Genomic DNA, 72,089 nt, shown 5'->3' on the forward strand with positions numbered 1-72,089 from the left:
CTTCGTGCAATATCGCCTTCTTTCGTACATATCCGTCACTCCGAACGTTATCCGGGACTGTGCGGAAAACTACGAATATTCTATAAATACGCTATGAAATACTAAATGTAGGATCCGCAAGCAAAATACAATGACAACAAATATGGCCGACATTGTACCTGACAGACTGGGTCGTTTAAAGAAAAAGCAATTTGCTATATTGAAAGAGAAAGATTAATAAAAGTGTTATTATTGTTCATATTAATGTGACTGGAGTTAATGGTAAACGTCAACTAATGAATAGCAGTGTTGATATTTATGAAGAAAACGATTCCTGGAAAAACGAATGTCAAACGCTTGAAAATTTTGACCGCTGTGAAGAATAACGTTTAGAACCCGTGTCTCTGACAAAAATTAATATTGTTGGTGAGCAGTAAAAGGGGATAAAGTGGATTTATGCTTGTGTGATGACTGTAGCCATGTGAACGGGTTATCGTACGGCAAAACTCATCACGTAAAGAAAAGTCTTCAACTTTTCAAGAAAGGAATGCCTTGTTTTGATATCAACACAAAGCTCGGAACAGGAAGGTACATGGAGTATGCAATCTTGTTTTTCAAGTATAACAGTTTCATTATTCATAATTGGAGTAAAGTAGATTTTGTAGGAAAAGTGCACACTGTCAGTGATTTTTACCACATAATCAGGCTCATATTTGCGTTCATTTTGAAAAAGAAAATATGCCATGTAAGGAAAACGTTGTGTTGTAAATGCATGGAAATCAAGGACATCATATTTGAATTTTATGACCAAGTAATGATTTTTTCCTCAAACAAACAATACAAAAGTATATTATGTCCCAAATACTAAAATTACTATTCTGAAAATGATATGCCAATGACTGCTACTTGTGTGATCACCTAAATTATGTATTATGGTTATTCAAATTAAAATGCTGCATATTTATTATCTTTTCAGCAATGATCAACAACATTGGTGGTCCAGGAACGCTTAATTACTTTTTGTCAACACTGTATGTTCCAATGATCAATTGAACTTAAAGAAAATGGAAATACATGCGGGAAGGACGTACATTCATCAAGTTTCAACTATCTCCTTTATAGCAGACAGGCTTATAAGATGGAAACGAAGTAGGTATTTTACTGATTTATGTGATTTTTAATGTAGAACCAATGTTTTAAGTAATAAATACAATGTAACGTTAATAGTCAGTTTTATATCCAGTAGGGATAATGCATGTATTTGGTTTTTAACATTTGGATGAAGAATGTATATATGTGGTGTTTACACTTACTTATTAATCCATTTTAAAATGGTGTATCATATAAAATACTAGTAATGCCATGCTATGTCGTCAGTGCCCCAGATAAGCTGCGTATCTGCGTCTTTCACCCTATTAAAATGTTTAAAAACGCAAAGAAATACAATATCATGCGTATTGAAAACGCACCCGAATTGCCTTTTACGCACATTCGTCTTATTTGATGCGCACAATACAATAGCTTTGATCGAAAATACTTTGCTCATTTTCGGTATTTTTTGTGATTATTTTTGTTACGCGGCGACGCTTTTATTCAGCAAGCGCCTGGATGACGGAGCAATAAAACAGTCAAAGCTATTCAAACGCTCTGCGGACTAGATTTCATAGTTAAATAAAGCGGCTGACCAAATTATTTACGACGACATACATGCGTTTTCAATCTGACTTAATCCGTCGTTCATTGTGCATGTATTTGTTAAGTGTCTGTACTTTCAGTTTCTAATACGATGCGTAATAAAAATGTCTAAGAGAAAGACGTCAGCAATTGTTGCGCCATAATATCAGTCGATCGCTAACTTTTTCGAACCAAGAAAGCAAGAGCCAATAAGTGCCGAATCATTCGTGTTATCGATTTTTTTTAAGTTTAAACTTTATTGACAGTTTCAAGGATTAAAGATGTTATGAAACATCAGTTTATTAAAGTTAATTATATTAGTTTACAGTTTTATTGAATCAATACAATTGTGTGCAGCTTCAACAGAAGTAAAGCAGCGATGGTTTTACTGTATGCATCTTATAACTCATTTCACCCTATTCCAAGAATGAAATCACCCTATTTTTCAAAATCAGTGGGTGAAAACCCTATTTCCGAAATAATTATCTGGGGCACTGGTCGTGAATGTCTGAATAAATAAAAACGATGACGCATATCATAATGGATTATATCACACTTCTCATGAAACACTAATGTCAGTTCTTATTCCTATACAAGTGCTTGTGTATTTGACATCTGTATATGATTGTTTTGTTAAATAACATGAAAAAAAGGTTGTCAATTTATAGAAACAACTTTGAGAAGGCTTATTGAAGCCAAATTAATAAGAAAAGACCAAATATATTTTTTAATAAATAAAAATAGTTAAAATTATTCATACACAATTTGCAATTATGCATAATTTTGTTCGACTGAAACTTATTGAAGTTCTTATGAACCTGCCTGAATATAACTACATGTACAAGTCAAATATCAACTTCAAAGGAACAATGGTGTTATCTTTTCAGTGATACATTGTATGCTGATTACCTGTGCAGGAGGAAAATGAAACCAGACAGATTATGAACTCAAATTCAACCCGTAAAAAAAGCTAGGAATTTGCAGTCACTTTTATAATAAATTCAAAAACAATATTTATACCACGAATTCAAAATTATTGATACAAATTCTACTAAAAACTAGAATATGTTTTTTACATTTCTGTCCCCTACGCAAAATGTCAAACAAATTGTATAAAGAAATAAGGCCATTAACTAATTGATCATTTACAATTAGTTTTTTGCAACGCAATTCATCCTTGTGAATAATAGGAAACGTTCGTAACACATTAAAAATTGGTAATATAAAGTTTTCTACGTTTATTGCTCTAATATTACAATACATTTTTCTTACGTACCCAACTCGCAAAACAAAATAGCGTAATCAATCTCCGAACCATGCTTCAATTACATAAAATTGAGTAATGTAATAGGGTGCAATATAAAGAAGTGAAACTCCAGCTGCTGGAGCAGTATTGAATTCCTATTATAAACAATTAGTTGGTCCTTTATTTAAAGGGGCCTTTTCACAGATTTTGGCATTTTTTAACTTATTCATTAAATGCTTTATATTGATAAATGTAAACATTGGATCGTAAAAGCTCCAGTAAAAAATCAAGAATAAAATTAAAAAAAAGAAAAGAACATTGCCCGGAGCAGGTTTCGAACCAGTGACCCCTGGAGTCCTGCCAGAGTCCTGAAGTAAAAACGCTTTAACCTACTGAGCTATTCCGCCGAGAACACTGCTAAACGTATTTTATACGTTATATAAGCAATCTTCGTAGTTTCACAAAATTTAACGACAAAAACAGAACTCTCCAAATTATTCAATCGTTTCGCGTTGCAACGCTTTATAATTTTTAGGTTTTCAAATCGTCAAAAGATGCATATAGTGGCTATATTAGAGCATGGTAAATGTTCAGTATTACTGTTTCCTCACAAATATCATAACCAAAACGAAAATTTGCGAATCTGAAACAACTTTTTTCAATTTTGTCAATTTACCAAAGCGTGAAAAGATCCCTTTAAGGCAAGTGACAGATTGCCCAAACAGTACAAAACAGCACAAAACAGCAAAATACAGAACAACATAAACACATATAAGAATAAAGCTGGGTCACCGCCTTGGAACGGTCATTGCAAAGCATTGGGGTTAAAACCGGTTTTAGAGCGAGCAGAGAATATTACGTTCTTTTTACTTTGATGTATACAATATATTATCTCATAATTCAAACTGTTGTATTCCTGATAAATCTCCTAATGATAATATGAAATATTGCTGATAACTGTAATTTTAATGAAGAAGTGATTGTCAGTTTTTTTTATATATACATTTGATGTAGGTTACGATAAGAGATATCTGCAATATTATGCTCAAGAGCAATTGTCAGAAAAGAACGAATATACACACTTTTTTATTTTTAAAACGCGCAAATAAATATGTTTAATACATTTTGTTTAATTCAAGTGAATATTTATGAGTTAATCGACGAACACTCTTGTTTATAGATTATAACACTATGTTATATTAAGCGACTAATTATCAAATACGTTTAATTAATCATACATAATTTGAGGAACTAGATTTCCACTTGATACGTTTGAACTTTTGTCTCCTACACAAATCAGAGCATATATAAATACGCAAACACATACTTGTGAATGTTAAACACTTCGATTACGAATAACTAATTGAATCACCAATATAATTTTTAGTTTAAGGTATTGACGGTTTGCAATGTCCATTTTCCATTTCGGCAGTTTTACGTTTGATGTATAATTTGGCATTGCAATACATTTAGAAACCCGCGAAAGCAGGACTCTACCTGTTTTTTTTTGTTTTGTAATTGTGTGTGCCGTGTCTAGTATAGTGTTTTGTGTTTCAATTTTTGACCATACGTATCTTCCATTAATAAGGAACCAAGCGTTATTGTACTGTTTCTCTTACGTTTGTTCGCCTAAAGCTTAAGTATGTGATTTCTTAAGAGTAAACGGTTGCTGTTTGGGTGTTCATTTTACTTCTGATACAAAGAGCATCATGCACGAACTCTCCTTTTTTAAGATCGCACATTTAAAGTTCAAAAGGATCACCTTGCCCTTCAGCAACGCGAAACGTACTTTGTTAAAAAAATATCCATCCTTTTTCACAAACCATTACTACAGTTAAATTGTAAGAAACCATCAAACTTGTATAATTAGTCACTTCATTTGTGTTACAAATAAACGATAAGCCTGAAACGCTGTTGAATCAAGAATTTTGGTACAAACATTGGCATTATGTAATTTGATTACTGCATACTGTTCTTAAAACAAAAGTAAGTTACATCGTATAATCTCAACAGAAGCGGGACAGTTATGTATCTTTCAGAAGGAACATCTTAGTTTGTAATGATGTTGAACTATAAATTATTGTAGTATTGTTAAAAAAAACTAAAAATGAAACGAAACGTTCAAGGTCGCAGTCCAGGCCCAAAGAACAATTAGTTTGCCCTGATTTTATTTCTAGTATTTCATTACCCATTTTATTTAATAAGCATTATCAGGCTATATGTTTTGAAAGAATACAAAAACGCGTTATAATAACATAATCGTGAACTCTTTACTTTTTATCTCTTGACACAGTGCTGACCAAATATTATGTTGCTAATTGCAAAACCGGATTTATGATTCAATATAGAACGGGGCAGAACATAATTTAATTACAAATACACTTTACAGTTTTTAGTGTTAAACAAAATAATAGTATACATATCGGAGTTTATTTTATCAACAATATTGTATTCTATTGAAGTGATATAACAAATATATAGTATATAGCACATATTTTAAGAACAACGCAACTATTAAGTACAAATGTAATACTTAGGCAAAATCAAACAAACAAGTTTATCCCATCAATTCATCTTTGGTCGAGAGTCCTGTTTCCGGAGCTTAATTATGCCAAGTACATTTTATTTTTTACGTCATTTATTACAATATCATTTATAGACGTATTACCTGATTTTACTGCGATGGTTCTTCTACGAGTTATTTTAATATCTTGTAAACAGTGTATTACGAAATTTTCTTGCTGAATACCGTTGTTCATATTACGATTTTGGGAGTGTTAACATATTTTATTTCGTCTCTGAATGTGGAACGATTGATTGTTTCTGTCGACAGGTAGGGTGGTTTGTGTTGTTTGTAGGGGATTAAAAGCCACTCTACTAGAGTCTCGAGACTATAAACAATATTGTGGAATACGCGTGTATATTTTTAACGTTTTTGTAATTATTGTCTAACTTAGGAAAATACTGCTTTTGGTGCTTCACAATGTTGTTTTTTCCTGTCCGTCTGACTATCCAATTATTGTCAAATGTTTAACAAGCGCACAAGGAGAAATCAAACATACAAAACGATATTTGAATAATACCTAAGGGTGTATAGACGTTTTACATGTGTATACATTCATATAAATGAAAGCATGTTGATGGTGTTTTGTTTACGCTTAAAGTAAATGTTGCCGTTGTATTAATCCTTTAAACGTTTTTGTGAATTTAAAAGTAAATTCAAAGGACGCTGTATTTAACTTTAGCCTGCACAACGATGAATTAAATCGAATCCGGATTCACAATAGGTGGTCAAATGCCTAAACATTTTATTCGAGGACACATCGAACATGATAATCGTATGCAGTAACTCACTCTCTTCATAAAATTCGGATTACACTATATATCGACGCGCATTTAAATGGTATCCGAGGCACGACTTATGAATGTTTTACGATTTTAAACAGACACCGCGATGATATGCTAAATAAAAACCATCCAACCACTTGATTTCCTTTGACATGCGTAGTTTACAGCCTTCGACCGCGCTACGCGTAGCAGATTAATCGTAGGTAATGAGTACAACCACCTCTGAACACAGTCAGGCTGATAGCATACAGAAGGTTAACTCTACAGGGGTTGAAATATTGGGTTAAAAGTATGATATCATAATTTTGATGCAAAGCGGTGTAACTGACTGGATGTATACTAATTCAGAATGGATTACTTTCACGGGATTGTCTGCGTCAGCGAAAATTTAACAATTAAATAACGTTTTACATATCATGAAGCTGAGCTTGTGATAAACACTTGATTTACAAGTTTAAAACGTGAAAATAATTGCTGTTTTACAAACCACTTAATGTAACGACATTGTGGTTTACTAAAAATATTTAAACTATGATTGCATACAATAAAGCAGACTATCGTTAAGATAGTAAAAACGTTTCTTGGCTTTCGAAACTAATAAATATATTTAAGCAATACGACAAAAGCGAATAGAGATATATTAAGGAAATATCATGAAAGCAGTACGTATGTTGTTATTTATAAGTTGTACATGTATATATATATATATGAAATCATTGCCTGGATTAACAGACCACGTGGAAATGGAGTCATTAAAAAAAGATAACCGGAAAGTGTTGTTTGTTTTATAAGTGTTTGTGTGTTTTTGAAGATGACGAGGATGAGGATGTATGATCAATATTGTCAACGGTACGGTGTTGAACGAATTGTTCTTTGTTGAATGTTGGCAGCACATTTCGCTTAGTTCATAATGACACATATGACAATTTGTTATTATAGGTGTCTTGCACAGAAAGGCGGCGCAATTCGTTTAAAGTTTCACGTAGATTATATTAAAATATTTAATAAAGATTTATGTATTCGAAACCGTGTATAATTATGTTAAAAACCATAATTAAATAAATATGCATGGACCATACTTTCATTTTGTGGATATTTTATTCAATTAAAATGAAATTCGTAAAGACATTTCCAATGACCGCAATCATTACATTCATGATGTTAGTTACTCCTATACAAGTGACATATGCAATAAGTAGATCCAAATGTGAACTTAACGATGGCAAATGTTCTTATAATATTAATCTGGAAACCTCCGCCTCATGTGCACCGGAAAAAGAGTCCTACGTCTCATTCGGCCAAGGGTACGAAACTATCAATTACGCAGGAGATGAAAAAATGAATCAGATGCAGCAGGATTTCAATATTGTTAAAACGGAACACGAAAACAGAATTAAAGAGTTGGAACTGTCAATACAGAAAGTGTTACGTAATGCTATTTCAACTATCCCGGTCGAATACGGCCCGAAACATGCGGTTGCCTATGATACACTTCCGCTACATGGTCCAGAAAACCGAGCGGAGTTCTCGGAACGGTCTCGTGCGGAGCACGACGTTTCCGGAAACATGCTTCTCTTTCAACTGCAAAGCCAGTTCAACCGTATGCGCACTTCCCTCAGTGAACGCACTGCTGACTTGCTCGAAGTGAAAAACAAGCTGAACGAAACCAATGATTTATTGACAGCAGCACAGAAACAGGCTTGGGATTCGTCAAGCAAACTGGTCCACCTCGAAACCCATTCCTCTGTGTTGGAACGTGAGGCGAACATTCTTAGAAACAAACTTAAAGATAAAACGGAACGACTAGATTATGCGAACGAACGTCTCAATATATCCGAAACAAAGCTTGTCAAAGTTGAGAATCAACTATATGATGTTGTACGTTCCGAGGCAATGGCGAAGGAGGAACTAGAGACGTTGAAACGTGTGCTGAATAAAACGCAAACGGAGCTGGAGAAACTAAAAGTTCTACATGCGGATATAAGCAGAAAGTACCAGAAAACGAGAAACACTCTGGAACGACGAGAGACAGAACTAATGGAATGTTACTCAGGTATGTCTTTTAAGTCAAATATTATATTTGGGCCGTGATCTGTGAAAGAGGTTTAATGCATGTGTGTATAGTGTCGTCCCAGATTAGCCTGTGCAGTCCGCACATTCTAATCAGGGACGACAATTTCCGCCTAAACTGGATTTTTGCTAAGAATAGACTTTCTTGAAACGAAAAATATCATACAAGCGGAAAGTGTCGTCCCTGATTGGCATGTGCGGACTGCACAGGCTAATCTAGGACGACACTTTACGTACAAGCATCAAACCCCTGTTTCACAGAGCACGGCCCATTTGTATTTCAGTGTCGAATACAGCGAATATGTAGCGTCTCAATATTAATATGTGTCTTGTTTGTCATTACATTTTAAGAATGTTACCAAACCAACCTCATATTTTATATAGATGTCATTTGTGAGTTATGCATTATGTTATCGCACATGGGTAGACATTCGATATTTTACCGAAACAACATATGTTTATTTAATGCTATGCTTTCAAGCCGTGTGTTGACCCATAAAACGGGAATTCGGATTGCGATTGCGATTAGACAGTTTTATGTAGCAATTTTATTAAATATGTATATGCTTGATTTATATTATTTATTAGCAATTCGTCCTATTAAGTTTATTTCTTAATGTTTTGCAGTTACTTAAAAAATTAAGAGTCCTTATGTAGGTATGAAACAGTTCGCAATCAGAGCATATTTGTATGATATTTGTGAAGCTAAATAATGTTGACTTTTTATGGTTATAAGTTCGTTTTTTTCTAACCCGAGTTCTATGACTTTGTTTATTGAACGTGACAATAACCTTTAACAAATACTATCAGTTACATTAAACATATTTGCCAATGGATAATATAAATTTCATAAATGTGTGCTTTGATTCTAAACAATAATATATTCTGTTTGATAAAATCAACTACTGTAGCTATCGGTAAATATGTAATGTATCGTTTTATTATAAAGTGAAAGAAGAAACATAAAAAAAATATAAACAAGTGCTTACGTTGCTGCTAACGTAACGCTGCATGCGTATATATAATAAACGTATTGCAACAGGAATCTTAGAGAGACGGGTTGAGATACACATATAAACAAATTACTGTAACATATTAAATACAGCATATTAATAGTTGCAGGGTTAGTTACTGACCCGATACGGGATATACGGTTCTGTGGAAAACCATATCGGGGCGAGACCGAAGGTCTCTTTGCGGAAAGTCCTTTTGTAGGTCACAGAGTACTAAACATATTTGAGCAGCCAGTTATTTTATACAGCCTCATATCGATAAGCAGTAGAAAATCCAAATGCGCTGTTGAATCGACGATTTCGGGCTGCCATTTTGAATGTTTCTACTGCCCCATATAGTCTACTGACACCATATAGAATATATGGGTTCAGCATGTGACGTCAAACAGCCAATGAGAGAAGAGTATTTTGTAGATGGCGTGATATACTTGTTTATGACTGCTTCTTTAATTATGTTTCATTACATTTTTTTGTGTTTGTTGTGTAGGTGTATGTATTGTCTAGTATATGTTTCTGTTACTCCCGTGTTTGGAATCATGGTCCTTTTTATAAATAAAGGCCATATTGTAAAATGTGTCTCTTTTTGCTCATGTAGTTGACGTTTCACTGTTGTATACTGTCTGTGTTAGGTATATCTAGTTATTCCGCCTAGACAAACACTTAGATACTTCTTATTTTATGGTGCATGGATATTTTTATGCAATGCACGTGGAAGAACGAAGTAGTGTTTATACGTATAATTATATCAGAATTTTTGTTATAAAAAATTTGTTCAACGTTGAAACTAAACATTTATTAACAAACAAGTTTACTTTGATCATATTTTTCTTGCGTAAGGCAACGACGATATATGATAGCATAACGTGAAAGGATAGTTTGTAGTAACCAAACTACAAACGGTCTTCTAAGTGTGTTTTAAGGTTGGAGGCAATTCAACTAATAAATATTTAAAAAATGGAACAAACCCTTAGTGTCCGCATCATATAATGGCATCAATGGCTATTAAATAATGACATTCATCAGGGAAATGTAGTATAGTGTGATCATTTGACATGTATTGTTTAATTAATATCACTTGTTTTGTTTCACTTAAGTCAGGCAATAGACGCCAAAGCACAGTTTCATACAACAGTGTTGGTCTGAACAAAACAAAAAAATGTTTACATAATCGATTGTAAGTCTCCTCCTGAATTCGGGGCTTTGTGTTGCAGAAAGATCACAGGCTGTGTTACCACATCATGGATCTGTTAATGTAACAAAATATATATTAAGCACGTACACAAAGCAGTATGATCATGCATAAGCCGTGGGTATTTAACTATAATTAGATCAAACTCTTTTGAATACCGGTCATAGGCACCATAACAAAAACATTAATAAGATTGCTATGGTAATTTAAAAACATATTATTTACTAAATGAAGTCGTAACCGATGCTGTTGTTATTATACCATTGGTATCGTAAAAAATACATGTATAATTAAGATATCATATTGTTTACACATTTTTATTTCTTACTTGACCAGCAAATGTATTGTTTTCGGACGCTCACTACGACTTTTTCTTACAATAATAGCTATCAACGCATGCTTGTTAAAAACCTATAAAACGCATTTCTTATAACAACAGATAATATTCTAGGGAAAACACATCGAAACGGAAATATGTAAAGATACTAATTTAAGGACTTAATCGACATTGCTATCTGTCACACGTTGAACATCGTTAATGTAATTGGCTAAGCTCTATGCAACTGACATCTATATAAATTACGTAATTTGTCGCTAAGGATGTGACTTCAAGGCACATTAAATAAAAGGCATTATTCCTGTATGCTGACTTTCGAAAAAATACCTTTTCAATCATGCCATTTTAGTAAAAAGCTGCGAGAGTTCAGTGTTAACGGTGAAGAGCAAAATGGTTTTCGGAAAAAGCGTAACACCATTGACTATTTGTCTAGCTTGACACGTATTATTGATACTCGTAGAAAACATAAGTTGTCTACATTTTGCGCTTTTATAGATTGTTGTAAGGTGTTCAATTCAATTAATATAACTCTTCTTTGGAATAAATTAGCCAATGCTGGCATGTCTACCAAAATGCTCTCAGCAGTCAGGTCATTGTACCACAATGTTACATCTTATGTTAGAGTAAATGGTTATCTAACTTAACTGAGTGTTTCAAATCTAAATTCTGGTGAACGCCAGAGCTGTTCTTTGTCTACTATTTTATTTAATGTGTTTATGAATGACATGGCTGTAAGAGTAAAGAGCTTAAATAATGATATAACTATTGGTAATGAACAAGTATGGATCCTTCTCCATGCAGATGATACTGTGATTATTTCTGAAAATAAAAATGATTTGCTACTCATGTTAAATGAACTGTATAACTGGTGTAACGCCAATGATATTAGTGTTAATTCAGATAAAAGTAATGTTATACACTTTAGTCCTAAGAATATCCAACGATCAGAATTTGTATTTACTTGTGGTAGCTTAAATATTCCTCACGCAGACAAATATATTAACCTTGGTATTGTGTTTACAGAATACCTAGATTTTGATGTAACAGAAAAATACGTCTCGCAAAGTGCTGGTCGTGCCTTGAGACTTCTTATTGCAAAGTTAAAAAACAGTGGTGGTTTGCCTTATGATATGTATACTTAATTGTACTACTCCTGTGTTGTACCAATTATATCATATGGAGCCTCTATTTGGGGAACTAATGCAAGCCATAGCCGCGCAATTAGATTTTTTTCGGGACCGGCAAATATACGCCAAATGTAGCTTGTTAAAGTGATATGGGATAAAAAACCTATTTACATTGAACAATGGAAAAGTAATCACTGGTCTCGTTGTTTAACATATAGCAATAGTAGAACAAATTAGATGATAATTGACTGGGCTCTTGATACCGATTGTTTATGATATATATCTTATTGATTAAAATACAAAAACAAGCCTTGACTTTGGTCAAATAAAAAAATTATAACAAATAAGTAATTATACAGCATGCAGTTTTACTTTATGCGATATGTGATGATGCCTTAGGAGTAAATAGGTTGAATATGCTACGTTTGTATTGTTTACTTTCATTTTTTAATTACATTGGCTCCAAGCATGTTAAAACTCGAACATACCTAAGAGCATATCATAGTTTGGTTGTGGATTTTTTCCTTTATTTTCCTGTCTTTTTTCCTTTCATTCCAACTTATTATATTAATTGAATTATTTGAGGTGGTCTGCGTGTTTACTATATCAATACTTTTCGTTATGATTTGATTGTATCAATTCCTATTCTGATTGAACCAACGGCTTATCATCTTTATAACCGGAAGCAATTATCTAAAATAGTTGTATAACTTTTCTGTATTTACATGAATATTTTTTATAACGTGTCTATTACCTATAATATAAAGAGTACACTCTGCACTTTAAATGACTTGTATGCCTGGGGTGCAGTGTTTAACTATGGGACAAAGAAAGGCTGGTCTACAGAATGACTTTTAAAAGATGCACAGGCCAATACATAGTTTAGATAATTATTCATTATAATTTGTATTGTATTCGTATCTTCTGCTTAAATAATCTGCAGAATAACAGATAATGTTAATGTTACAATCGTTATGTTCGATCAATGTATAGTAAGAATGTTTCTTCAGCAAAGAGCCATGTACTGTCAGTAGATAATTGTATAAGGCTGTTCTACGTATCAATTGAACACAAGCACCATTTAATGAAAACTGGTGGTAAATGAGTTCTTAGATTTCATATTGACGTAAACGCACATAAGTTTGAATTTTTATCTTCTTTTGAATAATGCTAAAGGGTGATATCACTTTCGAAAGTAGCATGAACTGGAATGTTAGACCATGCAGGAATTAACAAATAATAAACGCCTAGTATAATAATGTTTATTATCTGTCTTCTACACGTAGTGGATATTGAGCTCATGCGTATTGACACATAGCTGTGATATTTTTACGGCATTGCAGTTTCTTTTAAAGGTCAAATAACCATTTCTATGGTATGGCAGACGATGTGTCGTGTTTGAAATTTGATCGTGATTAATTAATTTTAGTGACCATGAATTATATTTTTCGGCGTCAAATTATTTAACCGGTAGGGGATCGTATTTTATATGATAGGTTATATCTTTGTAATTTAACCGTGATATTTAAAAGTTACTATTTATACTAAAGTTACATTTACTTGTTTAATACACGAATTGCGTTAATTACCTTAATTTTCATCAGGTATTGGTTTTAGAAAATGTAACTGTAACACACATACGTTTAACAAAGTCAAGATAGCGTTTGAAGTTTCATTTACCTAGTCTTATTATGCCACAAGCTTAAATTATTTTAGTCATACTGCATGCACGGTTTTGTAATAAAATATTATCTCAGATATTATTCATTAAATATTCTTTCTGAGCGACTCGTACAAAGCAAACAGCATATCAAGGTATCCTAGATTATTTTTATATTTAAACTTTACTCGTGAAGATACAATGATTAGAAAACTACCAATGATGATCTTTTATGAAATTACCGTATACCAGCTGCGCAAGAGTATATACGAAATTCTATAGTGTTTAGTTGATTACATTAGTATGGAAAGATGCATGTATAACTCATAAAAACTTAGCTAACACATCAATCTTCAAATTCTTGCATATAAAGACAATTCATCATTGTTTTTTTGGTGAGTTATACATTTCGTCGGGTGCATATTTGCATACCAGAACAAATTCTCGTGAGTTTTTATATTCTGCATCAAAGGCGAAGTCAGTGTTTTGCTCATCGTCCGAGCATCTCCCAAATTGCATTAAGTATGTTTATAGGTTTACCGGGTAGTTATATGCTAACCAGGGCAAATATGCATAGCTCATATTGTTTTATGTTTTGTTATTAGCATTTATTAACATCATGACATATTTCGACACGGTGGAGAACATGAGTTTTCAGTTGAGTCATGGTCCCTTGACTATGTAGTTTATAATTGTTATATGATGTTATCATTCCCAGTTAATTAGAAACTGTTATGCAAATATATTTTATATGTTCTTGTAACTCAATTTTGTATGGTTCAAGATATTGCCTTCGTTTATATTTGGATTGAAATATCTTTAACTAATGAAACCGATACATATTTTCTACATCTTTTACGTATGTGAGAAACGTTTATTTTAAGTTATTCTGTAAACTGTACATCGTACTTAATTTGCTATGATGTTGTACCGGGAATGATTATCTTCTTAATTCTTTATGTTGCATATGGATATTAGTAAAACACATGAACACATAAATCTTTCATTTAAATGCTTTTGATCTAGCCACGGAACAACCTTGTTATTCATTACATTCATCGATCACTTCCGAAGCGTTGCAAGATATTAAGACGGCTATAGGATAAAAACTATTTAATTGGTTCCCACACATCTTTCAAAGAATTGCTGTTAACATAAGTTAGACACAAATGTTATTCCAAAGCAAGAAGAATTGCTTTGACTTGCGTGTACAAATCGTCAATCACAACCACGAAATTGTTCAGGCAAAACTAGACGCGGTTGATTGTAATGAAGTGTAGCATAAAGGTGCATGTTTTGCAATGTCCAATATCTTAAATACGCATACGACCATCTTTACTTGAGTTAAAGTGATGTTATGGGCATTTTTCACTGTTGAATTGAGCTGAAAAGAATTAACAGGTCAAAAGAGTTAGTTCAGATGTGGTAACTGACCAATTATCTGCAGCTCATCTTGCTACCAGTTGTTTATCAAAAAAATATTTTACATTCGATATTTTACGTGACTCACCTAGACCTCTAAGCCGAAATGATCCGTTAAACAAAATTGTGTCTTTGTGTCGTAGGAACGAAAATGCACTAATACTAAATTTAGGTTCACATCGTACATGCATGATCATATGTCAAACGAAAGTACGGTTGTATTCAAATGCATTATTGTTCTATTTCCGGGATATTGTTTTAGTATGTTGATGCTGCATTAACAAATGTAAGTGTATATGAAGTGAAAACACAAAAAAAATCAACAGTTGCGATAGACACCTATAAACTGTTAGATGCCTATACTATCAATTTAATTCAGATAATTAGAGCTACATATTTGAGACGCGCATGAATATATAAATAAGTATTTTTTATTTAATGTATTGTTGTGTTGTTGACTTGATACATATTACTCAACTCATGAATGCTTATTCCAGTTAGTATTACAGTGAAATTAGAAAAATAGGCGCCTATGGACCAGAGTACTGGTTTTGAATCAACGAATCAACATAGTCATCTGTTTTTTTTCGGTCACATTAAAAACTATGAGGATATTGAGTATAAAAATGAAGTACTGTATATATCTATAACTTGAAACGCGATCTCTGACTTTCGGCTTTGGGGACAGTCTTATTCACGCTTAGGCCAAACAAAAGGTCCGTTTGGGGTCTCATTGGAAAAAAAACAGGGTCGGTAGGTAGGGATTTTTTTTTGTCTTTCGGGTACTAGAATGGAAGGCTACTAAAGCTTATTATAAGAAATACATGTTTATATATGCTTTGTTTGCTTGATATTGCATCTTATATGAACGAAAATGAACGATTTTTTTTGGCGACCCCAATAAAAAGTTGAGGGTCGGCGCCAAATCGGGAGACACGGTTGGGAGACCCGAAACTGACCTTTTTTTGGCCTTAGTTGAAAGCTATAATAAGTTCATGTAATCGTCATTTATTTTATTGTAATACGTATACACTAGTGGTACACCAGTTGTATTTCTATTAACAATAACTGTTCATGCCTCGAAGCAGGTACATTTTCTATATAAACGGCCTGATTATCACTGAATACATTAGGAGTTGTGGAAGTGTCAACATATTTTTGTGTGGATGTACCGCTTTTAATAAATGTGCACATGTTAAATGCGATTGATGTACACGATTTCATGCATCTTACACTGAGTACCACTGGTAGAAACAGATTGTGGAGTAATTGTGTATATGTTCGCTGGTTACTTGTGGTTATTTTATTTTGATTACGAGTAAGGCGGATGTTATATGCTAAATGACCGTATGCATAATAAGTTATTTGAATATTTACCGATTTCAAATCAGTATGAGTTTTTAAGTCTTAACTATGATTACATGAAATGTAAATACACAATAATTATGGTATTGTAAATGTGTATACATCGCATATAGGCTTATGTTGAACTATGGCAGATTTTTTTAAAAAAGATGTCAATATTGTGTCTGTTTAAATACCTTTGAATATTTATGCGAGATTTACATGAACAAAATACTAGGGCTTCCTTTTCATAGAGCTTGCAAACAAAAAATTAATCCAGTGTTCACGTTAAATGGACAAATATCAAAATATTGTATACGATGTTAAATGGAAAACGGCGTCCCAACACTCATTTATATAGATAGGATGACATTATAGAATTACGCGCGTTTAAAATGCATTTTGTGTAACATCAACGGATCAACGAAGCAGCACGATCTATGAGTTATTTAACATATTAAACTGACACTGCTTTGATAAACCTCTTGATACCCTTTGATATGCCTAGTTTACCTTATCCTACCGTGCTTGGCGTAACAGATTTATGGAAGATGATTTTAAGCACATCTGAACACATCAACCAAATGGTTCAATTGAAATTTAATGATATGCATGATATTTAAATTAAATAATATATAAAGTCATTAGCTATTTGATTATAATTATGATGTTAAATTGTGTAAATTTTTGGGATATTTATTTAGACAGATTGGAATAAGTTCGCCAAAGCGTTAGCGTCAGTGACTTTTGAGCAATTAAACATTTATGCATATAAGCCGCGTCATGCGAAATAGATCTTATAGCATATGGGGGGGGGGGGGGAGCATTCGCGCAGTCGCGAAAAATCTTGCGTGCTTTTATAGCGCACATATTAGCTTCTGTCCAGAATGCGCAATACGAATGGCACAAGAGCCATTGTTGTATGGCGCGGCTCATGTTGTATATGTTGATGCAAATGCTTGTGATATAATAATATTAACATAAGTTAACGCAACGTTAATTATGCGAAAGATATGTTATTTCTACCAACCGATCTCCAACACAAGTTTAAAACGTTATAATTAAAGACATGAAAACCATTGCTGCATGTAACCAAATGCTACAATAATATGATAGTTTTGGAATATAACCATTTAAAATAAATTAACGAAATCGTGAAGTGAAAGTCAGCGATCAAATCAAACCGGAAAGTTCTGTTTAAATGTTTTATGTAGGATGAAGATGTGTTACCCATATTGTCAACTAAAATCATTTTATTATGAATTTTTGTTGGGCATGTCGTTGTCAAATTTACACGTAAATCGCACGGTCCAGACAACCGGGCGAAGTCCTGGGAACGATCTCGAGCTGAGTTGCTAGAAGTAAAAAACAGGCTGAAAAAAATCGCTAATTTTCTGACAGCACCACAAAAACAAGCTAGGGAAGGAACCTTTAACTTGTTTAATGATCTAAACATGACATAACATAACATAACATAACATATGGTTTATTGTAATGCAAGGCCTCCGGCCCAAAATACAATTGTTCAATAATCATCCAATGGTGGCGACAGAGATATGTTAATTAATAATTATATTATAAACGAACAGAACATGTAACACAAAGACATAAACATGCCATATATAAAACATATATATCATATATTTGACAAGTACGTAATTCAAGTTAAATGTTTCATAATAAAAGTAATTATCACGTCCAGAAACACTTTTATATTCAATTAAGTATCAAGCAAAAACGTCTTCCGAGTAGTAAACGCATCGTGCATATATTTTGCCATAGCAATTACACTCTTTCTGTTATATTCCAACATCATTGTATAAAACGTATAAAACAGATTTAAAGTTATATACTGGTTTCCGATAATGGCCATTAAATATCTATGCCTTAACTCATCATATAATGGGCACACTAAAACGAAATGGAATTCGTCTTCGATTATATAAACATTGCGTTTTAAACAAAAGTAACAATATCTATATTCTCTATCTATATTCATATGTCGGCCCTTTTCAATTTGTAGTTCGTGGCTTGAACAACGAACGTTTGATAACGTCCTTTTTAAAATATAAGGTAAATCCATGTTTAGGTATCTCTCTGTATTCAGGAGAGTAAATGTAGTAGTTTATATTAACAAAGACAGTATTAATTATTTTACATATATTATCTAAAGTCGTGTATGTTTTAACTACTTACAACCATGTTTTTACCCTTTACCTCATAAGAGGCAAAGTTAAAATGGCTTTTGCAGCCAGCATAAAACAAGAACAGTCTGCAAGTATCCCGCAGTCTGTTCAGGTTATATGCTGTTTGCTGCTCATCAGTATCTTAGGGTTGGAAATGAAGCCTTTCAAACTTGAATTTATTAAGAAAGGTATTTAATTAATTAACTTTCTAAGGTGCTACACATGCGTCAAAATACGTACATTAGTGGTAGAGGATGCTTCCTTGCAGAGAAATGTGACTGGTTAAAGACAATTAAAACAGTGTTTAGTTTATATGTATATCATGCAAATCTTCACGTTTAGTGATTGCGATGATTAAACCATTTGCATCCATTATTATTTTACATCACTGATTACACCTCTTGACACGATGCATGGATTAAATGGTTTGTGCTGTACTGCATCTCTAACAAAGCAGATTTGTTCCATGTGTAAGTCATTAAAATAATTACTAGCTTTCATCTTTTAACACTCTGTTTGCTTCAAGAAATAGTCGATCGTTTAATTGATACCATCATAATATCAAATGATGCAATGGTATTACCTCAGAACTATATACACAAACTATTACGGAAAATCTTAATTCGGAATGTCAGAACTTATTAATAGTACTTGGGATTCACTCGTTATCAATCTTTGGAACCAGTCTTGGAAACAAACAACTTCGCGTTTCGATAATCATGTAAACTGTTAATAACCGTTGTAAAACCAGGCTTCCATTTAAAGACAGCAACTAATAAATTAAAATGTAGGTAAACGTCATTCGGATTACTTGCCACGAATCTCAATATGTGACTCTAGTTTTCATCTTATTCTAATAAAACGATAATCATAAGAAATGTTCATGTACTGAAAAGTTAACAGCAACGACACATTCGAAACGTGCACTTACCTGCACAGGTAATGAAAAATCATGCAACAATAGGCACATAATAAAAACCGAGTGAAATCCTTCTTCAATTATGTTTTGTTGTGTTTGTTGATTTGTACTTATTTTCTTCTATTGTATCGGTAAAGGGTAACTTGCCATGATCATGCACTCATAGAATTAGGGAAACCTGCTTTGAAAAGATCTTGTTGTTTTCAGTATTTTGTATGCAGTCATTTTTTATTTTAATTGATATTTTTTTAATTCATGACAACATTTTTCATGACCGTACCAACATGTATACAATGTGCATGCTCTTTAAGCCGGTGGTTGTATCTTCTAAGTTAAAACTAGAATTAAAATACTCGATTAATGTAAAGCATGAACTGCCAAAGTATTTGGACAATATTGTTTTAACGTGAATGCACGCGATATTAGTACACAATACACATTGATAGCAATCGGCAAATTTTATCAAATACTAGAATAAAAAAACTGCAATCGAATCTTAATAAAAACGTGTTCGGTAAATAAACAATATCAGGTGCATTTCATTTTCTTTGTAATACGGTTTTATTGACTTAATGTACCCAGTTGTATTTCTGATATCAACTTCTTCGGAAAATCTTCGTTTTTTTATTATTATCTCCGAATAAAAAACGATATTTGGATATTTCTACAAGTGTATCGCTTCCTTGACTGTGGCCCCATTAGTTGCTTCTGTCGACAGGTAAGATGGGTGTTTTGTGTTTCAAAGATTAAATACCTCTTCAGACTTAAACGATGTTTCAAAGCTCTAAAACAGCTTGTGGAACTTCATGTGTTGTAATTAATTTTTGTTGTTTGAAAATAGGGTTGTTTGCTGAGTCGCAGCATTTTTATTGTCTGGCCGTTCTGATAATTAGTATTTGAATTTGAATTAAATTTGTTTCAAACCTACCAAATTCAGCAAGTACACAAACAACACGAATGTTAAATAATAATTAGAGATTCTGAATATGTACAATACGAAATACGAGCTTTATAATTAAAATACCTCATCTCTAACACCAGTAGAATATGTTATTAACTAAAAAGAAATCGTTTGTGAAAGTGTTTTTACCTTAAATAACAAACAGTATGTTAAAAAAAAACCCGCATGGTTTACAAAAAATACACTGAACCTCTATCGCCCAACGGCGTGATTGCCATTTTTACCTAGACGACGTCGACATAACTGATATGCAGCAGACTGGAAACTGAACTGTTAACACTTATGTATTGCTCATCATATTGATATATATTTTTAGTCGCCATACATGTGTTCTGAAGGACCATAGCTTTCGCACCGGGCTGATTTCATTAGTTAAACATGGTTAAACATAAACATATGTTTGTGTATATATACGTTACCTTTATGAAGCGTTTTTAAAGACAAATTCAGCTAGACATACTGGATGTACCGGTATTTGTAATTGAATATTAAATGGAGACATTTAGAACCTACCTATCTCTCGTCCGATGTCTTCAGCTTATGTAATGAACGCACTTCGCTATTACCAAAATTAATATATTGGACATATTGGATGTAACGACTTTTGGCATCAAATACTTTGAAAATAGATGGTTATGCAACATTTCGAAGATGTTAATATTAAAACATTTATAAGACTGTTATTAATATATACCTTATATCCGCACTATTTGACTGACATCTATAATGTTTGCGATGTTTCGTCATGTGTCAGTCTTGGTATCACTTTTCATAAATCACTTTGTCCATATGTAGTGTTTTCGTTCTATTGAATCAAATATAAAGCTGATTTTGTGTCCGCGTTAAAAGTATATTATTAATTCTTTACATTATTAATTTTTATTGTCAAGATTACGCTTGATGATAAGTTCAAACACATATACTTGTATCGTGTGACTGTCATTTTGGACTTTATATTTTATATACGTGTGCTAGTTCTAAGGTTGGTTTTCACATATAGAAGGTCACAAATGCTGCAAACTTATACATATGGGCCGTCGTCTGTAAAACAAGTGGTTTAATGCATGCCCGTAAAGCTTCGTACCATATAAGCCTATGCAACCCGTTCAGGCTTATCACGGAATACACTTTCCGTCTTAACTTGTGTTTTTGCTAAGAAAAGAAAAAACTGAAAGTGTCGTCGCTGATAAGCCTTATCGACTGCACAGGCTAATCTGGGATGACACTTTACGCATCTGCATTAAACCCCCTTTCCACAGAGCATGGCTCATATTAATTTGAACGCTTAACACGTGTAATGCACATGTTCGCTTTATCGCAAAATGCATATTTAATGGTGCGTTATTTATTTGTTGTGATTGTATTATAACCTCTGCAGCAACATAAACCAAGGAGAAACTTTATTTTAAAGAACCTCGCTCCGAAGACAATAACCCTTACTGCATTATAATATCCCAAAGGGCTAAACAATTTAACATCATAAAAACGATCACACAGTTTATTACAAAATGTACTTAATATCTTATTCCCATTTAACTTAACCGTCTGCATTCAGATTTCCTCTGATATGCATGTATCTCTTATGAATGGTTTGTTAACCAGGTATGTCAAAGTGTACGATGTGGTTGGTGCTTTTTTATTCGACATATCATCACGTTGTTTCTTTAATATCTTAAGTAGTTCGCAAGCCGTGACCGTTTCACTGATCGTTGATATTGCAAATAATTACATTTAAATGCGCATAACTCTATGGTGTAATCTAACCGTTATGAAGGAGAGTGAATAACGGCTTTAGAGCGTCGTTTTTCCTAAACCTCGTATACACTTTCAAATATTTGACTACACATTGTATCATATTAAATAATTCCATTGTTCAACTGAGGCTTAATTTTAATGTGTCAAAGTGTTGCTCTCGTAAATCAAATGTTAACGTTTAATGGGGTGTTTAAAACAGCAACAACGACAATTATTAGTTTTACAACTTCATACCAATATCCCAAGCTTTGTGCATCTTATACATCAAAATATGGATGCTCATGTGAATGCATATTTGTGAGTATTACATGCCTATACATCCTTAAAGATACTATATCTGCATCGTGTCATTATCACGAGACAATACGTGTCTCTATATCATTCAAAAGTGGACCGCTTATGTATATTAACTGCTTTGTCGCTTCATTACGTAGATGAGTTAAATGTTTCTAATAAATTTCAAAAATTATTTCCATTGCAATTTACGATAAATGTTACTTTAAATATTAGTATAATGTCAATGCAATCGTTTTTTTTGGCTGGGGCGTAGCCCCAAGGCCATAGTAAAGATATAATTTTTTTAGCCTATCCAAAAACCAAATTCCCAAAAGTCCGATTTACCACTTAATTTATACGCAATAAAAGAAGTTCTTCGCATATTTCAATAACCCGCCTTGTAAATACAGAACATCACTATATAACATGACAGTGTCATTAAAAGTGTAACAACATATAATTGAAGCAAAATTGCTAAGCATTGGCTACGACATAGTTTTTATTGTCTACATATTCATGCGAGAAGAAGTTCCTCGCTTGATGGTCTAGGCCGAAAAGATACGAGTGTTTACGGAGACAGTAAGAAGATTTTTTTTCTGAGACATTTTATGAAGACATTATTTTTGGTACTTATAAACATATTATAAAATATTGTTATTTTATTTCGCGTTAACAAGACATTCCAGAAAAAAAGACAATGAAAAAAAACCACACACAATATTTACGATCTCATTCTCGGAAATAGACGTAGAAGCCGGATATGGTATTTAACTTCGCAGATCGAGCGCGCAAATCGAGCGCAAACAGTTCTACGTGAGACAAAGTACACAATCTGTACACCGTTCTTTATCAGGGTAGGTGGTTTTTCTTTTGTATACACATAACAAAAGAAGTATGAGTGATTTCCTGATCTGTTAATTTTAGCCCAAGTCTCACTATTGCCGGTAGAGCACCGGTCCATCCCGGTTTGCTAACGCCGGTCGACCGGTGAGAACCATGATGATTCGTAGAATTTTTTTAACGCGGTCACACTATTTCCCGGTGCCGCCCCGGTTTAAGCCGGTCAACATCCCGGCAGAGTCCCGGTCAACCCCGGACTAGCTACGGTTTATCGCGGTGTAGCCCAGGCAGAGCCCCGGTTGTCGCCGGTAATGCCCAGGTGGAGCCCCGGTGAAAGCCGGCAGAGCCTCGGTATACCGTAGCTCCACCGGCACTCACCGGGGCTATACCGGCATCAGACCCCGGCAAAGCTACGACAACGCCCCGGTTTAACCCCGGTTGTCGCCGGTAATACCAAGGCGGAGCTACGGTGAATGCGGGTGGCGTCCCGGCAGAGCACCGGTTTACCGATGTACCGTAGCTATACCGGGACTCTGCCGGCATTCACCGGGGCTCCACCAGGGCAACACAGGCGACAACCGGGGCGTTGCTGTAGTTCTTCCGGTGTCTATATTGGCCTTGGTGGAGCTACGGTGCCGTCCTGCTTATTCCCGTTGCCGTCCCAGTTGATGCCGGTGCCGCGCCGGTCGTGGTCGGTACTTCCCGGTGAATCTCGGTTCAAACCGGAGGTATTAAACATTTTAATACTTTCCCGGTGGAGCCCTGGTTGTTACCGCTCTACCTCGGTTCATCCCGTTCGAGCCCCGATTCATTCCGGTAGATCCCGAATCACACACCGGCGCTCCTTCGGCATGATAGTGAGACTGTAATAGAAAGCTATTGTAGGCTATTGAAAGCGATTTATTTGACGCCAACAACATCATTTTTCTATGCGGCCATGTTGTTGTTGTATATCTTCAACGCCTATGTAGACGAACCTCTACCAGATCTGTAGAGTTGAAGAAAATGTTATCATTCCCACCACCAGTATCGTGTAGTCCTCCACCGTCTATGTACACTGTAGTATATACACACATATTTTCTTACAGTCTCTGAGCTTCTTCACTCAACCGCTAGGTTCAATCCGTATACATTCGGAGCAAGGGAGAAATTCGGACAATACATCCTCAATGCATTTTACGTCACACTAAATCGAGCCCTATGCCTTCAGCGCTTTGATTTATCAATGAGACAAGTAATATGCAAAATAAAAGTGGAAAAGATTGATTCTAGTATCAAATGTCGCAAACGACAGGATGATAGATGACACAAAGTCGGGTCTAGTATCCAATATCAGAGTAGCACCAAACTGCCTTCTAATGTTCAGCTAATAGCATAATATTATTCATTTTAACGTACAACGGCTTTTTTTAATACGATCCTATATCAGTTGCGTCTTTGATTCACTTTGTCACTAAATCATCAACATGTATACTACCACTCACCTATTTATTTTGGTTTGAACATTTAATACTAAACGCATTTATGATAAAACACACAATGGCATTGCATTTAACTTACCTGTAATTGTATAACCGTCTTAAAATTTGCATTTAAATTAAGTCTATTTCATTTCACAAAATGCTCTTTACTCTGTGTTGTTTGAGATGTGTTGATGTGGTTCAATTATCATGGTTTGAGTGGTATTATATATAAATAAACCAACTATATACCATACTTAATCATTAGAATTCACACGATATCCTTATCGGCATAGCATCCTCCGATTATTGAACATTTGTAGTAACTGTATTGGGATCTAAACAGCTTCGTGTATATTCATGACAAGATTACGGTAGGGAAAAATTAGCTTCAGATTACAGTATGTTAGTGTGACTGTCGAATGTTATTGCAAAATGGCATTCTAATGTTAAAGAAAGAATATCAGTTTTCGGTATGTAAACGTGCTGGGTTTTAAATTTTGAAATAAATAGCAGCTTAAGTGCACTCAAAGCTATTATTCTTGTTTTCTGTGTCACGTACCACACGTGTACCTGAGGATTAATGGTTATAAAAAGCATAACCCAGTAATGTCAAATAAACGAAAGTGAAAATATGTTTATTTTCATAAGTCGTAAAAGGAATACAGTGTTCCCGTCTCATAACCTCGTTTGTCCTTGATTTGTTTATGTAACTTAAATCGACATTACATCTATCAGTAAGAAGCTACTAAATATTTCGAACGTTTTATTGATATTCAAGAAAAAAATCAAATAAACAGAGATTAATTTACCAATTAGGACAAACTTCCACGTGTTAGTGTGCATGTACAATCCCGATTTGCATACATCTTAGGCATTGATCGTAAAATAATTAAGATGTTAAACTGGTCGAAGTCTTATTCTTCCATTTTGATTCGTGAACTCGATGTAATTCGTTCAGTATAATAAAAAATATCATAAATAAAATACAGCTATGAAGGCTTGTCTCTTGCTCTGGATTCATCATTTGAGTCAATAAATTCCATAACTCAGAGCAAAATTTGCTTACTCGAATATTTCGACTAGTCTTCATCAGCGATGTGCTGGTCAGTTGAACGAGTCACGTGACGTAGGATGGTCACGTGGCACGAGAGAGAATTGACCAAGAGGAAATGACCAAACTTCATGAGTATGATATTGAGTCGTTCTCCTCACACTTGAACTCCATAGATGAACACATTAAGTTTACGTCGGAACAGGAGGAAGATGGTAAGATACCCTTTTTGAACACTTGTGTTCACGTGAACGACGATGGTTTCACGAAGGTTACTGTTTACCGAAAACCAACACACACCGACCAGTACCTAAACTTCAATTACAACCACCACTTAGATCACAAACGGTCGGTAGTCAGGACATTATTCCACCGAGCAGAGAAAATAGCAAGTGAGAAACACGACCAAAAACTAGAAATTGAACACTGAAAAACTGCACTTAGGACAAACGATTATCAAGTGGATGTTTACGATCCCAAAGAAGAAAGACACCACACCATCTGATAAGACTGAAAGAACCTGTAGCCAGATCCAACTCGGCCATATATGAACATTGCTCCCACACAGGACACAAGATTGATCCAAACAACACCAAAATACTAGCATCCGAGGACTCGCATATCAAACGTCGGGTCAAGGAGGCAATAAACATTAAGCAACGAAGACCGTCGCTAAACCGGGACGAGGGGCTGGAACTTCCGCCTGTGTACAATTCTCTCCTCTTGTCACGTGACCATCCTACGTCACGTGACTCGTTCAACTGACCAGCACATCGCTGATGAAGACTAAGTGATATAGTCATAATATTCGAGTAAGCAAATATTGCTCTGAGTTAATCTACAATCTAAGAATCTACAATTTAATTTCCTTTATTCCGCAATTTGTTCAATTTTTTTTTCGAAACAGCGCCCTATATTATTTGAGATAATTCGTGGTACTGTTTAAAAACGTTTACGACACATGTTTTTTTTTGTTATATTTCGTTACGGTTATTAAAGGTAAGAGTACAATTGTAAATACAATACAGAACAATATTTAAAACTTGGGTAACCGCTTTGGAACGCAACGCAAATTATTGTGGGTTTAAAACTATGTAAATGCTAGCCGAACCTCACACGTAGGATAGTTGTAATTACTAGAAAGAAAACGTACACATTTCACATAATAAAATGCACCCAAACATAAATTCGGTGGTCACTGTCTTGGAACGGTCCATGTCAAGACATATTGGTGGCCCAAGCCGGTTGATGGCAAGCTTAGCTCAACATTATCTACAGCACACACGCATAATCATTAAACTGATAACATCGCAATTCAGATTAAAAAGCAGTGAAATATCATATTATTTATATTAAATTGTAGTCAAATTACTACATGGTTAAGTTACACCAAAGCAAGATAATTAAAGCTGTTTGAGGCTCGACGAAATGAAATAAATACAGGTATCCGATAACTCTCTTCTTGTATTACAAATACGAAGTCATCGACATGATCCTGGAAAAAGTAGTAATAGATGTTTTAAAATATCCGATTACGAAGGTTCCTTTCGTGGTTGCTTTAATGCCTATTTTATACACTAAAAGCTTTTGCCCATAAACGATTGTTTTTTGCTACATCATTTCCATAATTGGAACCGACAATTGTAAGGGCATTCTGTAACAACTTGAATTGTAGAGCCTAGTTAAATTCACTTTAACCACGGTAAAGCACTTTTTATAACAAATACTATGTGGTATGACTAAATGTTTTTTTGTCGATATTTTTTTGGAAACAGTCCTGAATGCACCGCGTTGTGTTCCAGAAAGTTCAGTAGCATGGCTAAGGAAATATGTGTAAAGTGTCTTCCAAGCTTACCACGTGTAGTCCGCTTATCAGTTACGATAGTTTCCGCTTGTATTGAATTTAAAGGAAGTATTTTCAAAATTGGACTGCACAGGCTAATATGGGACACCACTTTACACACATTCTTTAAGTGCGGTTTCAAAAAATATCTTCTCACATGTCGAAAAAAAGATCATGGATCAGCAATACAGACATTAAACTTAACAGCGAAAGTAACTGTATCGTAAAGTATTAACAGTGTTGACATCGTCACAATTTGTCGATAGTCGATGATTGATGAACTTAAACACGATTAATTAATATAATTATGATTAAATATCGTTAACAAATGACAGGCAAATTATGATTTCTAACTTGACACACATATTTAGTTTTTACCAACTTACACTATATTTGTCAACAGTATCGAATCATGTATGTCACAGTTTAAATACGCATAAACAATTTTAGTGTTTACAATTTTATAACACAACATCGAGAATGGTATACGTATTGATACTTTCTTCATTGGTTCATTGAGCCGACCGACTTTGATAATCTTTTGAATGTAATACGTTGAATAACATTATTGTAATCGCTTTTCCCTGTGAATCTAACGCCTTGTCTAAATGAAGTAATTTATTGTTGAAAACAACTTACCTTAAAAAACAATTGTAACAATATAATGTAATTTAACAACAGATAATCTATTTATTGGCCATTTAAGTGTCAAACTCTGGACTAATCGTTAGAGATTTATCGGATACAAGTGCTTTGGGCTTTCTCCCATCGATACAATCCCCTAACGCTTTGCAATTAACGTTTGTTGATCCCAGTTTAATTCTTTAAATTGTTTGTGCCTTTTGCATTTTTATATATTGTGTTTTGTGCTTTTGTACAGCGTCAGTCTGTACGGTTTTGTGTCACTTACTGAAAATAAACGGCATCGTGCTTCAATAACATATCTTCTCTGCTTGTAAAGCTGAACGTTTTTAATATTGTTAATACATTCAATTTAATTGTTATGAACATAAAACCGACAGTAATTATTTATTAATATACAATTGCATAAGAAACTTGGTAAGAACAATTGTTCCAACAATATATCTTTCGGGTTCGAAACTGGATAACGTATTGTCAAATATTAGGTCATGAGGTTCGAATAAATTAAAAAGCTTGTAAACACTAGTTAACACATTATATTAACCAATTTAAATGCAATTTAATCGGGACATTTGTCACAATAACATCTCGGTCGTGTTTAAATCTGTTTTCGCGTTCGGCAAAAACAAAACAAATCACTTTCTCACATTAAAGAAAATGAATTCCAGATACTACATATATCGTTAAATCTTAATGAAACTTGTTTAGAATAATTGTCTTAATGATCACTCTGATGAATTTTGAACTGCGCTATTTCGGGTAAAAGCCTGGGTTAAGAGGTCAATTTAACGAAAACGCTTTGGACACTTTATAAGTCACGTTTGTTTGCCACATGTTCATGAAACTTGCTCTGAACATGGGTTCTAATAATTTCGCAAAAGGTTTGATATGGTTCCTTTCGCTTGAAAGACATGGCCTTAGTCAGGCTAAGCAGTTTTATTATGGGGCTTTAGTAATAATATCAAAAAAGTATATATATGGGCTAAGCTCCAAATTAATAATAGTTTCAAACTTTGTTACAAAACATGGTTGCCAGGTATTGGGGCTATGTTTATTACAAGTCAATTGTGATACCTTTTGAACACTACCTTCTAACAATCGCTTAGTTTATTGAGGTCCCAGTGCCTTTAGCTCTCGTATTAAACACGTGCATATTCCTAACCTTATTCTATTATTGCAATTTATTTTGTCCTTGCCATTCTTCTTCTTGCTATCTTCATTAATACTTGTGGTCTATAAATTGCTGAATATGACCACTTGTATTCTTTGATTATATGTTACATATTTGCATGTATGCATTAAAATACATTACTTAACTTAAAATGCTAAATCTAGCATGTGTATAATATCCATTTCTTCGATTAATATCGTCTTACTAGGTGTAACTTAAAAGAAGTTGTAGTAAATCTGCATCAAGTTCAACATTACTATCCATTTAATATAAAAAATTATGTTAAGTCAAATGAGTTATTTAAAAACGATACAACAAAACAATGATTTCAAACAAGTATTCATACCATTAAATATACCACCGCTTTTCAGTTTAAATATAAAACATCAAACGTTACTTACGCCCAATGTTGAATCCATTGTAGAAGATCGCAACGAGATTGAAAGTGTAAATTCCAGTATGAAACCGACACAAATACAACAGCCAAGATGGCTTTTTTGGCAATTACCAGAGTGACAGCTGCATCCGAGGAAATGTGAAATCTTTCTTGTGTTTGTGTTCAATCTTCCGGTAAAGGAAAACTCATTTATGACTCGTATTGTAAAAACCTCAAATTTCAATCTTAAATTTTATTAAAGAAAGAACATGTATACGGAATAGTGTTTTTTTTTACATTACTTTTGTTTTGTTAAATTTTGTTTTGAGTGCAAATTTGCATACCGAAGGAGTTCGCTTGAGTTGTCTGTTTTACATCATCGAGGTATCGCCTATACTGCAAATATGCTTGTTAACATTATCGGGTATATATATCAAGATAAATGTGCATGGAGAAGCATATTTTATGTTTCGTACTGTTATTATTCACAGCATCAGATATTTCAACATGATAAAGAACAGGTGTTTCACAGGGTCATGATTGCTTTTTGTGTGATTTATAGATGGCTTATAGAACATGTTTCAGGATTTTGCTGTTATTCATCTTAATATAAGTAATGTTGTGAATAAAGATAGCATGATCATGCAGAAATGTGGGGAAAAAATATCATAGACTTCATACTCAAATAACTGCACCCAACGTATATACTCTGCGTAGGATACTGCGATTTTATAGTATGTCATCATAGAATACAAAATCATGTACCCGACGAAAGGAAATATTTATGTCGACTCGTTGAACATGATGTGTAATTGCATTACATTTGACTTTCAGAATATAGCTAAACGTTTTCCATAGCCGTACACATATTACGTACGTTCATTTACTATTTACATACCAGCGAATTGTGTTCAATAGATTTTGTTCGTGAACAAGTGTGTTTATATTAAAGATGCATTGCTTGGAGCAATTAATGCAACACAACTGTCGTTTAACAAACCGTCTTTTATCATACAATTGCGGTAGTAACTTCATGAGGATTACGGCAACGTTAACGTATTTCCTATGCATTGACACGTTGACAACTAATTGTAATATTCTTTTAGATAGTTAATGACATATGTTTGATTCAAATAGAGACTCGACTGACGTATCTGTGTGTAGCTAGTCAGTACAGATTACATGTCAACTGCTACTATGATATTATTACACACAAAAAAATTCCGTGCAGGTACAAAGTACGCAAAGGTACCTTTTGATTTGGACGATTTCACATGGTCGGTTATATTTGCATCTGTGTGTGTGTGATTATCATATCCCACTTTTTGTAAATAGCGAACCATTTTATTTGTATTTTGTGGCATCGTTTTTTCAGGTCAATATTGTTTTTCCGTGTGCATCGCCTTAAAAAGTTGTTTTAAAATGAAGTCAAAGAAATTATTTTATCCGCTTTGTGTAAAAACACAATTCAAGTCGCATCATAATTATAAAAATTTGCTTCGAAAGAGGATTATCCAATTATAATAGTGATGATGAAAACATTAAACTATTTTTGTCTGTTAATTAAAATCCTAGTATGTTTTTTTTTAATTTGCGAACACAGCTTTTAAATCCAAATAAGTAAGCGCTGTTAACAAACACAAATATTCGCTGTCAGTGGTGTAGTTCTTTGTACATATGTACGATGGTAAGAACAAAATCAGTTTGACATTATGTCTGTACATAGTTTCATAGGTATATAATGACTTGACGAGCACTTTGTTTTAGTAGCATATGGTTATCAAGAACTGACTAATACAAAGACTTTAACACTATAAAACTTTGCAAATATAAAATTGAGTTATCATGGAATAACTTAAGAAAATTTTATACCAGACTCTACAGTTCATCAATGTGTTTATGTTAAAGAAATCCTCTCGTAGTTCATACTGTTTTATTTCTCATAAATGACCTTTTGATTGTCAAAGATTTTTGATAGTATAGTTGAGCCAACTAACTATAAACTTTGAATGTAAACAAAAGTCCACCAATGTCCCTCAGATAGAAGGAAAGGACTTGAAATTTTGGGGTCTATGCAAATCACAATACCGCAAAGAGGATTACAAAGTTTATTTATCTATTTATTTTTCGTGCTTTAATTTCTATTCTAATCTCATGCACATTTAAAAACAAATAAGAAATTATAGTCTAGATTATCCCTGATGATCGAATGTCAAATGTTAAAAGCAAATGTTCTTGCTGTGCTCCGCTGTATACGTCATACATATATTCAGTTCTCAGGTCCAGTTCTTTCCAGTTACCCGATGGGAACTACACAGTACACATCACTGCTACACTTTTTGAGGTTTACTATGATATGAATTTTTCCTTTCTGTCAGCGTGTTTCTCTGTATAATTTATTCTTAGTTGTCTTTATGAAACTGATGGCCAATATTCAACTAGTTCTAGTATACATCATACGTCTTATTAAACTTCTATCTTCTATCCCCTTTTCCATCAACTTTCTTCATCAATATTCAACTAGTTCTAGTATGCAACATACGTCTTATTAAACTTCTATCTTCCATCCCCTTTTCCATCAACTTTCTTCATCGTAATTCTTACACCAACAAAAATGGGATCTACAAGGATATAAGAATATCCATTCAGATCATTATGCTTATGATTAATCCCTTATAACAGCTTTCAATTATACCACATTTTACTACTTATCAAAATCACATGGCAATAACATAATATCCGTAACATCAAGCACTACAAGTTTTACAAGAAAAACAAAACAATACAGAATGATTATTACAATAATGCATATGTTGGACGAGAAAGATTATTGTTAAATAACATACCCCATTTAGATTCCTTCTATAAACACAACACTCTAGATGCCTCCACAATGTGGCCGACGATCAGAAATTCTGATGGCACCTCCTTCCAAACAACAAACGCTCTGGTCTTAAGCCCAAATTCAACTGACTCAGAAACACACAGAAAACTCTCGAACTCTGCCATACACTAACCAGGCTTCCTTGAATAAACAAAAGTATCCCCATACCCCAGACCTGACCCTAAATTTCCCATTAGATTTGACCGTATGATTTATGATTTCAGGGCTTTCAGTACTCTTGGATGTGTATCCCGCAGCCGGTTTATAGTAACATTTATACTTGCTATTCTAATTAACTATATTAACATTTACACACACAAAAAAACAACCCTATTTCTTTGACATTGATGATAAAGGAAACTGTTGTTTACTGCTATTTCTGTGAGAGATGCTTGTTATGGGTATGTTTGATAATTTTAAAGTATTCCGTCTTCTGAAAAAATGGATACCGATAGGAGATTTTCGAGATATTGAGCAGAATACAATTGTCAGACAAAAACGCGTGTAGAAATGCTTGTACATTTTACAAATATTTTAGATATATATAGGATAAGTTGTGTTTATGCCAAATAATATATTAACAGACCATTGCGTAATACTAGAAGCTATTTATAAAAACATATACTTACATCTGAACAAATATATATGTTGTGAATTTAAATCAAATGAGAACTAATAAAAAACTTCTTACCAATGGAATTGTATGTTTTTCATGATGGACGAAATTAACTTAATTTGGAGCTTTTCCGGTTTTCTTAACAATATGCTTTATATTTGGGAAGTTTTTTGTTTGAAGTTTTGTATTGCAATAATGTCGAATCTCACTTCAGTGGTGCTTCATACATGTCGTGAGAGTAAACGGATGCTAGATGGGAGTTTTCATTTTACCTCCTGGGCATAAATGTTTATAATGATGAGCATCATCCATTAAAAATCCTTTTGAAATGACACAAAAATACTGTACAAAGGGAACACGTTGCCTTAAACATTGCAAAATGTGCTTTGAAATGAATGTGCTGTATCAATTTTCCCCGCAAACTAGTAAAATCATCTGATTAATTACATCATATTGCTGTTTGTCTATTATACATTGATGTATGTTGTCGCTTTTCTATAATACAAGCATATACTTATGTTGAGGTATATATACTGATTATGTAGACATTTAAACAAGTATATTAATATAGAATCATTTGTTATAAGCTGCTTTAAAATGGGATTTTTAAATGTCATACATGTGTAACTTGGAACCTGCATAAAACATCTGTATTGATCAATTTAAAGGACCTTATGTTTGCTTTAACCAAACTTGTTTCATGTCACTGAAACACGTCGGAAGTGAAGGGGCGTTTCTTTGATATGACATTTTGTAATCTGAAACTGTGTAAATATTTCCTGCAGCAATTATAAAGTATTAACCGGTAATAAGTATTATTGCATAAGTCTTACCAAAATAAGTTGATGATCCAGACTAACACCAATGCACGTTCAGCATGTATATGTATACTCCTGTGCATTCGTGTATATTTGTAAGCTAAGTTCATACATCTTGATAACATACAAATTTAACAATAGTAAGACTCAACCTTTACAGGTTTCCCTTTCAGAATAGAAATGAGCCGTGCTCTGTGAAAAGGGGGTATAATGCATGAGCGTAAAGTGTCGTCTTAGATAAGCCTGTGCAGTCTTATCTAAGTTGCATATAGCAACTTCGTTTAAATGTTAAAAATTCCTTTGTATTAATCACAAAGAACTTAAACAACGTAATATCATAATTATGAGTAACGCTTTTATGACATATGATGTCATCCCAGGTCAATTTAACCTTCTCCGAGCTAATATCTTCATTTACATTACATGCGATGTTCAGACGCTATGTCTAGCTTGGTCTGATGCCGTTCACTATTTACGTCAAGGGCAATGAAGTGGTTGGTTTGTTTTAATTTAGCGTATCATCACGTTCTCAGTTTAATATAGTTCGTAATTGATAAGCCGTGTTCGCTTCGTTGATAACTGGATCCAAATAGCCATTGTAACCATAGACTTAAGGACATTTACTGAACCAGAATGTATTAAAAGGAATCTTTTGTCAAAATATAAAGCTTTGAATGTGTTCAGCAGATACATTCAACTATTGATAAAATATTGTTTTCACTTTAGAAGTCTCGGTCGCCTACATGGAACCTGTAATAAAAAATAGATTTATTCGTATTGCGCTCGCTCGCTCCGATGTTTTGTGCCAAAATCGGCCAAAAACTGATCCTGTTTATTGTTGTTAAACATTGTAGAAAATATAATCAAAAACTGCATGGGTTTAAGTATCCAAGTTCATGGCTTGATATTTCAAACATGCTAAATGGTTTGTACACTGTTGCACGAAGCCATAAACATGAACAAACGGAGCCATTTAGTTTGTTTTTGCTGTTGTTTTTGTTGTAAACAAAACTAGCTTAGAAACAAACCTCTGTGGGGTTATTACGAACGGTCCTCAGTCGAAGGGCTCAAACATGAATCTAGGTGACGCGTGGTTAATTCATATACGTTGACTTTATTAATGGCAAATCAAAATTTCACACAATAAATACGATATTGTTTAGCAAATGTGTTTTATCTTTAATGCAAAAAACACTTATTCTGCATTGGTTTTAACAATTGAGTAATGTATTCTTCAGAACTTTGCAGTCTTTAATATTCACAAAATAGTTCATTATTAAAATGTTGACATTATCATAAAAATGATACGTAGAATAATTTTTGCATTTTGGTGGCATTTGTGAAATCAGAAAACTTTTAAGTATCTAATTAAAACTATAATTCATAGCTGTTCCGGTCGTAATTATAATTTCAGCTACTAACTATACTTTAAAATATATTTGCTCGTAATTTTGATGTCAAATAAATCTATATCTCTTTTTTAATTGATATAAATACTGTCTCAATTATTTTCACCATAGAGATGGTGTTTAATTTCGGGCTGTTTGATCAAATTTAATGAAGTTTATATGGTTATGACGATACGATTCGCGGCATAAGATCATACCAAAAATATTTACGCAACGTTAACTGTGTTTAATGTCACACGAGGATTCTACTTTATTCGGCTGCGCACAATTTAAATAAGAAGAAGAATGTTCAAATTCTTTTAAGATGTATACATGCATTTAACTGCAGAAAAGTGAGACGCAATACCTTTATAAATTATTAGCAAAGGCTATAAGTAAGAGGCAGTTATCATACTGAAAAGTCACATGTTTTGTTATTTCAATAGTGAAGAACATATTTAATGTTTAATCTAATGGCTATTATAAAAATATGTTATGTTTTGTTATTGAGATGAAACATAATTCATCTTCCTTGCGCCTAGTTTATTTAATGTTCTGTTTATATCATGCTGAATAATAGTTTTTATATTTTTATATACGGACCATATTTTAGTGCTACCATTATCTTTAAAACATAGCCTCTAATAGTTTTATCCGATTTCCTATACTGACGACACTAGTACACTTAAAGGAACCTTTTCACAGCTTTTGGCATGTATTAAAGTTTGTCATTAAATGCTTTATATTGATACATATGAACATTGGATAAAGCTCCAGTAAAAAAAATAATACTATTTAAGAAAGAAACAAGTAACCCTCAACTGGGCTCGAACCACTTACCCCCGGAGTAAAAGTCTGTCGCTTATCGTAGTATCACAAAATATAACGACAACAACAGAACTCTCCAATCGTTTCGCGTTGCGACGCTTTATAATTTTCAGGTTTTTAAATCGTCAAAAGATGCATATCGTGGATATTTTAGAGCATGTTTAATGTTTAGTATTACTGTTTCCTCACAAATATCATAACTACAACGAAATCTTAAACTTTTTTATTTTGTAAATTTACCAAAACGTGAAAAGGCCCCTTTAGATATGTCATGACGTGAATCGAATAGTAAACATATGTTTCATCTTTTTAACAACAAATAACTATAACTCGCGTCATCTTACGACGTAAATATTATAAACAATGTCAATATCAAATATAAATAAGAAAAACTGGGGTAAGCGCTTTGGCACGGTCTATAGACACAATTGATATAAATCACCTGAAATATGAAATAATGTGGCATGGTTTCATAAGGAGGTCATATTTTGTGTATATAACATGAAATTTAAAGGCAACGTAAAGAGTAGACTTATCACGTAAAACCTCTAGACAAAGGTTCGAATATACCATACCGGAGGATGAGTAATGAGAACTGATCAGTATGATTTATAGTATTATAATATGCCTTCTTGTTTATTCCGTGCAACTACCTTACAGTATCGTATTTTAAAGCTTATCAATACAAACTTGAAATCCACATAACAAGTTCAGAAGTATTTGTGAAATTTTGAACGCGTACTAATAAAAAATTGGAAAAAAGTAAGTGATAGACACATTTTGCATTTATACACTCGAACTAAAATACCTTGATGAATAAAGACACGATCTTCTCTCACTATATTTAAAAGAACAAATATCGAACACAAAAATGTTTAATGACCTATAACTTAAGACATTTACGATGTGCAAGCACAAAGCCAACTTTGCATAAATAATGAGACATTCATCGTCTAGAATACCAGCTAAAGCACGGGCTTCTATCCAACTCCTCCATTCGCACTGAATAGACAATGAATTTACAGATGTGCATAAACTATCAATTACAAGTCAAGGTAAAAGTCAGAACCAGTAACGTTTTACTGCATGGTATCGAAGAGTATTTGCCAGACCCAGTGCTTATTTGATATTAAGTATATTTACTACGTGAAACTGTTCTATTTAAATAATTATTTGTAAAACCAAGCAAAGACACTTAAGATGTGGTATAACACAACACAAACAATCGGTGATACCCATATGCAATAACATTTTAATATTGTTTTGTCAGGTTTTGTGTATTATTTTTTGGTTTCGTATATTTGCTCGTGTTAGATGTATGTGTTGGAATTCGCATTTTTTAAATTATATATTGTTTAAATTCGTGTATAAGTGTTTAATTTCAAACAAAATCTTACTATGTGTTAATAAAAAAGCGTCTTTTTTTATCATTTTAGATATACCATTTCAATCACGTTTCATTTAGTGTGATATGTTGATATTAAAGAACATAAAAAAATGTGTTTGACGTTTATATGATAAAACGGTAGGTGTTCGTATTTCCATCTATGTCCAATCTATGTCCTTAATATAAAGGTGACGTTTATATATTAAAACAGTATGAGGTTGTATTTCAAAGTCCTGTTTGTGTCGTATTAGTATAACGGTGATAATTTAATTCAATTACGACTTAGAATGATCTATACGTTGGTACCAATGAATCGCGTACATAAACAGAACATTCCGACATATATATGTATAATGTAATGTATCTTATTTTTAGTATGCCCCCAACTGTCCGCGTTAATAAAAAATCTATGAATGATGCTCTTAATCGGATAAGAGTGGACTATTTTCTCTTGATCTCTTAGATAAGCCTACAATTAATATATCACATTTCGTGTCGAACAATAACGAAAGACAAAATACAAATATATGTAAAAGCCTATCAGATATTGAAAAACATTTGTATTAAAAAAGAATGCCTATATGATCCTATGGAGCGAAAAGTAATCATGAACGTATACTAGTCAAGTTGCTTTAAGTACTATGATGGGGCGTCTGGTATGGGAAACTCTTATTGTATTTGCTTGATTTGTGCTGTCGAATATCCATTTGTTTAAAATGGATATGTTCAGAAGTTGAATGTTGTTGATTCAGTGTGATAACAAAACTATAACATCGGGGAGATCGACCGAAAGGATTTTAAGAAAATTAAAATCTGGTTGTAGTTGATCTCTTATAAGAAACACAAAGTTAGAAATACACGTACCGGTTTTTACAAAATACTCGACAAAACCACCCGGCATTTCCTTTTAATACAAAACGACGCCTGGATAAAAGAGGTTGTAAGAGACTGCAGTATCGTTCAGGTTCATCGAACATCCTTGAAGTAAATTGATGGTAAAGTGAACGAAACGATATATCTGATTCGCCGAAATATCCGTTCTAGTGAGTTTGCTATTATATGTGTTGATGTTTTTGTTGACTTCATGCAAAGTACTCTTGACAACGTATTATATCTAGCAGTTGTTCAGTCGTTATGACATTCAGATTGATTTTATGTAGATTCCAATGTGTGCTAGTGATTTACTTTGTCCTTTACATGCAATGTTTTTAGGCAGGCATTTCTTATCACTTACCTAGTGACAAAAAAGGTTGAATCCCTTTTCCAATGGCACACATACAATGTAAAATGTTATGTTGTGTTGTGTAACGCTGTTTATACGTTTCAAAAACTTTGACTACTTGACCACATAATTCATAATGCATATATGATAACAAATTGCTAGGAGCAACAAACGCTGCAGTTTTTGTTTTTTTTGGTCTGCAAACTGAAGTTCTCTTATTATCTTGATAAGATATCAACATTGAGATTGATCGATAATCTAATGTATAATATATGTTTTATCAGAAAAATATGATCGTGTACCATAGTACATTTTAATTGACGCAGCTATTGAATTGTTCATCCCACACCTCATCTCTTGCTATATCCATATTTCATTTAATGAAATGCCACATTTGCTGAAGTGATTCCAAAGTTGTTTATTGTATCCTTCAATCTGAAAATGTCTTCTTCTGAAGTTATAAACATTATGACTTTCACCGTATGCATTGTATCAAACTTTGAGTGTCCTCTACCATACTACTTTAATTAATTGCTTAATATCCCACAAACGAAGTTTGAGATGTGTTATTCTTGAATCATGATGTCGGTTGGTAGGTTTGTCTGTCCACACGAAATGTTTTAAGTTTATTGAGCAAAGTATGCCTAAAACGATTGAATTGACAATTCTAATAGGTCATCACCAGGAAATATGTAAGCAACATAAAGTGTGGATTGTCAAGACACCTTTTCCAACCGGAGTTATCAATGTTTTCCTGGGTTATGTGCCCTTGAACTTAACCACTTTGTGGCATTAAATCGTAAAATTTTATGGAGCGAACTGCTTCTACATTTTGCAAGCTAATGATGTCAATAGGAACTTAAATTATGAATCCGTTGAGCAACATACAATTTTTCTTGCAATCTGATCCACTATCCAGAACAGTGTACACCTGAGATTTGTATGGCTGCTATATATGTGACAAAGCGGCGCCGAGGCACTTTTAGTCTCTTGGTAACGAACGTCTATTGTGTTCACCTTTGTTGAGTAAGCCCGCACATTTATAAGACACGATTAGGTTTACTTATAAATTTAGATAACAATATAAACATTGTTTACAATTATATATTGTCGTAATATTAACAAGAAGTACGCACTTTATATTTATATTGGAGCAGTAAATTTATAAATAATAAAAACAATTTCACATTTTCAAGGCAATTAGATTTTATATGCCGCAATAATCAGAACCCTTTATCGTACATACCAAGGATCAAACCGTATCAAGACCGTTTCTCGTCTCTAGAGAAGAATGCTTTAATAGTTAACAGACACGACAGCTGATGCTGTTCTATTAATTCACAGACAAATATCTTTCTTTCTCGGCTGCACAGTGCATCTTGTCTGAAGATTTCACATGTCATGCACATTTGTATATGTTAGAGGCCGACATTATTAAGTGTATCCAGTGGAAACACACGTGTTGGTTCGTATGCCTTCCGAACTTTGATCCTCCGGTTCGTCATTTTTTTATGTTTCCATACGTCTAGAACAAGTGTAGTATACCTTCAAAATATGTCCCGTGCGTTGTTTTGTGAACTTTGTCCATGATAATGTTGATATATTGTTCAAACTGTGTGTTATCTATATTAAACAAAGCACCAATATACCCTTGTTAAAGCGTTGAATTAAACTTAATTTTGTTTTATTTTCGTTGTGTTCAATATTAATTACTGCAGTAATATGTCAGTGACATCGAACTTATTCATGTTTATGCTGAGTGTTTCTTTGTTTGTAATGTCTCGTATTCTACATGATTATCTGAGGGTAACGCGACTGTCACTCCTGATTGTTTTTTGACTTTACCTTCAATAGCCATAGTTTGTATGTTTACCTGACTTTCAAAATTCATTTTTAGGACATATAATTACTTTTAGCTACAGCATGTGATTTTAATATACATATCCCCTCCGGTTAATTGTCAGGCCCGAAATTTATACATTTTACTGTGCAAGGAACACGTGTCACATCACTTCTGGAAATAGATTGTAGATAATGGTAAACCATCTCTGACACAATTTGATCTCTTATCAGTCATCACAATTCATTCCAAGTCTGTGTATGTTCTATGATTGTATCTTGAGTGTTCGTTGGCTCTTACTGGCTATAACAGTCACTGGAGTAGGCATTAAGTGCCTCGACTTAAAGACTTAAAGAAAGATTTTGAATGAGGTTTTTATTTCTGGAAACGTTAGAATTAATTGCACTATAGGTGATTTAGGGTATAATCATGGTTTTTTTAGTATAAAGAGTCATACGCGAGTTTAAACTTTTGGCTATTTAAAGATTACTTCGCTGATTGAGTCATGCACAACTTTAAATGTGTTTTAGGGTTGATTTTTATATCGAATTGTTTTGAGTTATCACCGTTTACATTGAATAAATTGTCTTTGATTTTCTTCTTTTTTAAGCTATGGCTAACGGTGAGAAACCGATGTAAGGTTTCTTTGCATCGAACGTGATTATATATATATAGAATACTATCGTTAATCGGTGATATAGAACAAAACGCTTGATTCTTAAGTAGGCGATACATGTATGTCATGTTCGCTTACTAAAACTGTGTATTGCTACTTGATAATTGTTATATGTAATGATTATGCTGCGATTTCCTTGAAAATTGTACTTGACAACCCACAGTAAACACGGCCGTTATTTACGGGCGCCACCTCTTTTTTTAGATGCTTTAATAAATGAGTCAATGCAACTTCAAAGTGGGCGCTCAGGCCCGGATGTTTATTTTTTATTTTATGGATAATTTTACAGCGTGATTATGTTTTATATGTTTGTTCCGCATACATCGCAATATTTTTTTAATTCGGGCTATGTAGTTCGATTAAGCGAAGGTTAATTCGTCCAAAAAGGTAAAAACATATGTTCTCAAACCATTTAAAGACGTGAGAACCTTTATAAGTTGTGGCATCCTCAAGTTTTAAAAAAGAATTGCGATGAGTTTTTGCTGTGTGACGAGCAAATTTCCACCCAATTAAATCGCTAACGACATCAAGCGATTGCGTACAACATATATTAGATGCCGCATGCACAAAAACATTGGCTTCTTTCCGACGTAATAGATAGATTTGCATTTTTTCCAAAAGAGATGTAGCCAATGCTAATGAGATGGCGCTAATGATAGGAGGTGGCGCCACTGCATGATGTATCCATTAACAGTCGTATCGCAATGACATCATCATATGACATGACGTACATTTGATAGATAATGTTACTTGTTATATTTACTTTATTTTCAACGTACATACGAAGGCCCATATCTTTACAGAACATAAACACATTCTATGATAAATAAGATGTAGTTTTTTAAATATATAAGTTATCAACTCAATTGTGAAGTCACCTACATGAACAAAACATATTGTACGATATATTCCAAAAAATTGTAATACTCATAAACCAATAACTAAATTCTCAACATTATCATAATAGTACATCGACAGCAATTTTTGAATACAGTATGATAATTCACGATATAAATATAAGATAATACTTCTTCTTGAAACGATGATTTGTGTCCCTTAATCTAAAGTCTTAATTTACTAAAGGGTCAAGGTCAACGGATCTTAATAAGGCTTAATTGTTGTTTTTCCCACTATCAACTCCAAAAAATGAAGAAAGCTCGGTCGTTTTTCGTGAACTTTTTTTGTATAATACTTGTTAAATGTTCTTATCTTTCAAAGACGAACGTTAACATCTATAAAGACATTAATAGAAAACTACTTTTTCTAATCATGAACGCACGCGACTCAAATGTGCTGAAGTAGTCAACTTACACAAATAAATGTAAGTCCTGTACACATAATAGAAACCATGACATAAAATATGTCACTTTAAATAAGCTATAAATGTACATCGGCGCCACCTCCTATTCTTAGCTCCACCTCTTGGCATTGAGTCCATCTCTTTTTGAAAAATGCAAATTTATCTATTAGATCGGCTAGAAGCGGATGTTTTTGTGCATGCATTAACTTGCACATGTTTAAAGCAATCGTTTAATGTAATGAGCGATTTAATTGGCTGGGAATGCGCTCGTCAAACCGACAAAAGACATCAATTTGATTTTACAAATTCTTCCTTGCCATAACTTATAAAGGTCCTCACATTTCCAAATTTATGATACAGTAGATTTTTGGATGCATTTTGTATTCGCTGAATCGCACTACATTGGCCGATTTTTTTACAATAATGCGGACCATGTAATACAAACATAGAAAACATAAACACCCTGTACAATTATCCGTTACATTTCAAAACATCCGGGCTTGAGCGCCACATCAGAAGTAGCATTTGCCCATTTAGTAATGCATCTAAAAAAGAGGTGGTGCCCGTGATAAACGGCCGTGGTAAAACATACAATCGTTATCTCTACTAGTTTATGTCGTTTTAGGATATGGGAATTGAATTTACTAATTTCACATGTATAGATGTTATAAATTACCACAATCATTAATAAGCGCGAGAGGTAATGCATTAGTTTATTACATATGTAAAATAAATCCTCGTACAATATTGGGCAAAAGAAGCAACACAGCAATTAAAAATCAATATAAAAATAAGAAAGAACCCCGGACTCATTGTAAGCAGTAAGTGCACTGCAAAGAACGGTGTAAAGAATGGGCTTATTGCCGAGCCGAACAGTACATATGAGTGTAAAGAACACAGTGATTAATGTATAATAACACCTTCCAACTAGCTGTTATTAAAATATTACATCTGAATATGTCACTGTTATTAATAGAAGGGGGTTTATTAACGGATTATTTCGAAAGATGGTAGGTATTTCATTTGTCCACTACGTATTTCTTTTCCCAGCAGTCTGTATATGGCGCATACTGATTTGGTCACCAAGAGTTATTTTTGTATTTACAGTCGGTCCTAAAAAGCATGCAGGTGAGTTTGTTTCAGTAATTGATTTCTTTGGAAATCTGTAATTTAATGTGATTAAGTTGATGCTTTTAAAGGTCTTTCTCCTACTTGCAGCTGTGTTTATACGCATTACGTATACGAATGTTTCACCTGGCTTAAAAGAACGCATACGTACAAAATTAAGTTGTGCAATCGTAATAAACTTATTACCTTACCTTAATTTTAGCTGATGACAGATGAACAAGCGTTCTCTATGTAGAAAACAATAACAATGTGTTTTCGTAAGGAATATCACTTGTATGAATGTCATGATTTATATCTTCTCTAATGTTCAGAGAATTGTTTTCAACTAGCAGTTAAGTACGCTCTCTCTGCTTGGCGTTTGATGCTTCCATCTGTAAGTTTGATTACGTAACATTCCGTTTTTTTGTTGATTTATTATAACAAAGAAACGATGAAACCGATGCCGTAGTTTCTGTGAAACACCATGCTCATATAAATGTGAAACGCGCACTGGGAAAACCGGACATTGCATAGGCGTCAATGATTGTACAAGATTAGGCTGAGCTTGTCGCACAGCCTAATTGGGCACAATACTTTCCAGTTTTACGGATATTTTCATTTTAAGAAAGTATCTTTTAAACGAAACTCGTGTATAGGTGTAAAGTGTCATCCCTGATTAGCCTGTTCGGACTGCACAGCACTTCTAATAGCATGTATCAAATAGGCAGTTGTTAGGAGACCAGATATCGTCAGCGGGGAGACCGTTTCATCTAGATATGCAGCGGAGTCGCATATGCAATATTATATGGAATTGCAACATGCAATCAATCTACTGTTTCATACAAAAAACGCGGATACAACTCGCACCGGTAAATTACAGGATTGTCTTGAAATGTTGCGACTGCAAATCAGTATAGAGAAAACGCCAAAAAAAATACAACGGCGTTGCTACCATTGATTAAATGACTCCCTGTATACAACTGGAACCTGTTATTAACATGATTATCTTCAGATTTTGCAACTGCCAGTTAGTATGGGAAAACGCTAAAAATAATAAATGCAACGGCGTTGCAACTATTTATTAAATGGTTCCCTGGTGAATGTTTTTTCGGCCATGTTATCATCTACAAGGTAGCAAATGCTATTGTTATTATTTTTTTTTCAGTACACACATTACAGTTGTTGATCTCTCGGAAATTTTCGTAAATATGTTTATCGCTTTAACAACCAGTTGATTAAGCAGTCAATGTTTTAGGAAATGCTGACGGACTTTTAGTTTACGAGTTAACCGTGTATTGCAACCAAACCGCATCAATCATATTTATATGTTTAAGCAGTCGCAATATATGTGATATGTTGGTACGATTGATGTGTTTAATAGTTATATTGTTCTATGGTATTTCACTAAAACCTCGTCAAATCAAAGACTCGGTATAAGCTCAGGGTCTCTGCATGTACAGTATTTACTAAGATATGTTGACACTAATTAGAGGCCCATTTTCTCTGTATAATATTAACTTTTATCTGTGAACGTTTACTTTATTATGAACTTTGTCTTGGTATTCTTGAACTATTTCTGGCATTGAATTACTTATTAAAGTTCGAAATAACTTGAATGTATTAAAGTAACGAACATTATGTTATACAGATCTTCGTACTCGACTTTATTGAAATGGGAGTGGAAACAAGCAACTCATTATTTGGTATAAACACAGTTAAAAGTTCCGCGGAGGTCATATTATCGTCAACGTAAAACGAAAAGACCAGTATTAAATTGTTTGTATCCGCGTATTATTGGAAGTTTTATCGTTTCTTAGAAACCGCATATTCATTACCATTAAACCAATTTACATTTGATAATGATGTCCTACGTTCATATTTCCGAGTTTTTTGTTTTTGTTATAACGTGTTCCTGTTCAACAACCTTTAAAATAACGTTTAACGATCGTTCGTGTTACGTACTTACTTATTTATAACTAACACCTCAAAATATATTAAACACAGATCTTCAAAGACCAATGCCCGTTGGGCAAATCATTGTTACGTTTAAAGCAACAAAAGATGCAGGTAAAAAAACGCTCTCGTATTAAACGATGTAAAACAACCCGATAGGTGGCCCTTTGTGGAACACGATAAAGGACATATGAAAGACGTATGTACCTTTAGGCCCAACAAACATCTCATTACATAGCGACGACCAACCTCGATTTACCAATATTTACTGTTGTGGCACATTGCGACAATTTTTTTTCTACGGGCAATCGAATTCGAATATAACATTGCATGAAGTATGTTTTTAGCGGCGATTTTGGACACTTTATTGGATTTTATTTCTCTCCGATTTGAGTTCTGGTTCCATAAACTACACACCTTAAAAAATTATATATATATAAGTTGCTGTATACAGACGTCGACCGTTTGGGCTATTAAAACAGGCCATAGTTGGCTACAATAAAATAGTATTATGACTTGAACATTTATTTCACACACAAATAGTGAGCGCAATTGTAAAATTGAGTTACCGGTATATATAGTATATGCGCCTTACGTTTATATGGTGAGTATCCTTATTTAGATATCGTCCAATTTTTCTTCGTGGACACGTCATAATGTAGCTAATTTAACCTCCAGTACTCGCCACAGCTTACTTCAATTACAAAAAAGTTCACTAAATTAACAAGAGAAATCATCGGATGGTCACTTATTTTTTGCGGACTTATCTTTTTTCTACCTTAATTATTTGTTCACTGACGTTATAAACGGTTCGTTTCCTCCTAAATGAAATAAAATCATCGAAACGTGAGAAATGTTTGAGGATGAAGATAGCGAGAGGTTCTGTGATCCAAAGCCACAAAACGTCATTTAAAACTGCAGTAATCGTGCAAGAACATGTGTTCTACCGCAGATTACAGGACATTTGCCTGTCATTGCCTTTGTTTACTGGGTGTTTTATGTCCTCTGTGTTGGTGTCAAACGTTAGGTCGTCTAGACAGCAATGATACGTGACTTTTACAAATGCCAAACGTATGCAAACTGATCAGCCGGTGAATTCTAATATCACTAGGTTACAGATCATATATAATTATTTGAGATGCACGTGGTAGATCTTGTCAACTGTGTTGATGCACATGTTGTTGATAATTTTATAATAATATATTCGGCGAATATATGAAGTAGTAGTTAAAGGTGACACACTGTGACAAAATATTTGTGTTCTTTAAAGATAAATAGCATACGGATGATAGATTGTATTGGCATAAAAATAAAGAAAATGCGGTATTCAGCTATTACATCGTCACTCTATGATGTCAAACCGAATAGTCAGCCCCTCGATTAAATATCGAGTAGGTCGCCGTAGTGTAATGGACATGGTGATATGGTGGCTAGCGACTGGGAGGTCACGGGTTCGATCCCCACTGTGGGAGCGTTCTTTATATCTCTCCCATAGGCACCAAGTACTTGTTATATGCAATAGAGCTAAAATAAAATGGTTTTAACTAAATAGGTTGCTGTTCAGCAAAGCATTTTATTCGCGGAAAATGTCATATTTTTTTTTATTTCTCAGAAAAAAACAAGAATATGCATTTTAATTAATATTCTCTTGCTTTTCGTTTTGAAGTTCATGTTTTTGTGCATTTTATTCCACCCATTCAAATAAGAGGAACATATCTCAATTGTGACAATATTTGCAGAATGCAGTATTTGTTAAACCTTTCAGCTAAGACGCAGACGTTCTGTGGGTTTGAGGATCCAGGCATGTGCGGGTTCGAGCAGGACAACACCACGGACCAGTTTGACTGGACGCGCATCCAGGGTCGCACTCCCTCAGCCAACACTGGACCGGAAGCGGACCACACGTGCGGCGATAGTAACGGTAACTGGTCGGCTGTGAAATATTTGTAGAAAATTTGAGTTAACGCGGTAAATTGGTGCCGGCTTTCGAAACGTAATGGTCCCTGAGTATAAGCCGCGTTGACACTAAGCAGTTTTCTGTGCAAAATAAATTTCTAACGTACGGTATGCTTATTTTCACCAAAGTAAATAAATACCCGGGTCGATTGAAGATGTTATATTTATATAACGCCACTTGGATTAAGTGTAACACATGTTTATACAAACACGTATAACGGTATAAATAATCGTGACTTATGCCATTAGTCGCAAGAAGGAATACAAACCTCTGACAGGAATCACTTTTAAGAAAAAAGAAAACGCCTCCTCAAAAAAGAGTATGACGGTACTGTACATGCACATGAACGTATTATTTGTCAAATTGCCTATGTAAAAGTATTTATATATACTTACCAGAGGTATTCTTGTTAATTGTCAGTACCTCGATACCTAAATAAATGTGCGTATGTTCTTTTCTTGTGAACGATGTAGCTCTGAATCCATGCTTCTATGAGTTCAGTCTTATATTGCAGGCTACTTCATGTACATTGAGGCGAGTGGGCGCTCCAAGGGTCATTCCGCCCGGATGTGGTCTCCCCGGTACCGCGGCCTCCAACCCCAGTGTATCGAGTTCTACTATCACATGTACGGGCGTCAGACCGGCACTCTCACTGTCTATAGTAGGGTAGGTATCTAACTGCTCTATATACGTGTTAACGGCAGCTACTGCGTTCCTTAGACTGCGCAGATTGGCCTGGAGTTACGCTGGACGCATATTATATAAGACATTTTTTAGCATGACGCGGCTCAAATAAAGGAAACATTTGAGCAAGAAACTATATTGACGATAAAAAGCTACTTAAACGCTGCGTTTGCAGAAATTGAATTTTTAGATTTTTGGTGTGATGTCAAAAAAGATGTTTCGCCGTTGATTTTGATTTTACACAAAGTTGTGTCTGCTGTGTATATATGCATGTAAGAGTAAAAGAATATAACAGACTTATACAAGTTATAGATTCTGATACCTTTTACCAAGAGGCCATAGTGTTACATATTTAAGCTTTTGACCAGTGAAGAGAACGTGGCGTTATGGCGCGTGTTTGGTAACCAAGGCAACCTTTGGATCAAAGCAAGCGTCGCGACGACGGAGGAGACGGCCCGCTCCGGCTACCAGGTAGACTTTTAAGCATTTCCTGACTTGGTTTTGTTTGCTTAAAAGTATTTGTGAAAGATTGCGAGTTTTTTATTTGAGCTTTATGATGCATTTTGTTTTTTAATACTTGTCTCACGGGAGTTGGGACTCATTATCCATTTCTACCTTCTTACTTTTTACACAAATGTATTAAATGTTGATGTGGTATTCTGTTGAGGTGCAAACCGTAGTTTCTGGAAAAAATCATGTAGAAATCCGGTATCGAAACCACCGTCAAAATTCACATGCGTCGGTGTATTACCTAATATTATTAGGTTAATACGCGTTTTGCTACTGTATTTCAGTTGATCTTCGAGGCTGTCACCGACCTCGGTTACGAAGGTGACATTTCCATCGACGACTTCAGCATCCGGGACGGCGCGTGCGCAGTAGACGCGGCGTCCCTGGAGGCGACGCCACCGCCGCTGACGGACGCCGGAAAGTCAAAACTACTTCAGGATCAGGTTGAAAGATATCGTAAAATATTAAGGCGTCGGCAGAGGCTGCGGAACCGGTTGCATGGAAAGACGGCTGACAACGACGAAGGGGACGATGACGACGGGGCGCGTTGATTCTATATCAGGAACATTGGTCAATTGTTAGACTTTTTATGAATGTATGATAAGGGTTGCGTTGTATTTCTTTAACCGCGCAATTTATGCGAATGGCGATGTATGTTCTTATTCAAAGGATACCTCAAGGCCAAGGTTAAGTTTACGAGAAATTAAAAACAAGTTCAGCAGGACTTTATTGCACAGCGTTCATTGCTATGCGCCATTCAGCAGGACTTAAAGGCTTAAGAGATATTTGCATTGCCATGTCATTTAATGATCGGCGTGATTTATACATGCATAATTCTGTGTCGCATTTGCATTCATGCATGGAAATAGAGAATTCAGTGATTGCATTAAATGTGCGTGCACTAAAATTATCGAAAAACAGCAAGACTTTTAGAAGATGTGTCTCTGGTCTGTGTCGATAGGGAAAATAGGCCAGCGGCTTCAACAAAAATGGGTCCGCAGTTATAGTAGTGCAAATACAGAGAGGTATAGACCACTCGAGCCGTGCCCAATCATCAACAGAGGGTTTCGCATACTAAAATGTTATTTAGACTCTGTACGTTGTGAAATGAAAAATCGTTATGTTTGACTCGATTGTGTATGGTTCAAGATATTGCCTTCGTTTATATTTGGATTGAAATATCGTTCACTAATGAAAACGTTAAATATTTTCTCAATCTATAACATATGTGAGAAACGTTATTCTGTAAAATGTACATCGTGCTTAATTTGCTATGATGTTGTACTGGGAACGATTATCTTCTAAAGACTTTATGCTGCATATGAAGATTAGTAATACACATACATAAATAAAACTTTAATTTCAACGCTTTTGATCTACCCATGGAACAGCCTTGTTATTCATTACATTCATCTATCACTTCCGAAGCGTTGTAATATATTAAAAAGGATATAGGATAATAAATTATTTAATTGGTTCCGACAAATCTTTCAAAGCATTGCTGTAAAAAAAGTTAGACACATACGTTATTCCAAAGCAAGAAGAAATGCTTTGAATTTCGTGTACAAATCGTAATTCACAACCGCGAGGTTGTTCAGGCAAAACGAGACGCGATGTATTGGAATGAAGTGTAGCATAAAGGTGCATGATTTGTAGCGTCCATAAATTCGCGTCCGTCCATCTTGACTTAAGCTAATTCAGAGGAATTAAGGTACATAACTGAGACGCTCATAAATATATTGATGTATTGTTGTGTTGTTGACTTGATACATAGTACTCAACTCGTAACTGCTTTTTCCAGCGATCAACACAGTCAAATTAGAAAAATAGGCGCATGTGGACCAGTGCACTGCTTTGCAATTAAAATAATCATCTTGTGTTTTTTTCCGGACACATTAAAAAGAAAATATGAGGTTATTGAGTTTAAAAATGAAATAATGTATCTACAACTTGAAACGCGATCTCTGACTTTCGGCTTTGGGGGCAGTCTTATCCACGCTTAGTTGAAATCTTAAGTATGTCAAGCTCATGTAGTCATTTATTGTATTTTAATACGTATATACTAGTGGTACGCCAGTTGTAATTCTATTAACAATACATATTTATTCCTCGCAGAAGGTACATTTTTTACAGAAACGACTTGATTATCACTGAATACATGAAGAATTTTGGAAGTGTCAACATATTTTTTTTCTGAGTGTAACACATTTAATTAATGTCCACATGTTCAATGCGATTGTTGTCCAAGACAATATGCATCTCAAACTGAGTTCCTCTTGTAGAAACATGTTGTGGAGTTCTTTTGTATATGCTCGCTGGTTACTTGTGGTTATTTTCTTTTGCTTAGGGCGGATGTTATATGCTACCTACATTTCACTAAGTGACCGTAGGAATATTAACCTTAATTGAATGTTTAAAGATTTCAAATCAGTTTATGATTTTTAGTCTGAACTATGATAACATTAAATATACAAACACAATAATTGAGGTATTGTAAATGTGTTTACATCGCGTTAAGGCTTATGTTAAACTATGGCAGATTTTTTTAAGATGGTGATATTGTGTCTGTTTAAATATCCTCGAATATTTATGCGAGATTTATATTAACAAAATAGCTTACTTTTCAAAGAGCTTGCAAACAAAAATTGTAATCCAGTTTTCACGTTAAATGGACAAATATCAGAGCATTTTATATGATGTTAAAGGAAAACGGCGTTCTAACACTCATTTATATAGTTAGGATGACATTATAGAATTACACGCGTTTAAAATGCATCATGTGTAACATTAACGGATCAACGAAGCGGCAAGACCTATGAATTTTTTAACATATTAAACTGACAACGCTTTGATATGCTTTACATCAACGGGTAAACCACTCGATACCCTATGATATGCCTTGTTGACTTAATCCTACCGTGTTGGGCGTAACAGATTTATGAAAGATGATTATAACCACATCTGAACACAGCAACCAAATGGTTTAATTGAATGTTGATGATATATTTGATATTGAAATTTAAAAAAAAAGTCATTAGCTATTTGATTAAAATTATGATGTTAAATTGTGTAAATTTGTGGGGTATTTATTTATACAGTTTGTACTAGCTCGTTCGCACTAGCGTTAGCGTCAGTGACTTTTGAGCAATTAAACGTTTGCGCTATTGGATCTATAGCATGGTTGGGGGGGGGGGGGCATTCGCGCAATCTGGTCAGTGACGGTCTTTGGTCATTGTCGTCTCGGGTACTACTTAAATGCACCTCGGTTACGGAAAAAATACCAACACGTACCCGGCAAGTTCTGACTGTATCCGAGCTTTTTTCCCGCCAAATATCCGATGTCGTAAAACGCGAATATGAAACAGAATTGACTTCGAAAAACACCTGCATCGACATCCTTTTTGATATATGAGTTTCGATAACATAGAGATCATTTTACAAACTATTGACATATATATGACCATAATTATTATTTTTTAATTTCCGACCAATTAAGCGTTAGAATGTTCCGGGTACGTTTGAGTATATTTACCGTGCACGGGGTTCCTTTAAGTATGCTTAAGAGTAACCGATGTACATTTAAGTAGTACCCGAGCCGACAATGACAAATCGGGCGTCAGTAACTAACATTTCCGATAGCGCGCATGTTAGCTCCTGTTCAGATTGCGCAAATGCGAATAGCATAAGAGCCATTGTTGTATGGCGCGGCTCGTGTTGTTTATGTTGATGCATATGCTTTTGATAAAATAACATTTAACATAAATTAACGCAACGTGAATTAAGCGAGAGATATGTTATTTCTGCCACCCTGTTCCCATCACAAGTTTATAACGTTATTATTAAAAAACTTGAAAACAATTGCTGCATAAAACGAAATCATATAACAAAATGTTTTGGAAAATAACCATTAAAAATCAATTAACAAAAAACGTGAGGTGAAAGTCAGAGATCAAATCAAATCGGAAAGTGTTGTTTTAGTGTTTTATATAGGATGAAGATGTATTATTCATATTGTCAACTTAAATTATTTAATTATGGATTTTGGTTGGAAATTTTGCTGTCAAATTTACAGCATGATCCCGACAACCGGGCGAACTCCTGGCAACGATCTTAGGCTTAGTTGCTCGAAGTGTAATTACTAGCTTTCATCTTTTAACACTCTGTTTGCTCGAATAAATAACTGATCGTTTAATTGGCACCATCATAATGCCATTGCATCAATGGTATTACCTCAGAACTCTATACCAAAAAACTATTACGGAAAAACTCAATTCGGAATGTCAGAACTTATTAATAGTACTTGCGATTCACTCGTACTGAATCGTTGGTACCAGTCTGGGAAACAAACAACTTCGCGTTTCGATAAGCATGTGTAAACAGTCAATAACCTTTGTAAAACCAGGCTTTCATTTAAAGACAGCAACTATTAAAGTAAAATGCAGGCAAACATCATTCGGATTACTTGCCACAAATCTCAATATGTGATTCTAGTTTAAATCTTTTTCTTATTAAACGATAATCATTAGAAATGTTCATGTACTTTTAATTTAATAGCAACGACAAATTCGAAACCTGCATTTACATTTAATAAAAACTCATGCAACAATAGGCACATAATAAAAACCGAGCGTAATCTTTTTTTCAATTATGTTTTTTGTGTTTGTTGATTTGTACTTATTTCCTTTTATTGTATCGGTTAAGGGTCACTTGCCATGATCAAGCACTCATAAAATTAGGGAAGCCTTTTTTGCAATGATCTTGTTGTTTTCAGCATTTTGTATTCAGACATATTTTATCTAAATTTATATTTTTTTAATTCATGAAAACATTTTTCATTACCTAACCAACATTTGTAAAATGTGCATGCTCTTTAAGCCGGTGATTGTATCTTCTATCTTAAACCTACAATTAAAACAATAGATTAATTTAAAGCATGAACTACCAAATTATTTGGACAATTTTTTTTAACGTGAATACACGCGATATAAGAATTATTAGTACACAATACACATTTAAAGCAAATTTTATCAAATACTAGCATAAAAAACTGCAGTTGAATCTTAATACAAAAATGTTCTCTTAATTCAAGCAAAAAAGGTGAGTTCTGTTTTATTTACACATATTCGGTAAGTAAACAATATCAGGTGCATTTCATTTTCTTTATAATACGTTATTATTGACTAAATGTACTCCAGCTGTGTTTCTGATATCAACATTTTCGCTAATTCTTCGTTTTTTTGCTTATTATCTCCGAATAAAAAACGATATTTGGAATTTTTTTAAATTGCATCGCTTCTCTGACTGTGGCGCAATTAATTGCTTCTGTCGACAGGTAAGATTGCTGTTTTTGTGTTTCGAAGATTAAATACCTCTTCAGACGTAAACGATGTTTAAAAACTCTAAATGAGCTTGTGGAAAAATTACGCGTATTGTATGTGTTTGTAATTAATGTTTTAGTGTTTGAAAATAGGATTGTCTGTTGAGTCGCATTTTTTTTGTCTGGTTGCTCTGATTTTAAATAACTTGAATTTGAATTAAATTTGTTTTAACCCACCCAAAATCAGCAAGTTCACAAACAACACGGATGTTAAATAATAATTAGACATGCTGACTATGTACAATACTAAATACGAGCGCTACATTCGTTCACTGGCTTTATAATTAAAATACATGTACCTAATTTCTAGCACCAGTTAAATATGTAATTAAATAAAAATAAATCATTTGTGAAAATGTGATTTACCTTATATAACAAACAGTATGTTTTCAAAGAAACAGCAGGGTTTACACAAAAAAATACACTGAATCTCTATCGCCTAAACGACGTGATTGCAATGTTTACCTCGACGACGTCGCAATAACTGATATGCAACAAAACCAGAAATTAAACTGTTAACACTTATGTATTGATTATCACATTGGTTTATATATTTTGTTCGTCATGTATGTGTTCTAAAAGACCATAGCGATCGCACCGGGCTGATTTCAGTTGTTAAGCATGGTTATGTATAAGCATTAACATTTTTGTGTATAAATCAGTGATCTAAATGAAGCGTTGTTGAAGACAAATTGATCTAGACATGCTGGATGTATTTGTTATTGAATATTGTGAATGGAGACATTAAGATGCATACCTATCTCTCGTCGGATGTCCTCAGCTTCTGTAATGTACGTATTGCGCCATTACCAAAATTAATATATTGGACGATTGGTTGTAACGTCCTTTAGCATCAAATACTTTGAAAATAGATGATTATGCCAAATTTAACAGATGTTAATATGAAAACAAATTATTATGTACGTATTAATGTCAATATTCTGTAAAATGGCCTATACATTATTGAAACTTCTGCTAAAAAAGCAGTTTGATGATTTTTTTCAAATAGATTTTCTTTTTCGTATTCCGTAGCGCATTTTACGACATCGGGTGTTATGCGGTAATAAAACTCCGTACCCGGGGTACATTTAAGTATAATTAAGAGTACCCGGTGTTCATGTAAGTATTACTAGAGCCGACAATGACCAATCGAGCACTTTTTGACTGACATTAATAACGTGTGTGATGTTTCGCCATTTTTCAGTCTTGGTATTACTTTTCATCAGTAACTTTGTCCATATAGTGTTTTTGTTCTATGGAATCTAATGTAAAGCTAATGTTTTGTCCGCATTAAAGATATATTATTCATTGTGAACATGTTTAACTGTTATTGTCAATTTCATGCTTGATTATAAGTTTAAACTCAATTATTTTAATTGTGTGACTGTTATTTGGACTAAAGATTTATGTACGTGATCTAATTCTAAGGTTGGTATTTACCCTTTGACGGTCTCAAATGCTGCAAGTTTATACATATGGGCTGTGCTCTGTGAAAAAGGGGTTTAATGCATGTGCGTAAAGTGTCGTCCCAGATAAGCCTGTGCAGTCGAGTCCAGACAATAACCCTGATTGCATTCTAATATCCCAACAAGCTACAGAATGTAACATCATAACAACGATCACACAGTTTATTACTTCATATCTTATCCTCGTGTAATTTAACCGTCTGCATGCAGATTTCCTCTGATATACATGCAAATCTTATGTATGGTTTATTAACCAGGTATGCCAAAGTGAACGATGTGGTTGGTTCTATTTTATTCGACATATCATCACGTTGTCTCTTTAATATCTTCAGTAGTTCATAGGCCGTGACTGTTTCACTGATCAGTTGATGTTGCAAATAATTACATTTAAATGCGCATAACTCTATGATGTAATCTGACCGTTATGAAGGAGAGTGAATAACGGCTTTAGATCGTCGTTTTTCCTAAACCTCGTATACACTTTCACATATTTGACTTCACATTGTATCATATTAATTAATTCCATTGTTCAGTTGAGGCTTAATTTTAATGTGTCAATGTGTTGCTCGTGTAAATCCAATGTTAACGTTTAATGGTATGTTTAAAACAGCAACAACGACAACAATAAGTTTTAAAATTTCAGACCAATATCGCAAGCTTTAATCATTTTAAGCATAAAAAATGGATGCTGATGTGAATGCATATTTGTGAGTATTACATGCCTATACATCCTTAAAGATACTCTATCTGTATCTTGTCATTATCACGAGACAATACGTGTCTCTATATCATTCGAACGTGGACCGCTGATGTATATTGGACAACTGCTTTGTCGCTTCATTAAGATGAATAAAATGTTTCTAATAGATTTAACCAATTATTTACATTAAAATTGACGATAAATATTACTTTAAATATTAGTAGTATGTCAATTCAATCGTTTTGGATCTAAGAGACAAGTAATATGCAGTGGAAAAGATGTATTCTAGTATCATATGTCCCAAACGACAGGATGATAGATGACAAAAAGTCGGGTCTAGTATCAGAGTAGCACCAAACTGCCATCTAATGTTCAGCTTATAGCATAATATTATTCATTTTAACGTACAACGACTTTTTTTAAATACAATCCAATATCAGTTGCGTCTTTGATTCACTTAGTCACTAAATCATCAACATGTATACTACCACTCACCTATTTATTTTGGTTTGATCATTTAATACTAATAGCATTTATGATAAAATACATGATGGCATCGCATTTAACGTTACTGTATTTCATCTCACAAATACTATTAACGTTGTGTTGTTTTAGATGTGTTGATGTTGTTCAATCATCTTGGATTAAGCGGTATTATATATAAATAAACAAACTATGTACCATAATTAACCATTAGAATTCTAACGATACCCTAACAGGCATAACATCCTCCGATTATTGAACATTTGTAGTATTGGGATGTATACAATTTCGTGTGAATTAATGCCAAGATCAGTGAAATATTAGCTACATATTACAGTTAATAGTTAGTGTGACTAACAGTGTGTCGAATGCTTTTGCAAAAAGGCTGTCTAATGTTGAAGTAAGAATATCAGTTTTCGGTATGTGAACGTGCTTGGTTTAAATTTTGAAATAAATAGCAGCTTAAATGCACTTAGAGCTATTATACTTGTTGTCAGTGTCACGTACCACACGCGTACCTAAGGATTAACGGGCAGAAAAGCATGACCAAGTATACAATGGCATTAGATATTAGTGACATATTTTCAGCGTAGGAAAGAATATTTATTATTTTAACATATGACGGCTATGATACAAAGCGCTGCATAATAGCAGATCACAATTTATGTAATGTAATTATTTGCCGTACAGTAACATGTGCTTTAATATTCATTCAAAATCAATGTTCCGTATCCATTAGACCTATAATGTATGAGCAAATGATTCGTCACAGTGTCGTCTTATTTCAAGTCGTGTGATTTCGATTTAATATATTGACAAGCTATGTCGTTCGTTTATTGTATGACCGATGAAATCGGAGATATGCTTTATATTTATTTTGCTTTCATTTGCCCAGTACTTAAAGCGAACCGATGCACACTGGAAAAATGTGAATGTGTACATTGTTGATATTATAAACTGTTCTTATGATGAATTATAATCTGCAATGCCAATACAATATATTAAAATCTCGTGTATATGCATGAGCGTATGCTACTCTCTCTTTTGCGATTCGCAATTACTTATATTATGTTGATGTGTGATATAAAATGTAGAAGGTACGATTTTTAAATCAACCTTCTGTTAAAAAAGATTGATACATTTTGTTAAATGTTTGTTACCAGTTTGTATATGTGGAAACAGGTATAACAATTAAATACATGTATTAAACAATGAACACTCCGAGTTTCAAGCGATTTGTAAAGTATACGTAAATTTTTAGTACCTAACGCGCAAGAATTATTAAAAAAATTCAGCCCGTATGAAGATTTAAAAAAATACATTGACACCTACACAATTATGTGCGATATTTCTATACCGACCTTTTGCTTTTATACGACTTGTGGTACCAGTAAAGGTATCGTATAAGCTCAAATGAGCTGAAATAAGTATTTTGCAACAATAGTCCTGCAGACATTTAAACGATTTATATTGAATAAAGACACAAATCAAGTAAAGACGACGTCTTAATGTAATATATTGTTCACCTGCTCCTGATATATTAAATTATGTTATATATACAAACATTATGCAAAACCATGTACATAGTAGACTAACAAATTAGTGGTATTTCATGCATTACCTATGCCTGTGATCTTGATGTCAAATACAAGAAAGTGAGCATATGTTTCGTTTCATAAAAGGAGTGCATTGTTCACGCCTCATAACCTCGTTTGTCCTTGTTTTCTTGTATGTAACTTTAATTGACATTTAATCTATCAATAAGAAGCTGACTCAATTGTTCGAACGTTTTATTGATGTTCAAGAAAACAAATCAAATTAACAGAGATTAATTTAACTATTAGGACGACTTACACGTGTAAATGTGCATATACACACCCGATTTGCATACATATTAGGCAAGTACAAGTATAAGAGGTTTAAATGGTCGGAGTCTTATTCTTCAATTTAAATTCGTGAACTCGATGTGATTCGTTCAGTATAATAAAAATTCATAAGTAAAATACTTTTGTAGAAGACAGATGACGATTCTATGTATCCATGATAACATCTTTTTATGTCAAAGTTGGTAATAAAATGTCACTAAAATTACTTAAGTACATAAAACCTTAATTCAGCTTCCATTTATAACGCATGGATTACTTTAAAATTATTACTTCTATGGTGACTGAGTTAACATTCTTAACTGTTTTTTTTTTGCTATCTTGTTGAACATGACACCTATATTAGACATTGATACTACTGTGATATAGCTGGTTATACGATATAATTTGGCCTTAGCTAAATAACAATCATGAAATGAATGTGGTCTTTGCTTGCTCAATTCTAATGTCACTACGATGGAACTAGTGCAAAAAAAATAACACGGCTCTTTCATAAATTGTTTGAATCTCTTCCATGTGGTTAAATGCATTTTTAGAATTTTAAGATTCTAGACTTTAATTTTCTTCATTCCGCAATTTGTTTAATTTTTTATCGAAACAGCTTCCTATATTATTCGAGATAATTCATGATATTGTTTGAAAAAACATAACGTCAAAAATCACTGTCATGAATTGATATTAGCGTTATCTAGAGAAGCATTACGACTTTCAACTACAGTTTCTTTAAAGAAGATATAAGTATAGTTTCGATGATTTTTTATGTATTAATAATATGCTTTGTAACGAATAACTTGCTTTTAGAAATTGCGGAAATATGGAGGCATTAGTTTACGAAATGAATCCTGTACAAACGAACGCTCAAATAATTTTCTCACATTATTTTAGATAACATTTAACTGTTGAAAGTTAACAACAAGAATCTGTGATTTGAAGTTACCCTTAACACAAAAATGTCGTTTACGCAAGTTTTTTTTTCCCCCCATTTTTTTCGGACCTCGAAAGACGTACGCGACATAAACATCAAGAGTTCCCCATTTGGAAATGTTTCTGAGCTTTCCTTATGCTTTAATTGACAAAGTAACGTTTCTAAGTTTTGTTATTTTTTTATTTTAACAAGTGTTGTAAGCTTTTAATCCTCTTTCAAAAAGCCAACGTGTAATGAGATCAAAGGCTGCAAATGATAATGAAATGATATTTGAACCAGAAATCTTCAACAGCACAACGACTACACTGCTTATTACATATTTTGCTTAATCTACGTAAACCTACTGATATAATTATTAGATAATCTATATATGATTGTTTCTGGTTTTATTTTAAATCAATGTTGAGGAAATTGGCGGAATATTTAAATTTGTCCACTTATTTTTTCCATCATATACTTTCTCTAAACGTTAAACAAAAACTAAATTAAAGACCACATTTAAATGTGTCATAATTTTTATGACAAACGTTTGCGAAATATGTTTTATGTTTTGTAAAATGTTGGTACAGTAATTAAATGTTAGGGTACAATAGCCAATACAATACAGAACAATGCATACAACACAAACACTAAATATATAACAAATATTTAAACTTGGGTAACCGCTTTGGAACGCAACGCAAATTATTGTGGGTTTAAAACTATGCAAATGCTAGCCCAACCTCACACGTTGGACAGGACAGCTGTAATTACTTGAAAGAAAACGTACACATTTCACATATTAATAAAATTTACCCAAACATGAATTCGGTGAACACCGTCTTGGAACGGTCCATGTAAAGACATATTGGGGGCCAAAGCCGGTTGATGGCACACACGCGTAAACATTAAACTGATAACATCGCAATTAAGATTAAAAGCAATGATTTATCATATTATTGCTACTAAATTGCAGTTTAATTACTATAGGGTTTAGTTACACCAGAGCAAGATAAATAAAACTGTTTGAGGCTCGATGAAATGAAATAAATACAGGTATCCGATAAATCTCTTCTTGTATTACAAATACAAATTTATCGCCATGCAGTGATATATGTTTTAAAATATCCGGTTACGAAGGTTTGTTTGTTTGCTTTAATGCTTATTTTATACTCAAAAAGCTTTGCACATAAACGATCTTTTTTTGCTACATCATTTCCATAATTGGAACCGACAATTGTATCGGCATTTTGTAACAACTTAAATTGCAGAGCCCAGTTTATTTCAATTAAACCACAGTAAATAACTTTTTGTAATAAACAATATGTGGTATGACTAAATGTCGATATTTTTGATTTGGAAAAGTTCTGAATGCACCGCGTTGTGTTCCAAAAAGTTCAGTAACATGGTCCGGTTAGTTTAGCAAAACCCTATACCTCTGTCTCTTTCAGGCATACCACGTGAACTTTGCTTATTAGCTACGATACTTTCCGCTTATATGGAATTTAAAGAAAGTCTTTTCAGAATTGGACTGCACATCCTTATATGGGACACCACTTTACACACATTCTTTAAGTGCGGTTTCCATAAATATCTACTCACATGTTGAGTTAACATACTGCTTACGGGCACGAAACAAAGATCACGGATCAGCAATACAAACATAAAACTTAACAGCGAAAGTTACTGTTGGCGACTGCGCGAGTACACATAAGTATTGTAAAGTATTAACAGTGTTGATATCGTCACATTTTGTCGATAGCCGATGATTGATACACTTTGATTTAAACACGATTTATTATCATAATTATGATTAAATATCGTTTACAAATGACTGGCAAATTATGATTTCTAACTTGACACACATACTTAGTTTTACCAACTTACGCTATAATTGTCAACAGCTATCGAATAATGTATGTCACAGTTTAAATACGCATAAACACGTTCAGTTCTTACAATTGTATAACACAACACCGAGAATGGTATACTTATTGATACTTTCTTCATTGGTAAATTGAGCTGACCGACGTTGATTACCTGTTGAATGTAATACGTTGAATAACATTATTGTAATTGCTTTTCCCTGTGAATCTAACGCCTTGTCTAAATGAAGTAAACAACTTACCTTCAAAAACAAATTGTAACAATATACTATAATTCAACAACAGATAATGTATTTTTATCCCATTTTCACAGCGACATTGACGGTATAACACGTTGTGGGATATACTTGCTTGTATTCAACACTGTGGAATATACCTGTCGCGTGCACGGACTACTTTTTAAATGACGTCATGCGATATGCGCTAAAATTAGGTCGATATTGTTTGGTTCATTGATCGAATTTTAAGGTCACCCATTAGAAGAAAATGTGCACATTTTGCAGAAAAACATATATCTGACATATTCACCAAAAGAAATGTTGAAATAAAATATGAAATTACACGATTTTTGTTTTGTTATTTTTTTATTTATAACAAAGTCGACAAAACTTAAGCTTCAAAATTATACGACCTTCAACCTTTAAAACTAGTCATATGACATAATTTTTCGCCATCCGTATAATGAATCAGCTGATTGATGGCGTCATAAAATGGCATACTTGTTGCGTCATTTTCCTCATTTTTTTGACGATTTATTATAAACGCGACTTATTTCACATTTTTTCTACATGTACTGTATGTCGACATATCTGAATTGTCAATTGATCACATTTTCCTTATTTCGTGTAATGTGCATTGCTTATAACCAAAGCATATACTTTTGACATTCAACTTAAATATTAAGAATGTACAACAAGCCATACACATATCGCACAGTTCATGAATAATCTGCTATGTTTGCTTTCCTATTTAATTCACGTTAGGCATAGAGCTGTGTAAAGTATAAGATGGTAAAAATAGCACCACACTGGAATTGGGAACGTCCCATTTTGTACACGGGTATTTTCTACTTATTTATCTGTTGTGTACTGGAATGTTTTCCATTCTTTGTGTATTTATATATTAAATTATTTTCTCGTACAATAAGGGCATTTACCATAGATAAATAAAACATTGTGCAAGTTTAAACATAATTATGTTTGTATGCAGAAATCTGCAAATACAACCGAGTTTACCAACGGCTATTATTAGATAAACTGCTCCGGTTCATTTGAACAGCAGTAATGTAGAGTACATGACGTAGCGTGTGACGAAGAAGAAAGTTTATCGCGTTCATAAACTCATTTGAATAAAGTGATAGAATGGCATAAGGGTCTTTATTTAACTATGCTAAAATAATTATTAAAGACCCTAGATGCAAAATCGTCAATTATTGAGTTAAATGGATTATTAGATGGATTTTAAAGGATAATTAAAGGTAAGATACTAGTTCTTACGTGTTTTGATTTTTGTTTGTACTTTTGTCGTTCCCTGTTCTCGGGGAAATGATTTTAACATGGGCGCCATTGATGCATCGGATCACACACGGCATACCCATAACATTTTATAAAAAACACGTTCTGCGCGTCCTTAAATTCGTCCGAAGTCGGAAAACGTATTGCCCTGTATATTTTGTCAAATAAAGTGTCAGTCGCTGCAATTGTCTGTTTACTCGTCAAAATTGTCAAGGTCTTCGATAGCTAAAGAAACTTCAGCGTACAGTTTATTTAGTATTGAAAGACCTGTACAAAGTCGCGCCAGTCAAAAATCATAAAAAGCGACATAAAGTTATGGTAGCCAGAACTAGGTCGTCGATGGTGTACATGTATGTTGACATCGACAGCATTTTGTCAGGAGCAATCGCCGCCATATTGGATTTGATCATTTTCTTTCGAAAATAAAATGAATTATAGTAAAGTAAAATCTTCTTTTCGCGGTCGTAATGTGTTAAAATTCGCATACTGCGTAAAATTGAATGTAGGCATATGGTGATATTTTTTACTTGTTTTACAGTTTGTGTGTGAATTTTTTAAAGACTATTTTGCGTACCAGAACAAATACATGTATATCACTACGCATGGTTACATTTGTTAGATTTTAAGCGCTTTTATGACTGAATTAAAATTATTGTTAAGGTTATTAGATCTATTTATGTTAAATGTCACGTTGAAAAAATCAAATGGGATAAATAGAATACTAGGATTAGCGTTGAATACAGAGAAGTTTATGTTGCTCGGCTCGAACACCGAAAGCGCTCGCCAAGGCTCGCGCTTCCGGCGTTCTAAGCCTCGCAACATAAACTTCTCTGTATTCAACGCTAACCTAGTATTCTCTATATAGGCCATTTAAGTGTCAAACTATGGACTAATTGTTAGAGATTTATCGGATACCAGTTCTTTGAGCTCTCTCTAATCGATTTATTCCCCTTATGCTTTGCAATTACCGTTTGTTGATCCCAGTTTAATTCTTTAAAATGTTTGTGCCTTTTGTATTTTTATATTTTGTGTTTTGTACTTTTGTACAGCGTCAGGCTGTACGGTATTGTGTCACTTACGATAAATAAACGGCATCGTGCTTCAATAACACATCTTCCCTGCTTGTAAAGCTGACCGTTTTTAATATGGGTAATAAATTCACTTTAATTGTTATGCTCATAAAACCGACAGTAATTATTTATAAATATACAATTTCATATAAAAGCTTGGTAAGATCGATTGTTCCAATTATATCTCTTTCGGGTTCGAAACTGGGTAACGTTTGGTCTAATCACGAGGTTGGAATAAAATTAAAAGCTTGTAGACACTAGGGCCCATATATATTACCCAATTTGAATGCAATTTAATAGGGACATTTGTCACAATAACATCTCGGTCGTGTTTAAATCTGTTTTCGCGTGAGGCAAGAAAAACAAATCACTGTCTCACATTAAAAGGAATTCTAGATACTACATATAATGTTCAATCTTAATGAAACTTGTTTAGAACAATTGTCTTAATGAAAACTCGGAGGAGTTTTGAGCTGCGCTATTTAGGGTAAAAACCTGGTTTAAGAAGTCAAATGAAAGAAAACGCTTTGGATCACTATATAAGTCACGTAGGTTTGCCATATGTCCATGAAACTTGCTCTGAACATGGGTTCTTATAATTTCGCAAAAAATTATAGAGCTCCTTTCGCTTGAAAGACACGGCCTTAATTAGGCAAGACAGTTGTATTATTTGGCTTTAATAGAACCATTTGAACACTCTTGAAGTCACATAAGTACCCTGTCATTGTGACACTTGTTAATAATATCAAAAAAGTATATGTATGGTTTAAGCTCCACATAAATTATGGTTTGTTAACAAAAAGCACGGTTGCCAGGTATTGGGGCAGTTTTTATTACAAGTCAATTGTAATTGTGAACACTACCTTCTACCAATCGCTTAGTTTGTTGAGGGCCTTTACCTCTCGTATTTAACACGTTTCTAATGTTCCTAAGATTACTCAGTTATTGCAATTTATTTTGTCCTGTCCATTCTTCTTCTTTCTATCTTCCTTTAAACTTGTGGTCTCTTAATTGCTGAATATGACTACTTTTATTCTTTTATTTTTAACATATGTGCATGTATGCATTTAAATACAATGCTTAATTAAAATTGCTAAATCTAGCATGTGTATAATATCCATTGCTTCGATTAATATCGTCTTACTAGGTGTAACTTAAAAGAAGTTGTAGTAAATCTGGATCAAGTTCAACTTAACTATCCATTTAATATAAAAAAATTATGTTAAGCCAAATTGTTGTGAGTTAATTAAAAATAATACAACAAAGCGATGACTTCAAACAATTATTCAATCATACCATTAAATATACCACCGCTTTTCAGTTTAAATATTTAACATCAAAAGTTACTTACGCCATATGTTGAATCCATTGTAGAAGATCGCAACGAGATTGAAAGTGTGAATTCCAGTATGAAACCGACACAAACACAACAGCCACGATGGCTTTTTTCGGCAATTACCAGAGTGACAGTTGCATCCGAGGACACGTGCAAATCTTCCATGTGTTTGTGTTCAATCTTCCGGTAAAGAAAAACTAATTTATGACTCGTATTGTAAGAAAAATAATTAAATCTTGAATTTTAATATGGAAAGAACATTTATACGGAATCGTTTTTTACATTACTTTAGTTTAATTTAAATTTTGTTTTGAGTGCGAATTTGCATACCGAAGGAGTTCGTTTGAGTTGTCTGTTTTACATCATCGAGGTATCGCCTATACTGCAAATATGCTTGTTAACATTATCGGGTACAATGTATATAAAGCAAGATAAATATGCACGGAGAAGCATATTTATGTTTCGTACTGTAATTATTCAAAGCATCAGATATTTCAACATGATGAAGAGCGGGTGTTTCACAAGGTCATGATTGTTTTATTGTGTGATTTATAGATCGCTTATAGTACATGTTTCAGAGTTTTGCTCTTAATCATCTTAATATAAGAAATGTTGTGTGTAAAGATAGCATGATCATGCAGAAATATATCAAATATAATAGTTTATAATGTTTAAAAGGGCAGAATCGTTTATAAATCTTCCAGTGACTTTGACAACGTACAAATCCATATCACATTTACAAAATGTAAATGCTGAAAGGTGCATTAGTACGAAAAATGCTGATAGTTCTTAATCCCTTTTGTGGTTTTAATTTCAAGTACGATATTTTTGATTGACAATGTAGACATAGGTTATACCTATTGATAACAATTGTTATTTCAAAGCAATACAATTTGTACTATGCTGAATAATAATTCACACACATTTAATGGAATTATTTATATGGTTTGTTTTACACATAGTATGGTGCTACTATAACAATTAAGTCGACAAGTCAGTATAAACAAATAATTATAAAAAGAAACAACATGAAACAGTTCCACATCAGAATACATAACATGTGGGAAAAAACAAAGCATCATATAGACTTCATACTAAAATTACTGTAACCATCGTATACACACAGCGTAGGATAATAAAGAAAATATTTATGTCGATTTGATAAACATGGTGTGTTATTGCATTACATTTGACTTTTAGCATATAGCTGAACGTTTACCATTTCCGTACAAATATTACATACGTTTATTTACTATTTACATATCAGCGTATTGTGTTCGGCTTTCAAAAAAAGTGCACAATTTGTAGTGACTTTGTTCGTGACATAGTGTATTATATTAACGATACATTGCTTGGAGCAATAGACCCAACACAACTGTCGTCTAACAAATCGTCATGTATCATACAATTTTGGTAGTAGCTTCATGATGATTCTGGCATTGACAGTTGATAAATGATTGTTATATTCTTTCAGACAGATAATGACATAAGTTTGATTCAAAAAAGAGACTCGGCGTATCTATGTGTAACTAGTCAGTAAAGATTACATGTCAACTGCTACTATAGTATTATAATACAAAAACTATTTCCGGACAGGTACAAAGTACACAAAGGTATATTTTTATTTGGACGATTTGACATTCCCGGTTATATTCGTATCTGTGTGTGTATGTGTGTGATCATCCTATCCCACTTTTTGTAAATAGCAAACCATTTGTTTGTATTTTGTGGCATCGTTTTTTCTGGTCAATATTGTGTTTCCGTTTGCATCGGCTTCAAAAGTTGCTTTACAATGAAGTAAAAAAGTTATTTTATCCCCGTTGTGTAAAAACACAATTCATTGCGCATCATTTTTATAAAGATTTGCTTCGAAAGAGTATTATCCAATTATAATAGTGATGATAAAATCATTAAACAATTTTGGTCTGTTAATGAAAAGCCTAGTATGTGTCTTTATTTGCTAACACATGTGTTAAATCCAAAGAAGTAAGCGCTGTTAACAAACACACATCTTTGCTGTTAGTGGTGTAGTTCTTGTACATATGTACGATGTTAAGAAAAATATCAGTTTGACATTATCTCTATACATAGTTTCATAGGTATATAATGACTTGATGGGCACTTTGTTTAAGAAGCATAACACTGTAAAACTTTGCAAATATAACATTGACTTATCATGTTATAACTTAAGGGGTGCTGCGGCAGTTTATTTAACCGAGAATATATTTATAGCAACACCGATGATACTATTATCACAACTCAATATTTTTGTTATCAGTATCATCAGAAATGACCGAGTTGGTTCATATTTCAATTGCCAGTGGTTCGATCCCAGGTGGGGTTAACTTTTACTTTTTATTATTTTTTTTATTTCATTCTTGTTTTATACTGGAGCTTTTTAGTCATGTCGTTTAAATTTATCAATATAAAGCATTTAATCACAAACTTCAAAACAAGCCGAAATATGTGAACAAGTACATGTAAGTTATTAATGATTAAGGTCGAGTTTGATACTGTATGGTATTATGTTTGTGATTAAATATTGTTTTTTTATTAATGTCTTTTGGGTAAGCTATTGTGATCCCAGTTAAGATTGTTAACAATTTCTAATGTTTATGCATATTTCTTACAATCTATGTACCGGTACTTGGGTTTTGCCTAATTGATGTATTTTTTATAAAATTTGACGTAGACGGTAGGGATAGTTAAAACAAAAAATCTCGGTTAAAAGTGCGGTGACCCCCTTTTTTATTTGTGTTTAATGATGACAACACGTAGATGAACATATTTGAGCAGTTTTGCAGAATTCTATGTGACATAATTTTTTTAATTACATTTTGATGTTAATAATAGTAAAAAATTGATGTTTTTTGGGGTGACATAAAAATTAAAAAATATTTTTTTTTAATTTAATTTGTGTTCTCCTTTTTTTGGCATTGTGTTGTTTAATTAAATTGTATTTTATGTATCTCAGCTTATATAATATCTATATGTTGTCTATTTCATAGGTTATTAATTTGTTTGAGGCAATTATTTTCCAGTTTAAATGAAAAAGTACATGTTATAAAATGGTGAATACAATCAAAACAAGGCCGGTGACCCTATATTTTTATTTCATTTTTCATATAGTATTTGTATATAGTACTTGAATATAAATTTTGAACAAAATCTATTTTGTTGAAAAAAAATCAGAAAACTGCAGCAACACCCCTTCAGGCAATTTTATAAAGACTTTACCGTTCATCAATTTGTTTATGATAAAGAAATCCTCTCGTAGTTCATACTGTTTCATTGCTCACAAATGACCTTTTGATGATAAAGGGAATTGTTGTTTACTGTAATTTTTGTGAGAGATGCATGTTATCGGTATGTTTGATAATGATAAAGTATTGCGTCTTCTGAAAAAATGGATACGGATAAGGATTTTTTAGATCTTGAGCAAAAATGCAATTGTCAGGAGAAAACGATTATAGAGATTGTTTATCAAAATACTTGAGATATATTGGATAAGTTTGGTTAATGCAAAAAAAGGTGTTAAAGGGACCTTTTCACAAATTTTGCATGTATTGAAGTTTGTCATTAAATGCTTTATATTGATAAATGTAAACATTGGCTCTAGTAAGCAAACAATAATAACATTAAAGAAATAAAAAAGTAACCTTCAACTAAGCTCGAAACACTGACCCCTGAAGAAAAAGTCTAACGCTTAGACCACTCGGCCATCCATGCTCATACAATTAATGATGTATTTTATACTTAATATAAGCAATCCTCGTAGTATAACAAAATACAACGACAACAACACAATATTGTTCAATCGTTTCGCGTTTCAACGCTTCATAATTTTCAGGTTTTTAAATCGTCAAAAGATGCATATAATTAATATTTTAGAGCATGGTAAATGTTCAGTATTACTGTCTCGCAAATATCATAACTTCAACGAAAATTTGCGATTCTGAAACTTTTTTTCTTAATTTTGTCAATTTACCAAAACGTGCGAAAGACCCTTTAATAGATCTTCGCGTGATACAAGAAGCTTTTCATTAAAAACATATACTTACATCTGAAAAACATATTTATTTTGTGGATTTTAATCAAATGATAATAAATAAATAAAAACGTTTAACCAATGAAAATGTATAATTTTAAAATAAATAATGGGAGAGATAAACGTTTACTTTGTGCTTTGCCAGTTTTCATAAAGTTATGCTCAATATTTCGGTAGTTTTATGTTTGTAGTAAACTTTTGCATTGCAATAAATGTCGAATATCACTTCAGCGGTGCTTCATACATGTTGTGAGAGTAAACGGATGCTAGATGGGAGTTTTCATTTTACCTCCTGGGCATAAATGTTTATAATGATGAGCATCATCCATTAAAAATCCTTTTGAAATGACACATAAATACTGTACAAAGGGAACACGTTGCCTTAAACATTGCAAAATGTGCTTTGAAATTGATGTGTTGTATCAATTTTCCCCGCAAACTAGTACTACAATTTTACTGTAAGTGAAACAGGAAATCTAATTAATTGCATCATATTGCTGATTTTTTTATTATACATTAATGTGTGTTGTCAGTTTTCTATAATACAAGCATAGACTTACGTTGAGGTATATATACTGTTTATGTAGACATATTAACAATAACATTAATAGAGAAGCATATGTTATCAGCCGCTTTTAAATGGGATTTTAAATGTCATAAATGTGGAGCTTGGAACCTGCATACAAAATCTGTATTGATCAATTTGAAAGACCATATTTTGACCAAACTTGTTTCATGTCACTTTAACACGTCGGAAGTAAAAGAGCGTTTATTTGATATGACGTTTTGTAATCTGATACTTCATAATATTTTCTGCAGCAATTATAAAGAAGTAACCGGTAATACGCATTATTGCATAAGTCTTACAAAACTAAGTTAATGATCCAGACTAATGCACGATCAGCATGTATATGTATACTCCTGTGCATTCGTGTATATTTGTAAGTTCAGTTCATACATCTTGATAACATACAAATATTAACAATAGTAAGACTCAACCTTTACAGGTCTCCGTTTCAGAATAGAAATGAGCCGTGCTCTGTGAAAAGAGGATTTAATGCATGAGCGTAAAGTGTCGCACAGGCTAATCAAGGACGACACTTTCCGCCTAAACTGGATTTTTGCTAAGAAGATACTTTCTTTAAACAGAAAGTATCATAAAAGCGGAAAGTGTCGACCTTGATTATCATGTGCGGCCTAAACAAATCTGGGACGAAACATTACGCACATGCATTAAACCCCCTTATCACAGAGCACGGCCCAAATGGTATCCGCCTAATTATCAAGGGTCTTAAACTGCACCCTCGTTCTGGGAGCATTCGAAAGATAATGTATTTTTATTGTCATTTCCTGTTAGCCTCTCTAAAACGTTTTCCATGTAAGCTGAATTACCAGTACCAAGTGCGCATACGTATGTCAGTAAGGGCATCTGCACTGCCGGCCTATCACCAATACGTATGTCAGTAAGGGACAACTGCACTGCCGGCCTATCACCAATACGTATGTCAGTAAGGGACAACTGCGCTGCCGGCCTATCGCCAATACGTATGTCAGTAAGGGCATCTGCACTGCCGGCCTATCACCAATACGTATGTCAGTGAGCTACAAATGCACTGCCGGCCTATCACCAATACGTATGTCAGTGAGGGCATCTGCACTGCCGGCCTATCACAAATACGTATCTCAGTAAGGGCATCTGCACTGCCGGCCTATCACCAATACGTATGTCAGTAAGGGCATCTGCACTGCCGGCCTATCACCAATACGTATGTCAGTAAGGGCATCTGCACTGCCGGCCTATCACCAAACCAAATATGTTACCTTTCTGGCTATCAAACAATGTATCGTTTGATGTGTAGTCCAGCTTTCAAGTTCATCAAGCTGAAATTCAATGGTTTAAGCTAATGGTGTTAACATATTTTCAATATTTAATAAGAGTTTAACATTTTCATTTAGTTCTATGTATATTTCGGAATGTCCTGTTAATGCGATTTTCATTTGTATACGCATTTCAATAATTATGAATAAAGAAGGTGCACGAAATTTGAAATTATTTGTATGGCACCAGGTTAAAATTAGTTAATTATGTTGTTAAATGATAAAGTATAGATCAATACTGGGTGTTCTAATTGTCTAGCCCTTTTTAAAAGATCCCACAAACGTAAGAACCGTTTGTGTAAACCTTGTTCAACTTTGACTTTGCGGCCATCGTGAAATAAGAGAAATCACAAAATTGCTAAACTCACTGTATGGAAATAAACATACTTCTTTTCCTTTACTTAGCGTGATGTTATCATGCATAAAGTAATTATCTATTCGAAAAGTATACAACCCTATCATAATTAATTATAACGTGATCA

The 72,089-nt window shown here is 33.6% G+C and overlaps 1 protein-coding gene and 1 long non-coding RNA gene across 2 annotated transcripts; both read left to right on the plus strand.

The window, feature by feature from the left end:
- Positions 1-435: 435 nt before the first annotated feature.
- Positions 436-2,634, plus strand: LOC127843196 (uncharacterized). Its single transcript, XR_008032125.1, has 3 exons — positions 436-567; positions 956-1,128; positions 2,541-2,634. It is a non-coding gene; the product is annotated as an uncharacterized LOC127843196 (long non-coding RNA).
- A 3,829-nt stretch (positions 2,635-6,463) lies between these two features.
- LOC127843190 (uncharacterized) lies at positions 6,464-50,428 on the plus strand. The gene is made up of 5 exons (XM_052373054.1): positions 6,464-8,300; positions 47,677-47,832; positions 48,383-48,534; positions 48,910-49,023; positions 49,347-50,428. Exons 1-5 carry the CDS (start codon positions 7,316-7,318, stop codon positions 49,611-49,613), a joined length of 1,674 nt encoding a protein of 557 aa, XP_052229014.1. The 5' UTR covers positions 6,464-7,315; the 3' UTR covers positions 49,614-50,428.
- Positions 50,429-72,089: the final 21,661 nt, after the last annotated feature.

The sequence above is a fragment of the Dreissena polymorpha genome, chromosome 8 (assembly GCF_020536995.1).
Source record: "Dreissena polymorpha isolate Duluth1 chromosome 8, UMN_Dpol_1.0, whole genome shotgun sequence".
In the NCBI taxonomy this organism is placed as follows: Eukaryota; Metazoa; Mollusca; class Bivalvia; order Myida; family Dreissenidae; genus Dreissena; species Dreissena polymorpha.

Bases quoted from the DNA above. Each gene is read 5' to 3' on its own strand.
- LOC127843190 (XM_052373054.1), top strand. From the start codon at position 7,316: ATGGACCATACTTTCATTTTGTGGATATTTTATTCAATTAAAATGAAA. The intron at 47,833-48,382 runs GTAACTGGTCGG...CTTATATTGCAG, and splicing joins CACGTGCGGCGATAGTAACG to GCTACTTCATGTACATTGAG. The intron at 49,024-49,346 runs GTAGACTTTTAA...ACTGTATTTCAG, and splicing joins CGGCCCGCTCCGGCTACCAG to TTGATCTTCGAGGCTGTCAC.